General features: G+C 33.2%; 2 protein-coding genes and 4 non-coding genes across 6 annotated transcripts; 1 reads left to right on the top strand and 5 right to left on the bottom strand.

Annotated features, from left to right (window-relative positions):
- Positions 1–9412: 9412 nt before the first annotated feature.
- Positions 9413–15412, top strand: LOC133322396 (fibrous sheath CABYR-binding protein). The gene is made up of 3 exons (XM_061531396.1): positions 9413–9476; positions 14037–14888; positions 15207–15412. Exons 1-3 carry the CDS (start codon positions 9413–9415, stop codon positions 15410–15412), a joined length of 1122 nt encoding a protein of 373 aa, XP_061387380.1.
- A 5575-nt stretch (positions 15413–20987) lies between these two features.
- On the bottom strand, positions 20988–57064 carry LOC133322392 (uncharacterized protein DDB_G0271670-like). Its single transcript, XM_061531391.1, has 5 exons — positions 56319–57064; positions 55744–56159; positions 55559–55660; positions 21951–22451; positions 20988–21187 (listed from the first exon to the last, which is right to left on the bottom strand). Exons 1-5 carry the CDS (start codon positions 57062–57064, stop codon positions 20988–20990), a joined length of 1965 nt encoding a protein of 654 aa, XP_061387375.1.
- On the bottom strand, positions 22599–22724 carry LOC133322398 (U5 spliceosomal RNA). Its single transcript, XR_009754051.1, has one exon. It is a non-coding gene; the product is annotated as a U5 spliceosomal RNA (small nuclear RNA).
- On the bottom strand, positions 29470–29597 carry LOC133322400 (U5 spliceosomal RNA). Its single transcript, XR_009754053.1, has one exon. It is a non-coding gene; the product is annotated as a U5 spliceosomal RNA (small nuclear RNA).
- On the bottom strand, positions 31376–31502 carry LOC133322399 (U5 spliceosomal RNA). The gene has a single exon (XR_009754052.1). It is a non-coding gene; the product is annotated as a U5 spliceosomal RNA (small nuclear RNA).
- LOC133322401 (U5 spliceosomal RNA) lies at positions 33231–33357 on the bottom strand. Its single transcript, XR_009754054.1, has one exon. It is a non-coding gene; the product is annotated as a U5 spliceosomal RNA (small nuclear RNA).
- Positions 57065–72089: the final 15025 nt, after the last annotated feature.

Here is a 72089-nt window from a genome sequence, read left to right as displayed (position 1 = left end):
ATCGGCACCTGGCCACCACCACTATTTGATACTAGAAGCGTTTCGTCTTCCACGTCCTTAGCACGCTAGCTGTCACCAGGTTTCCTTCATCATCTCTAGAGGAGGATGTCTCAGCAGCAAATCTTTCAGTTTGGTGTTTTACTCGTAGCCAAAATTTTCGGATTTGCTCACACTCGCGTTTTCTTTGTTTTTTCTAGTATTTTTTGTTTGAAAATATGTTTCTCCTCTCTACTTTTCTCCCGATAATTCTCTTTTCCATTACGTGTTTGCAGGGTTGTCCTATACGCTGCGTTTTTCACATCAGTAGCATTACGACACTCCTGATCGTAACATGGGTTTCTTGATGGCGGTCTTTGGTACCCAAGTGTTTCTTTGCTGCAGTTTGTAGGCAGTGGGCAATTCTTTGCCATTGTTCTTCTATATTATTATCGGGACAAGGAGTGCTTTCGTCAAGCAGATGGGTAAGTTGAGCGGAGTAGGCTTCAGCTATATGTTGCGTTTGCAGCTTGTCGACGTCGTGTCTAAAACATTGGGTGAATGGCTTCAGTCTTTCACAACATTATCAATTTGATTTCTCGTTGTTTGATCGGGAGAAAGCCAGGTGGTCTCGTGTATATAGAGAGGATTGAATCTACTATCTACTGCTACTACCATTTTTCCTGCTGCAAAGCCAACCAACCTCATGCCGTTGTTGGATGTTTTTTCATGAACTTTGACGGTGCGGGCAAAAATATTTCCCTTCCGATTTTGCATCAAAATCTCCTAGCAAAATTTTAATGCCATGGCCAGAGCAACGGTCATATGCTGTTTCTAGGCGTTCGTAAAATATGGCTTTGGTACGCCCATCTTACATGGGCGCAATTAAAACTGATGTAGAAGGACATCGTTTTTCTATGTATTATAATAATTCCTTCATATACTGGAGTGAATCTGGAGGTCTTTTATTCTCCTGTTAACAATAAATCCGCAGCTAAATTCAAGTCTCGTTTCATGACTGTTATAATACAGAGCGTAAACATCGGATTTACTTACGCCTGTCCTCTCCATGGCATTTTCTGCAAGGCAATAATACTTCTTGAGTACATCCGCCAAAGCAACGAGATTTTTTGAACTTCAAATATAATAAGACCGGAATTGATATTCTCATTTTTTAATGTCCTTCTCTACTTTTACGTAATCTGGTTCTATTGTTCTAGCACAAGCATTCCTCGAGGAATTTGTCGTACAGTGTTCTTAATATATTCGATGTGGACTTTCATCCACATAAGGAATTTTCTTCCTCACATACCATGAACTAGATTTTGTTGCATAGTGTAATGGGATGGCATACATGGGCGGCAACTATTGAGTTGCGTCTACAATACATAGGTGAAACAGAGAAAACCTAATTTAAAATTACGAATTTCGAACAGAACTATTTTATGCAGATTTTTATACCCTACACAATTATGCCCCAAACATAGCGAATTTTTACATGGAGAAGGGGATCGGGTCAAAGAATAAACATGCCTGTTTTGATAAAGATCGGTCACTATTTAGCGGGTTAAATGTACCCTGACATTGTGTGAAAAATGACAAAATTTTTATTCTATAGGGTATATATTTACCCCTGAAGGACATAGACCCGAGAAGTTGTGGTATATCCAAGAGGAGTGGTTGACCTTTAAATTGATACTAATTACATTATCGTGTGTACTCGGATGTGTGAGTTACACTTAAATATTTAGTAGGTTAGGTTAGGTTTGGGGATGTGCAGTCACGTGTATGACTGCAACACTCTGAGACCGGTTAGGTCCGTTGTGATCATCCACAAGAAGAGAAGCAGCGAAGTGAAGAGATAAGGAATAGATCTGTAGGGGAGAGAAGATTTGTGAAATTAAAGGAGTGAATAGTGAGGGTCGATGGTCCTGTGAGTCTGACAGAAAAGTGTTACGTGCCAAGGTTGTGTGCTCCTAACCACTTTAAGCTTCTAATTATGCTGTAGATTAGAGCAGGTTCGGTTGTTGAGAAGAGGCTGAGACCAGGTAGAAAGTGAGCCCCCATTAGTCTGTGCCGCCTGTAAGCAAGGGCTGGGCACTGGCACAGGAGATGCTCAATTGTCTCCGTCTCCTCTTCGTCAACACAGAGTCTACAATAATCAATTGCATCGAGGTCCCATTTACTAGTAAAGGCCCTGATATTGCAGTGACCAGTGATGATTCCTGTCACCACTCTAATTTCGGCTTTGCTCAGGTTCAATAGTTTGCGCGTTCTTTTGGTAGACAGAGTCGGCCAAATGGATCTTGACACGTTGCACCTAGGTTCGTTGTGCCATAGTTCGCAGGCTGTTTCGTCAAAGAACGCCTCAAAGTTCCTATAGAAAAGACATATGGGTGGTTTGATTGAGTCATCAGTTTCTAGATCAGTGGATTGAATATTAGTAACCCATTACCACACAGTGTGTGTATATAGTACTGATCACTTTGAAATGTTCCATGAGATTCCAGTTATGGTCAAGCACAACGCCTATAATGATCGATGATTATGAATGATGATCCTAATTTTTGGGATGAAGTGGATGGTTTTCGAATCGATCTATAGGCCACAATTGAAAGCCGAACATCACAACACAACCCACGGTGAAGGGAATCTGGACAAGTAATTAGAAGGACTGTACTGAATATTAGTAATATTTGTTGACCTCTAATCGGCCAAGAGGGTGCAAATATTAAAATTAATATAAAATTTCAAAATCTTCTTCCCAAAAAAATGTAGAAATCTTTATCAGTTCTAGTAGGGAATAGTCAGATATATGTAAAAATAATATATATTCTTGAAAATAACTGTATATACTGATAATATTGAAATAAATGACGTTTACTACGTTTGTTACATTTTATACAGGTTTATGACGTTTTTGACGTTTACATCTTTTTGACAGTCGAAAACCTAAAAATTCGTCACACGGACCATCCCTGAGAACCACAGAAGGTTAGATTTTCGTGGAAGTTGTGTTGGGTATCAAATGGTCGGCCCCGTCCGACTATACTGCTCCGCTCACTGATTTAAACTAGAAATATGTATAAATTACTACTACAAAGGATATTTTCCTACAATACGTTTACTTTGCATTAGAGCAAATTTCATATCGTACCAGAAAGCCCGCACGAAGTAAAATCCGGTGTTAGTCTGTGGCTGTTACCACGTTGCTTTTGAGAAAGTTTTCAGAGTCTGAAGACCTCAGTGTTTTTTATTATTTATTTTAATTACATTTTATGTTATACAAGGAAAACCTTCCCTTTTCTATAATTGTTTTTAATTTATTTGAAATATTTTTATTAATGAACTTTAAATTTTTCTCAATTTAGTTATTTAAACATTACTAGCTGGACCCGTGGCGCTTCGCTGCCCCTACTAAAGTGATTAACATAGGATAGTTCACGTAGAAAACTATTTGTATTTAGTTTAAATGCTACTATTTATTAATAGCATTGATTGATATAGGTATTATAGTAGCCCCAATTACTGTTCGACTACATATATTTCGAAGTGTAATGTATCAGTACTAATACCGTAGCAGCTGGTTAATGTATACGTTATTTGAAGCTTGAGCTTGACTTGTCTTAATATGATTATACACTAATATATTTTCTACAATATTCACACGTTTTGCATTAATCGTTCAAAGACCAATAAAATCCTTCATTCCCATTACCACCTATTTATAATATTTTTAACGAACTTAGACATAGTTTTCGTCTTAACTCATGCTTGTATAATGTTCTTAATTCAAATAAATAGTTTTAGTAATATCCGTTTGATCAGCTAAACTTAATTGAAACATATTGTTTTCATGCCAGCTATGATGATAACCCACCACAGATTTCAGATTATTAAAACATTTAACCCATCATCCGCATTTCGCTTCTGGATATCTCCCAATTATTGCTAATGCATACTTTTATTGAATTCATGTTCGTTTTCTCCAATGGCAGTAAAATTATTAAAATTTAAAAAAACGTTCAAAAGCTGAAATATATACATATATTTTTTTTTAAATGACAAAATGTAAAAATATAATGTCAAGAATTTTTCATTTTACACAATGTGTGTGTTCCAATTTGTATGAATATGACAATGGAGAGATGGAAAACAGTAGACGTTAGCCGAATTACTGAATTACTAATAATAGGACAAAAAATTATGAGTCGAAAATTTCTGATTTTGACCATATTTTACTTCCTGGTCATTTAAGATTGGATGTGTACTTATCTGAGTATCATACATACTTTTATGAACATATTTATTGAAGATATTCAGATATATGCCATAGACAATTAATATTAGTTCAGAGGTATGATTACGGTTGATGCTATAACTCTTCGTCATTGCGGAATTTTGAAAGTTTATTTTGCATATTTTACTTCCATGGGATGGCATTTCTGACTGCGAAAATTTCTGCAAAGTCTATTCAGCGATTTTTGTGTCTACAACCGAAAGTGTTTCTTTTGTCCATGTATAGATATATTAAATTCAATTGTGAGTAAATTCCGTCCATTGTATCGCCCCAATCATATGCATGATGCGTATTTGCAACCAATTTACTCAAGCAAATTTTAAAGTGGGAATTTGTAACGCCCTTTAGGATATAAACAGAGAATACCTATGTCATTTCAGATTTGTGATTACTTTTGATGCTATAACTCCGCCTATGATTTTTCTATCAGGTAGCATGAGGTGCTGTAAAATTCGCAGTAAAATCTGTTGAGCAGTTTTTGACTAATCAAACAAAAAATGTTATTTTCGCTGTATGCAAATTATTTAAGTGCAACGGGAGGGCATTTTCCCCAATCGTACCACGCTCATTTTTTGTATGGATGATGTGTGTTTACACCTACGTTATTCAGACAAATTTTGAAGACGTTCCATCCACGAGGAATTTTAGAAGTTTATATATCCTATGTTACTTTCAGGATACGTCATGACGACATACTGTGTAAATCTCATTAACACCTGTTCAGCGGTTTTTGCGTCTATTGGTAATATACAAACAAACAATTTTTTTCTATTTTATATACATAAGTAGATAGTTTTTTCAAGGCAATGACAATCCAATTAATTGTAGAAAATTAAAATATTTTGAGAATTTTCCATAATTGACAATTACTTAAAGATATACGCTGCCCATTTTCGCCCAAAATATGTCCAAAAAGAACTATGAAGAAATGAAACCATAAAGGTTCGATATAAAATGTGTGGAAATTCTAATATCTTTCAAAATATATTATTCAACATTTTCGCGGATTTTTCTCAAAATCTTCTTTTATTAAAACCTTCCCACTTCAATTACAGACTACTAACAAAAATTTTAGTCAAATCGGTCCAACCGTTTCTTTAAAATAATTTTTGCAAGATTTCCGCGGATTTTTCTCAAAATTTTCTTTCATAAAAACCTTCCCACTGTAATTACCGACAACTGAAAGAAATTTTGAGTCAAATCGGTCCAGCCGTTCTCAATTGATGCGTTAGTATATATTTCTCTTGCTCCATTTTTATATACATATATAGAATATAGAAGATTAAATTCCATATTTCTATTAATATTCTATGGCTTCAAATTTCTATTACCTATTGTTTTTATACGGTTATATGACTTCAATTAAAAGCTTACCCCATTGTGGCGCCCAATTTATTATACAAATGTTATTTACACGTGTAATGGACACCAATACATTTGTAATGAGCGTGTATATGTAGTGTCCTGTATTATTGGCATGTAAAAGTATCACCCGACCGGTTTCTGTGGTTAAAGCCAATGAAATGATATCTGTCGTGTCGTGTCTTTTGTGTTGTCATACATATTCGCATTTCACATCATTAAAAATTTAAAGCGTTCTAATGTGGATACATTTATCGTTAGAAGTTGATGATTTGAACAAATTGTTGAATGTCTGTCCAAGCGAACATTGTGGTATTTAATTTTGTTTTAGTATGCATATACAAATATTATTGAAGTCTGAGCAAATAACTAAAATTGATGGATGGACCATTATATAAGAACTATGTCAAAACATGGACATGGAAAATATGAATAGGATCAAAATAGGGATTGAATATAAATGAGGCTATGCTAAAACATAAACAGTTCAAGATTTCGAGGAGTTGCAAATGGAATGGCAGAGTAATATATATTAAAATATAAACGAACAGACCTACTGTTATGTAAATTATCTAACAATTATGTAATGTAGCCGTCTATCAGAGTCGCCGATCTTGGTGTAACTTAAACTGGCCCAGCGAATAGTTATGCCTTCCAATCTAGCTATAAATGTCCTTTAAATGTTATCTGGGTTATCTCCACTGGATAATATCAACGTGTACCGCAACAATTCATGTGAACACTGAATTTATTTTAGCCTTATAATTGCTTTTGTTGGAAAACAAGTAGCCCCTTCTCTACAAACATATAAACATAGAGATATACATACAACGTTATAGTGTGTTAACATTTTTTTGTGAGCTCCCCGTAAAGAACGAACAACAAACACATGTTGTTGGAACGAATTACAGCTGTTGTTGTTGTTTCGGCTTCTATAGAAAGAAAGGTACACTTTATTGATTTATGAATTGGCCCCACAATGGGTCAGTGGAATGCTCAAAGGTGTTGCTGCTGCTGGCGACACGAATGTCTTGTTTAATATTAGCTGTTGTTGTTTTTTTAATTTTTTACCCGTCACCCTGAGTTGCATCGGCAACATTGGAATGTTTCAGTTGAGTCAGAAGGCTTCAAGTGCACGGACAAATATTTGCCCGAATTGTTATTGAACTCAATTTCACCAAGCAAAGCAAGTCAAGACAGGTTAATATTGAAAACTCCAAGCTCTCCAGCCTGGATCGTAGTGATAAGTTTAGTTCAATTGCAAAAGCATAATCACATCATTTTTCTTTAGATAAGAAGGGGATGCCTCTTCACTATCAGTGATACCAAAAGAACAAACAAGTAAACAAAGTTTAATATCAATTAACGATAAATAAATGTACATTTTGTGTTAAACAAAATCCGTGAAGATCTGCAGTTGTTATTCGCAATCGTGCGGTGAAAGTTCCCAGATAGACTGTTGTCGTGAACATCTAAGAAAAAAATCAAAATGATAAATTTGTCTTTAATAAAAAGTTTATTTTGGTGTGCGCTGTTTGTTACGCTGAATGCTGAGGAAACGGATTTTCAAACAAATGGTAAATATTTTAGATCAGATTTTAATAAAACTATTTGTAGAATTTAGGTATTTTTCCGATGACACCATGACATTAAGACCAAACTTAGCACACCAAACTTAGCACTATAAATGTTTCCATCCCTTTAATTGTACTCAAAAAATTTACAAAATTAATATATATATATATATATATATAAGTCTGAAAAGTGAGTTTTTCAGTAGAAGCTCTCAAAGTATGGAAGTTTCATATATCTTACGGGCCATGCTAAGTACATTTTTGCTTATAACCTTGGTTTGGATTGGCCGAGGGTCACCAAAATTTCATAGAATATAAATTAAGGACCGTAGTATCTAAAAACGTAAAGAACTTTAAAACATGCTAAGTCGACTTAGCATACTATGGTTCGGAGGCGTCGATATATATATATATATATATATATATATATTTTGTAAATTTTTTGAGTACAATTAAAGGGATGGAAACATTTATAGGGAAGGTTTATATATGAAAGGTTTAAGTTTAAACTGATTGGAGTAAAACTCCACACACGTCATTAGATTCAGAAAGTTATTGTCGTCGTTCGCAGTAATTGGGCCTCTGTTGCTCAACAACGTGGAAAATATTGTGGAAGGATTTAGCTGTGAATATTCCACCAATATTTTTCATGACTTTAAGTGTTTCTTTTATGGATCCATCTTCTTTCCTTCTGTATGTTACCAATAAGTGATATGTTATGGTATAGATACCCTTATGTGAGTACTATATTTACAAGTGCACGGTATTGATAATTTCTGGTAAGAAGATTTTCAACTTCAAGTCGAAAATACCCAAAATTGGGAGTCCCGTCATATATATATGGAACAAGTTCGGTTGGCACGTTAGTGCCAGCCAAAGTTATTTTTGCAAGCGAAATGCTGGTAACAAATTATCCGTGGTAATATTTCGTTCACAGCCTAAATGTTGCTCTGCAAACTTAGTTATGGTGTTTTTACACGATATGTATTTTACATAGTATGTGCTGTCACTTATTTCATCCATATGTAATTCCTTATGTGCGTCAAAATTAGCGGCGTACACAAAACATTTATTTTTGTGTTCAAATCGGCATATGTATTTTACATATGACATAACCTTTAACAAAAAAAATCACTTTTATTTTTTCTTAAATCAACATCTTTTTTTTATTAAACACCTACAAACGAAATAATAATTTGTAATTGTTGCCTTTTCATCTTTTTCTTTGACTTGCAATTGAAATATTTACTTCCAACAATGTGCTTCATTCAAACAGCTGATTTCCTTATGTTTCACATACGAAAATAGAGCGCGTCCTATTCGGAAAAAAATACATATGTAATTGCACATCGTTTTAACACATTGAAATTTCCGTATGTTTCACATGACGAGTTCGATTTCCATATGCAAAAAAGTGACAGTACATATGGAAAATACATATCGTGTAAAAACACCATTACTACAAATTCGCCCTACTTTCCAAAGTATGGGAACCGTTTGCAAGATATTTGCTTCTAACATCGGGAATAATTGTTCATAGGTAGATATGTTTGCGCCAGGTTTGTAACAAACCTGACTATTCTTTATAAAAATGTCCCACATTTTTGAAATTAAGGCCAATTTATCAGTCTTAAGTCTTTCACTGAGTTGTCGAAAAGTATGAAACGAAGTATTTCAAACAATTATTTCTAGACATTGTCTAGGCAAAAAAAAACATAACCTCGTATGCTCTCCTAGCAAATAAAATTGCTACAAGGGCTCACAATTGTGATTTTGTAACCATTTTTGTTATTCAATACTTGACGAAAAATTCATCTTCGTTTTCAGAGTCACAAATAACACTAACTCTGTATAACAATGATCTTTATCTTCACCGCTTGAAGATTCCACTTCGTTTTCACGTTGGTCGATGTCAATTATATCGGATGCATCATCTGATTGATATTTTCTTCTTTTTATTAGTTTTTTATACATAATATTTTTTCTCCTGATTTCGTTTCATTATAGAAAATCGATTTAATACGAAATTTTAAATAATATATTACTTCAATGCACTGCAAACACCCAATAAATGGTAAAACATTTCTTGGCCAAATTGGCTCACAACCGTAAAAGTTGATATATCACATTCGAATTTTCAAAATGAAGGGTTTATGATTAAAACGAATTCGTAACATCATGAGACTCCCTGTTATAATAAATGTTTTTTGAGGACGATAAGAAATATCCATTAAAATTGGATCGTTTTTGCAGTATACAGGAACGTACGCAGGATTTTTGGGGGCCGCTGGTGCGGATATTGCCAATTTTTTAACATAGCAGAAGCCAAAGTTCACATCTTTATAAATCAGGAATGAAAGTATATGGGCAATATTGCCAATTTTTTAACATAGCTGAAGCGGAGGTTCACCCCTTTATAACTCGGCAATTACTTAAGTATATAAAAATAAAATGAATAGTTTTGGGTTAATTGATCTGTCGTTGCAAACTGTTCATGATATTGACCTCCAAACTTTATTTTGGTGGAAGCTGTGTCTACTTTAATGTAAAAAAATGTGTAAAAACAGGTTGAGGCGAACCAGTTTTTTTATGTTCTCTATCGATTTGTGATTAAGCCACTCATTTCACGGTCTTCGTGTCAAAGTAAAACTAGAAGCCAACAAAATGGGGACTACGCCCTTTATGTATCATTTTTCAAAATTTTAACTGCATCTACCTTTAAATAATGCTGATATTTTGAAGCTCGATTTTAAGTGTTTTTTTAATTTTACTTTCAGCTTTAATACGTAAACAGGAATTTCTAAAAATCGATTATAAGATTATTGTAGTCGCGAATCTGCGTAATTTGATAGGTATTTTGTGTATGTAGTATGCACAGCTTCAGAGTAATACTCATCCGAAGTTGAGAATTTTGTGCGATCAAATTTCTAAAAAACCTATTTTTCGGGCCAAATTTTTAGATCTGTCAACTGAATGATATGGGTACCCGCGATCAATAAGGTTTTTTACGTTTCGGATGATATAAAGTCTTCTTCGTGAAAATCCATCTACTAGAACGGCGGGAACTGGCCTTTCAGAAGCACGAAATTTGGCAAAAAATGCTTTTGAAAATATCGCGGAGTTAACTGCGTTTTCTGTGCATCATTTCCGCTTCAATAAATGACCATATACGGATTTTGATCTTTTTCGAAAAGAGACCTTTAAAAACTTCAGTCGAAAGAGAGATGTACCCAATTTATCTCAAAAATAGTGTGAGCTGGCACATCTATGGTTCTTAATGGACCACATGGAATTCGGTATAGATTGATGCATTTTTTTAGGGTGCACACCGAAATCGGATGCGCGTTAATGGCATATCGAGTTTTCGGAAATTATTTGCGTTTTACGAGTTTTTGGATACTTCAATGCAACATGTGGCACATCTTAGCCGTCAAATAAAATTTCGCAAAATATACATGGAAGGTAAACTTCAGTACTTCCTTGAAACCGCATGCGCATCAAATGATTTTGATAATTACGCGATTTAGACGCAATTTAAAATGTATATTTCATTATATTATTTTATTTTAAGATTTATTCCTATTTATAGAACCCCAAGATTTATCGGAAGGGTCTTGATATATTCCGCAAGGCGTATACTTATACACAAAAAGTGGTTATTATTATATATGTAAATTTTTCGGCGAAATTCGGGTAAAATAGGAGAATAACCCCGAAATTTTTTATGAAATTTCTTGTATAAAATTAAAAAACAAAATATGATGACATTATTTTCTTCGAACCAACAACAAATATTTTTCCTCTATATCTTGTTTTGTTGTCGCTGTAATTTACAAACCGCTACACAAACTTGTGTGATTTTGATATCATTTGATTCATCATGGGGTTTTGATTATGTAGATATTTTTAAATCAATTCTTAGGTGTGTGCATGTCATTAATATAATGAAAATATTGACGTAATCTCCTATATTTTTATTATTTTTCTCATATTTCGCGAAGATGTGCAACTTTTTCGCGATTATTATAATATATTCATATTCTTATTTTATGGAGGAAGATATATATCAACGTTTTTGGTCAATATAATTAACGGCGTAATTTTAAGATTTTTTTCTTATGCCCAAAATTAAAACCTCGATAACTTTTGCGCGCATCAACCAAAAATTTGATCGCGAACGGTTTCGGAGTCAGAACATTTTTCTCTATATGTGTACCAAAAAGCATCGATGTGCCACAAAAACAAAAAAGCTGATTTTTTGAAAATGGAATATTAAAAAATTGGCAATATTGCCCATATGAGAAAAATTTATTGAACTGTCGCTGCAATCTTTTTTTGTAGAATAAGAATATAATATTATGTATTAGGTCTTATTTCGAATTAGTAGTTATATACGACAAACTTACATTTGAGATACACAGCACATACATTCGTATATTATTCATTCGAAATTTAACTGGACGGTTTATCTGATAATGTGCAGAAAACATGCTAACAACAAATAAGAAATTAATTACATTTTATGCCTATCTACCGGTTTTCATTGCTTTTGCCTTTGTTGTTGTACAGCAACTTTGTTTTATCAGAATATTAACTCGATAATAATGGCAGCAATTCATATTATTGAATATTAAATTCAATAAAGTGTTCTGTTTTAGTTTTTAAAGCTCAAGGGGCACATTAGTTGTAATGTCATTATTTGCAGTAGAAGTAGTGAAATAAAATTCCCGTTTTTAACAGATATATTGTTGCTCTACCGCACTGAAATATAAATGGTATATTCTCTATAATTGGGAATTTTGCAAATTGTGATGGGGAACTTTTTATGAGAATCTAACGCCTGACGGCGTAATGATAATTGATTAATCATAATTAAGATATTGTCAAATTGAAGCTTACTTACTTAATGAATATTTACAATATTACCCGAAGCGTTGATGGACGATTAATGTTGACTGATTAACTACTTTATTGACATCACTCCCTAAACAATGTGCTTCAAAGTGATAAGCGTTAAACGTTCCCATAGGTGGAATTTTCTGTCGGGTTACTGTGAAAGAGACGTTACTCTAGATAATATACCGCTCCAGGCATACAAACAACTAAATTGTTTTTGGTTCGAAGAAATAATGTCATCATATTTATTTCTTAATTTTATACAAGAAATTGCAGAAAAAACCAGTAAGGACTGGGCCGACTATGGGATACCCTTCACCACTTTGAGTATATTCTATATACTGTATACTAACAATATCATGTCAATGTTCCCTCGAGGGAAATTGAACGAATTTAAATATGTGACTTTATCTTTAAGTGGAACCGACTAACATCAATCCATACACATGCCTTTCTGCAACCTATACTAAATTTCAAATCATTCGGGCAGATTTAGAGTCGTTTGCGTACAATGGGATACATGTATGTAAATCGATTTATAGCATACTTGATACACGCTATGCGGCATGCGCTATTCAAAATTTAATCTCAATCAGACTCCGGTTCGAAATATGTATGGAAGCTATGTCAACATCTGCACCAATTTCAATTTCCAATTACAAAACGCAATAACGTCAACCTTGTGTCAATCGGACCAACATTAGGAGTTTGGTACACCATTTAACTAAAATCGGACGAAACTATATATGTGGGGCTATATCTGAACCCATTTCAACGACACTTGCAAAAATTGTATGCCAATCGGACAAACTTCAGGCCGTTAGTGCACAATTGGGAGCTATATCTAAATCTGAACCGGTTTTCACGAAACATAGCACATCATTCTTGACTCTTTGGTGCTTTGGTGTGTGAGTTACTTAAAATCAGATGAAACTATATATGGGAGCTATATCTAAATCTGAACCGATTTCAAGAAAACATGACGCACCATATGTTTTAGTAACTTCAGTACGTTCTGCACAATTTTGTGTCAATTGGCTTAACTTTGGGTCGTTGGTGCACCATTTACTTAAAATCGGAGAAACATATATATAGGAGCAATATCCAAATCTGAACCGATTTTAACAAAACTTAACGCACATAATTCAGTGCGCTATGCCAAATTTCGGACGAAAATATATATTGGAGCTATATCTAAATCTGAATCGATTTTCACGAAACTCAACACACTATACCCTCTAGTCTCAATTCCACACGTTATGCCATATTTTGTCTCAATGGTGTAACAATTGGCGAAGGCCGTGAAATGAGTGGCTTATGGGGACCCCAAATCGAGAAAAACGTAAGGAACCTGCATCATCCTATTTTACCCACTTTGTATTAAAGTATGTAAAGTATTTATTAAAGTAGACACAGCCTATATGTATCATCCAAAAAAATAGTAAGGGCTACCCTCGATCAGCAATTCTGACACAAGAATTGTCTCTTCATGTAAAACTCTGCATCTACCGCTCAGAAGCTGAAGTGCCCTCTGGCAATTGTTCTTACATAGTTTGCACCCGGCTAGAATGAAGACAGAGTGGATTTTATTTTGTTGAAGAGGCGAAGAATGAGACTGCCCATGAGATCACCATACGGCACAGACGTAGCTTCGAGCTACAAGGGAGTGTGGTTAAGTTTAAATTCATGGCAAACGGAGAATAATAGGCGGACGTTACCGACCAAATGTTACCCTACACAACTTCCTTAGCCTGGGAAAATGTCGTTATTATTGAAACCTTTACTGTAACCCCTTTACCAAGCTATATATTATAGATCCCATTTAATGCTATTGTATATATCCCAAATATGCTCCACAAGTCTGTCTTTTTTCATTTACAATTTTTTTTCAATTTTTCCTAACAAAATTACTTTTCTTATTTTTGCAGATGTCACTCCGCATCCACCAAGCGAAAACTCCATGTTATCAACAACACCGTTACCAATTGTTTTACAAATGTCGACACAACACACAGTCGAACCTCAAGCAACGCAAAATGCTCCGGTGAATTACCTATCTACTGAAATGAATAGTGGAATTAACGATGATGTTCATACCGTAACTAATAGTGCGGTTGAGAAATTCCCTGGAAAGGAGACCAATAAATATGAACCACATAAAACTCCTAATGATGTTGAAGTTTTTGAACAGAAACCAGGTCCGATAAACCAGCATCAAGAAGAAGAGGGCGAAGCCGATGGTGGTGAGGAAGCTGCACCAGAAGAAGAACCTGAGGCCCCAGAAGCTGAACCTGAAGCAGCAGAAGCTGAACCGGAAGCAGCAGAAGCCGAACCTGAACCGGAACCCGCAAATGAAGAAGAACCTGCTGCAGAACCAGAAGCAAATGCTGAAGCAGCACCAGAACCCGAGGATAACCCCGAACCGGAAGCTGAAGAAAAACCCGAGCCTGAAGCCGAACCTCCTGCGGAAGAACCAGAAGAGACCCCTGAAGCTGAGGCAGAAGAAAAACCCGAAGCCGTGCCAGACACAGAAATAAAACCCGAAGATGAAATGCAAAATGATGCACCAGCTCCTGAAGAGGGTGAGCCAGAAGCAACACAAGCCACACATGTGACTACAGATATGACAAACAATAACGTCAACAACACAAAGACTTGTTATAGCTGTAATAGCCTCGAGGACATTACCTGTAAAACTAAACCAACTACACAGATGAATTGTAAAAGCGTTGATTCGGATAAGAATAGTGGTCACAGTGGTTGTTATACCATTTTCAAAGGTATGTTTATGGGGGATTAAATTGGGTAAGAAAAGCAATATAGTTCGACTGATTTTGCTACAAACACCAGGACCTATATTGTCAATTTTCTCTGACAATTGAAGTCAATTGCGCATAGGACCATTAGAGCATTTAAATTTAGGTTACCTCAAAAATGTTTTCGAGGTGTAGCGTAATTAGCCTGCTCATAGTGGATGTCTTGGCCAAGAATGTACATTTTTGTTTATAGATTACAGATTTTCCAATATTTATGGTAGTTACGTGTGCTATTAATTGAATATTTCCTATCCTTATTTTTCAATTTTCTTATTCCTTCAGCTGACTCCAATATGACAATGCGTGGTTGTGTCGATGAATTGGCCGAGGAAGGTCTTCGTGATTGCTTGACCAAAGATAAGAATTGTATTTTGTGTTATTCGAATGGCTGCAACGATAAACCGAATGCAGGATTCCGGATTCAAATGGATATATCCGTGCTGATGCTTTTGAATGGAATAGCATTTGGTGTGATGAAATATTTATAAAAATATAACTAAAATGTTCATGTGATTTTTTTTTTTTAATTTTTAACAATTTTATTACGATAATACAACAAAAATAAAGAATCGAATATACATTAACACGGGGGCTTATAAAATTGGAAGTTGTAGTTTTATTTGCCAGTGATCTGTCACGATATTTAGCTGGTAGTTGTGATTTCTGGTCAAGACACTATAGGTCAAACAGACAATTTATGTGGCCAAAAGTCTTAAAATTGAAAAAATATTTCACTTCAACCAGAATAGTTTTCTTAACCTTCAGGAAGAATAATGGAACTTTATTATTTAAACGAAGTCCGTTTCATTTGCTAAATCTAAGTCATTAAGAATATTTATATACGTTTGTAGTTCGTCTGATGAAGGGTCTGATGTATCCAAGGCCTAGTAAATATATCTAAGATGTAATTCATTCGGGTGCTCTTACGAGCGTGATGTAACCTGTCGGCCTTATACAATTTATGCTTAGCTTCAGCAGGATCTTCTTCATTATCTGCGTCGAAAGAAGTAGTACCTTATTATACTAGGTTTAAATCTAATGGAAACTGACATGATAATGAAATTAAAATATCTTTAGAGGCGGGATATAAGATTTACGTCTACTCCAGTTATTTCAGATCCAAATTAATCAGTATTTCGGTAAATGGTTTAACATACAAAAATGGTTATAATTGAAAACAACGCGCAAATCCGCAAAACCACATTCGTATATTTAGATTAAGAGCGGTTCAATTGACAAACGTTACCAACTTTCTGCGACCAACCTAAAATAACGCTTGCTTTAATACTATTTTTACACTTACCCATATGTATAGATACATTTTATGATAAAAATATCGAATACTTTCGTATTAATTCTTTACTTATAGTTATACTTTTATTTTATTTCCACTTATAATCTTTACAAGTAACATACCAAATTAAGACATTTTTTTAAATATTTTAATAATTCGCAGCTTGACATGTAATTGTGTGAAATTCGACTTTGTACGAAAAAGCAAATGGTGACATACAGCATCACACTTGATATGGTACTTTCCATCCATTACGTATTAATCATGTACCGTACTTAAAAAATGTCAATGATGATGGCGATCGCGAATGAAAAAAATCACATTCTGTGTGACAAGATTAAAAATAAAGTCGGAGCTAATTCAGCATTAAAATAATGCTAAAAAAATAAATGAAAATGTCAAAAATAATGCTAAATTTAAAAATGGTTTTTTACGCTCCACCTTATGGTTTAACTTTTATATAATACTTCGGCAAGTGTTCAATCCAATCGACAAGTGTGGTATATCCCGTTTACTATTCCGTTTATTATATATTACATCGGAAGTCGCTATAGTATAATATAGCTCCAGTGGGATTGGAGATTCCATTGTAATTACTCTCAGTACCCCTATGTTTAGGAAAATATAACTCATTTGGTGCAAGACAGGCATAATTCAAAAATCGATAATTCAAAAATCGATACGTTAAATTTTTTTTTATATATTACACCTTACGAGGAAAATAGGAACTTCTATAAAATCTCAATGTATATGTGTTAAGGTGGACCGACATAAAGAAAATCTGTATTTTAATAAATGGACCTCACACTCTGCATTCGCATTTGAGACTCAACTAATAAGTGGGGAAAAAGGACATTTATATATATAAATGGTGTAAAAAAATGTATAGTAACCAGGGTGCGAAGAATTATTAAAAAACGCTCTTTTTCACGAATGCTCACGGCGAGAATTCTAATGTTTTCAATTTATCGCGAATGATAAAGTTACAATGAATTTGCAATCTCTCGCGAATGTTCGCGTTCACGAACGATAAAATTTCGCTGCAAGCGTCGTCGATTCGTTCGTTCGCGAGCATTTATTGTTGAAGAACATAGTTTTGAAAACATCGAAAAACAAAGGTTCTCGAATGCTCGGGAGCACTATTAAAAACAACATCAAACAAAAATCTCATAAAAAGTAAACACACACAACGAATGAATGTGTGTGTAGCAGAAAGTGTGTGGAATAACAAAACACATGTCCAACAACTATTGAGTTCACGAACGTTTGTTGTTATTGTTGTTGCTGTTTTGAGCATTCGCGAGAATTCGGGAAAGTTTTGTTTTCATTCGTGAGATAATGTCAGAAAGAATTTCATCCACCAAACGAAACGAACGATCGTTGTTGTGTGCTCTTTGGCGAATGCTCGTTTATCGCCATAAATTCATTCGTAAAATGAGCATAAAACCAAAAGAATGTATTTTGAATCATTCGCGAGCGAATTTTTGCGCACCCTGATAGTAACTCATCAATTGAGAACGGCTGGACCGATTTGACTCGACATTTCAGTCAGTTGTCTGTGATTGTAGTGGGGAAGTTTTTTGGAAAAACATTTTGAGAAAAATCCGCGAAAATCTTTCAAAAAAATATTTTTAAGGAACGGCAGGATCGATTTGTATCAAAATTTCTTTCAGTTGGCTGCAATTGAAGTGGGTGTGTTTTAATAAAGGAAAATTTTAAGAAAAATCCGCGAAAATATTGCAAAATATATTTTGAAGGATATTTGCATTTCCACACATTTTATATCGAACTTTTTTGATGTCATCACTTCGAAGTTCTTTTAGGACATATTTTGGACGAAGATTGTATAGTTTGCCAATTTTCGCCCAAAATATGACCTCTTTAAACAATTATCAATTGTGGGAAATTCTCAAAATATGTTCTTTTCATTGGAATGTCATTGCTTTGAAAAAAATATTTAATTGAAAATGAACTTATAAAGTAATAGAAATTAATTTATTAATATAAAACCGAAAAAAATAACGGTATTTGTAATCATTGTATACTCATGTCTTACATAGAATATAGATTTGTTATGTTCGGAAATACATGTTATCCAGGGTGAAGCAATACCGACAATTTCCCATACCAATAATAAACATGGGAGTTTCTTACCCTATGTGAAATGCGGAATTAAAGGCAATTTAAAGGGCATTTTGTTTCTACCTTTAAAATACATATAATCGGACAATGTTCAAATATGGACCAATAATGGCGAGCCGATTTCGGTCTCATACGATATCTGGGACATTGGCCGAAACTTTAACGCATTCTAAATAGGAAACAAAACGACTATCAAAAATATTCCATATAACATAGAGTTTAATTATGTTACCAATTACCTAAATAAGGCCCGTACCTAACTTCAGTGCGTTGCGTAGTAAAATATCCAACTTCTCACCTTTGTAGGGTTTGTTCGTATTACCCAAATATGCAAGGACCTCATTTACATGTGTGTCAATTGAAAACGACGAAAATTTAAAGAGGAACATTTTTTTCAATGACTGGAATTCTATTTGTCAATGTTGAAATTTTTAGCTATGTTGATTTTTTAGCTACAGATATCTGTAATGTATTATTAAACATTTTTTAAATTCTTGAAGCATATATATGATGACTTACTTATATGTGCCTCAAATATATTTTCCATTGTTTTGAATCACATTCATACTCCGTTGTTTTTTAATGAACGGTTGTGAAACCCCGTATATAACTCAAGAACGTGCACCAATTTTAATGTTCATGAAACGTATGTGGTCAGAAAGGAAATATGAAACAAATCGAGAGTCTGAAAAAACATATGCAACAAATATTTTAAGTAATATTCACAATAAGTTGTGCCCTCAATACTAAATGATTTTTTTAGATAAGAATTATTAGATTAAAGCTTCTAATTTTGTATACGATTTTTTATCTTCCAATATCGATTATTACCGTTGCTAAAATTATTATTTGCCGGGTCAGTTAGTTTCAAATAAAAGGCTTCGATCGGTTTCCCTGTATCGCATATCCACACATATACACATATTAGATATTTTCAAAATTAATATTAACATATGAATTTATACTTCTCTATTGACGTTGTTGTGATGCAGTACATTTTCCTCACAGATTTGTAAAATTCGATTTTTTTATTAGGTATAGCAGTAACATCTCCCTTCATAGTTCCTTTTTACTATTAATCTGGAGATTGTCAAATCATGTAATCACACACATTTAGTAGTTGATAAGTTAAATGCTATACCACAAAATAGTGACGAGGAGATCCACAAAATATTCATGGAGATAAAAATTATTGCCGAAGTTTCAGTGCCAAGAATGGTTGGTACGCAAAAGCACAGGTCAAATGTAATGAGATCGAACTCCGAATCTTTTTGTAGAACTACATTATTTTTCCCATATTTGGACGAACTAATTATATATTTGACAAGCCGATTTGTGGAATTTTAAAGAATAGTTAAAACATTATCAAATGCTGTGTCCCCAATTATAAAATGTTCATAATTTTATAAAAAAATTGTAAGCATGAAGTAGATACTGAAGAGAATCTGTGGATCATTATGTGAAAAGCGAAAGCTCCCCATTCGATGCGATTGTATTGTGTGACGAAAATCGATTTCCAAATATTGTTACAAATCTTAAAAACGATATCGGTAACCACAACATCAGCTGAAGGAGGTTTTTCTGCCCTACGTCGAGTAAAAATGTATCTCAGAAATGAGATACACACTGTTCTTCATTAGCTTGTATGTCTAAGCCTAAATCTAAATACTGATGACATAAAAATATATTGTTTTTTAAAAACACAAGTCTTCATTTGAAATGAGCTGGAACTTAATTCAATGCGCTGTGTATTAAAATACCCACTTTCTCGCCTTTATAGGGTTTAGTAGCGTCTGTATTACCCAAATACGCAAGGACTTTACTCGTATCTACATGTGCGCAAATTTAAAAAGGTGAATATGGTAAAAAACATTTTTTAATTTATCGAAAAATATTTAGTACTATAGAAACCATTTTTGTTTTGCAATGAAAATAATTTTATTAAAAAAAAACAAAAAATCAAAAATGAGTCCTGTCAATGTTGAAAATGTTCAACTTTAAATTTTTGTACATAGTGCGCAAGGTTTATTCATAAGGTTAACAGGCAGGCGAATTCATGCCTTAGTCTTTTCTTGCTGTCAAAATTTTAATCGCGAAATACCAACCAGAACAGGAAAAAACTCAAAATATCTTTCAAGAAAACTTAATGACAGTAATGTGCACATACATATATTTTGGTTCGAATAAATTTTTTGTTTATTTATTCTTCAAAAAATAAATTTGACAGTCAATAAAGACTTCGAATTCGTCTCTCTGTTAACCTTATGAATAAAGCTTGGTAGTGCGTATTTGGGTAACATCCATTGAAATACGTGTATTTAACTTTTGAGTTGAACAAAAGGTACAGATTATTTTTTAATATATACGCAATACATAAAAGGTAAATTAATAAAATAATAAATGTTTGTCATATCAATGTATATACAATATTGTCATTAGTTTAAATACATATTTATGATTAGTATTGCCTTTCCATAGAAAAATTTTTTTTAATTTTTTTTTTATAATTATAATAATTTGGATTACAGATTTAAACAATATAATTTTTAGTTATTACATATAATATTTTATTGGCACAATGGAGAATCTTTCTACATAGTTATGTACTTCCACACACACACACACTTTTACATAAATGGACGCATCAATGACACGACTAACACAGCCATGATTGACAATTTAATTGTGGCACTTGAATTGCATTCGGAATTCAAACAAATTTCGCACTTTTCAACAGTACCAGTGACACTAGCTTCAGCAACGGCACATGCGCTTTCGGATGGTGTCTTTGCAACACATCCTTTCTTGGTGTTCGTTTTGTCGGCATCTGAAAAAAATAAGACATGCATTAAGGATTCATATCCTGGCTCATAATAAATTGAAATAAATAATCGATTTTATATGAGAGCTACGCTACATTTTCGTTTTGCTTTTTATTATTTTCGCTACATTAGGATCCGAATAGTGAAACAAATGTCGTTACAAATAGATTTGGAGTTTGTTTGTCATTGCGTATGTTTGGTATTGCCTCCCCAATATTCGGCAATTTGTGTATGGTCAGGTGGGGATAATCGGGCGTAATCTTAGTGTGTTGTTTTTATAAAAAAAAACTTTTTATTAGTGCGGGGGTGGGGGTTAGTGGGGAGTATGGCATTATTCACCGGGGGGTAAAGCAGGGAAGGGTATTGTTTCGGATCTAGCAACAGATCCTCATCAGTTTCCTTAGTTTTTTGTTGGGGGTTTCTCCCTATTATTTAATACGAACCTACAACAACTCTTGATTATCAAACTCTCTACACATCTTGGGGTTATTGTCATACAACGACAAGTGTGTTTCTCAAGCATTAAGCCATCGGAAAATACCTGCCATCGGAAAATTGCTACCACTCTTTATGGTGGAGTTTGATATATTCATAAATTATGTAATGTTATCATTCTATAACCATTCGAAATAATGGATAAACATACAATAGAACAACGACTTTTATTCTCTGCATGCTAGATCTGCATTTTATCCCACTGTGAAACGTAATGACAAATTTGATATACACTCCCTCGTCTATTATTGTCCACAATTTTTGGAAACTTACCTTTATAGAGGATTGTGTAGCATGCATAGGAAACATCCGAACGTGCAGCTACTGTTGAGGACGACGAAGACGCTGGCGAAGATGTCGAGGACGATTCTGTTGAAGATGATGACGACGGTGATACAGTTGTTGATGACGAGGACGATTCAGTTGAGGAGGACGACGACGGTGATACACTCGAGGATGATTCGGTTGAAGATGATGAGGACGATTCTGTTGAAGATGATGACGGTGGTGATACAGTCGTTGATGTTGAAGACGATTCGGTTGAGGAGGACGACGACGGTGATACACTCGAAGATGATTCGGTTGAAGACGATGAGGACGACGCTGTTGAAGATGATGAGGAAACTGTGGTAGATGTCGACGAAGAAGAAGAAGTTTCCGTAGTTGTTGGAGTAGAAACAGTTGTCGGCGTAGTTTGAGTTTCACAATTCACCAATGGCGCATTACCGCAGTTGTCACCATCACATTCGTAACACATGAAATTGGCAGCAGAAACTAAAAAAAATGATACAAATTGGAGAATCAATAGTATTCTTGTTTATCGTTTATTTCCGCATCACTTCTTTCAAAAAAAATATTCCTGGTTTGTCTCATTAAAAGTAGCATTAATTGTTTTTATTTCATTAAAATTGATTATTTATGAGCCAAACATTATATTTGGCTCTGCTCAAAAAATCTCTGTTAGACTCATTAGAGTGCTCCTCTCCACGGAAATCTTTAGTAAAAGGCGAAAGATTTATTCGACAAACTGAAGAGAAGCCAGAGTGATTTGAAAAGATATTTTGATCTGTACTTATAGGAGTTTTGTACAGAGTGAATGAGAATTTTTATCGTATATCTGATGTAAATAGTTTAAATAGAACATCAGGAGAAGTAGTTGAATAAGGGTTGACTTTTGGTAATGAATTGGCGCTTGATTAATGATGCCGTAAAATGTATCAGGGGCAGCGTGACCGTCGTGCCACTAAAGTAGCCATTTTGATACGTTTTCCGGCCTTGTCACTCTTGCGCCACTTATTTATTTTGATACCAAATGTGCCACTTTTTGAAATTTTGTACAACTTCTTCTTACATTTTGCCACTTTGTTTTTTGTCGTACACGAAGATATTTACAAAGGAAATATTCATGTGGTCCGTTTTTCAATTGGTTTTATTTAAATTGTCTATTAGAATTTTTACATTCTGTGGTACTGGGAATTGTTATTGTGCATTTGATGACATACGGAAAGTATTTTAGTAACCCAAATGAAGGTAATTATCCGAATAGGATGCAATTTAACACGTCTCATTTGTTTAGCCTATCCAAATTGTTGAGAATCAGTTAATATATAGATATAGCTTCGGTACACAAGATGGTGCGCCCAAGATCCGACTTCATTCCCAATTGAGGCGAAATTTTCCATTGGGTATCGAATAGAACCTACAATGACTTTTCATGGGATACAGGCTTGGGATGAGAATAAAAGATATGGTTAAAATCGTCTCAAATATTGAAATATTTGAACAAAAGGCCTAGCTTTTGTCCGATTTATAAATTTGTAAGTACAGTCCATATATAATTTCATCAGATTCCATGTTATTATGTAGCAAAATAGTGTGCCACTTTTTCAAAAGATTTGTGCCACTTTTTTCAAAAATTATATTTTCTGTGATACTTTTCAAAAAATGTCAGCGGTCACGCTGATCAGGGGTAGTTTTTCTCTACTTCAGAAATAGAAATCATATCCAAGGAGAAGATTCTGTGAACAGTGTTAAAAGTGTTTGTGTGATTAAAAAAATTCAAGTGAAAAAAGCTAAGTGAATAAATCTATGAATAACATAGATGAAGAGACAAAAACATTTAATAGTGATTGTGGCTTACCTTCTAACGAGTTTTACTCGCAAGGTAATGCAAACATAAAAACAAAAGTCATTATCGACTACGCTAGTAGCGACAATAAACACTCTATCAGTGAGGAACAAAAACAACCACCACCGTCGGGTTCGTTCGTGAAACCAAACCCATCAAAACGAACATCGGTTCGCAACTCACCAAAAACAAATCAGGCAACAACAATGTCTGAGAACTTTGATGCTGATGCTACCTCTGATAGTGTTACATCTGAGGTATGCAATAAAAATAAATTTATTGAAATGTCCACAATTTTGGATAAAAATATTGGTAGGGAAAATTGTTCTATTAAAATAATAAAAACAAATCTTATGTCGCTTAGGATCATAGGTTTGGATAATTTTATAAAAGTCAAAAATTAGCTCAAAGAAAGGGGTTACAAATTCCACACCCACACCCCAAAAACTTTGGTGCCTGTATCTGTGGTGGCTAAAGGGCTATCGCATTTATATTCTAAAGACAGTATAGTTCAATTCATGTCCAAATTGGACTTTAATGTTGAATTAATCAACTGCTATAGTATAGCTGAGGACAAATGGATCTTTAAATTAGGTAGATCCACAGACATGCGCAAATTATATAATTTAAAGAAAATTATACATAATAATGTCAATTTCGTCAAAGACAAAGGTCGAGACATTACATTATGTTTTAATTGCCAACGACCAGGCCATGTGTCGCACAACTGCGGTATGTCATACCAATGTGTCAAGTGCTCACAGGACCATGGTCCAGGTAAATGTTTAATTCCAAACAAAGAAGCATTACAAGATTTACCCGAAGAAGAGGCTAAAAAATTCACATTGAAATGCGCAAATTGTAACGCCGAAGGTCACACAGCCAACTCTAGGGACTGTCCTAGGATTAAGGCTATCCTCCAAAAAAGGGCAGATATTCGCCAAGAAAAGGAGGCAATCAGAAAAGCAAAATCTGAACGAATTGCAGAAATTCGTACGGGCATATCGTACGCCTCTGTTGCTCGCTCTTCATTGCCGATAAATATGGGTTCTACACAAACCCCAATAACAAACCAAAATATGCCACCTAAAACTGCTGACATAATTGGAATAGACTGCAAATCTTATTTTGGTAAAAACTTAGCAGAACTCCTGAAAAATCTGGATGAATTCCATACGCAGTACCACAAAATTCGTGTAGCAGAAGGGCCTGAAATGTCTGTTTTAAAGCCAACCAAATATGAAGTGTGTATTCATCAATGTAAATTCTGTAATTTCTTTGTGGAAAACTTTTTTTAAAAAAAAAACTTTTTATTAAGGAACACCAGTCTGATGTTTTGCTCTCAGCTGAGCACAAACTTAATAACAGGCATAGATTTTACATTGAAGGATACACGCTTTATATGCAGTGTAGAGAAGGTGGCAGGCTTGGAGGGGGTACTGCTATCCTTATAAAAGATACCATTAAATCAGAATGCATTAATATAAAAACAGGAAATATTGAATCCTGCTGCGCCAGGATTTTTAGACCTAATGGTTCTAATATTGTTTTCGTTTCCATGTACCTTCGACCTCAGGAGCAATTTAACCCCACCCATCTGGATGAAATCAAACATTTAGGTACAAAAAATGAAATTATCATTGGTTGTGACCTGAATGCTAAGCATCCGGATTGAGGGGGTATTGCCACAAATCAGAGAGGGATATATATATATAACTATCTATTAAACTGTCCGACATTATCCTTATGTCCACGTTAGAGCCAACTAGACCTAACAGGACAGATGGATCTTTCATTGATTATTTCTTAGTATCACCTGGTATTACGCTCGAAAACGATGGTTTGTTGCCAACACACTACTTTGAGTCCGACCATAGGGCTGTTAAAATGAGAGTGTGTGTTGGCAACATTCAATCCATTGAGGCACAATCCTATCTCAATTATGATAGGATTAATATTCGCAGATTTTAGAGGGAAATAGAGAATAATATTGGTAATTATTTGCTACCAACTAATAGAAACGTAGACATAGCTGAAATAGATGCTTGCATTGAAGGTCTTACCTCTACCTTCCAAAACGCTATTGAAGTTTCAGTCCCAAAAATTAAATGTCGTAGCCCACTATTAGGTGATTTGCCCCGCAATATTATTCGTTTCATTCAAGAACGAAAAAGAATGAAACTAACATTGGGAAGAACACTTGATCCGGACAGATATGCAATTCTAAAAGCTGACATCCGGAATCTGACAGCAATTATCAGCCAATTAGTCTCCAACTTTGAAAGAGATAGGTATAAATCATACCTGGAGAGCATTGAAGTGAGCTCCAGGACCTACGGGAGGGTCAAAAGAGCTGCGGGACAGTCACATCGGAGTCCGATTAATGACATTCGTAATAATAATGGGACATCTATTACAGATGACCAATAAAAAGCTGAGCTTTTCGCTGATCAGATGCGGATATCTCATCATATCGAGGAAGGTCCGGATAGCAATTCCTTTCACAGACTTGTTTCAGAGGCTGTGGAGGGAGTTGCTGATCGGAACCCCTTGGTTGAGTTTTCCGGCGTCTTTTCAGCGGACGGCTCAGTAATTAACAACGAATCCATTTGGGCTCAAAATGGATTTGTATCTGAAAATACGGTGTCAAATGCAGCGTTCGAAAATAAACATTATGGTACCGTTCCATAGTGTTCTGTACCGTACCAAGGTGGATAGGTACACTAAAATAACGTACTGTACCGGTACACAAACACTAAAAATATTTTTAGCGTTACTGTTCCGGAGCACAACGAAAATCTTAGCGTACCTTCTGCGGTACACTAAAAAATCGTAGTGTACCGGCAGTGGTACACTAAAAATTGTAGTGTACCGACTGCGGTACATTAAAAATCATTGTGTTCCGCTGGTCGGAACACTAAAAATCTTAGTGTTCCACTGGTCGGAACAATAAAAATCGTAGCGTTCCACTTACTTGAACTGTACTGGTAGTGTACCATACACGTCTGTTTTTTTTTTTTTTTTTTGTAGGTAAAATGAGATAAAATAGTAAAAAAATAAAACTGAATATAACTTTATTTGCAATTACAAAAGTGAAAATGTCCATCAGAAATAGGTATTTTGGCCAGTTTTTGTGACAAAATTATTCAGCTTTGGATAAAATGTTCATTGATTTACACAACGAACATGATTTTTCCCATAATATTGGGAGATCTCCTTGTAAAATGTTAGTACGAAAACATTATTTCCTAAAACAATTATACCTGCATCCATCTATGATTCATACTTTTAGGAAATTTTAGCAAAAATATTCAAAATTTGGTGATTGTCACACAATCAACATAATAATTACCTGTTTATTCATTAAAAGAAGTGTACAAATTACGCGGATATGGAAAACATATTTTTATGATTTTGGGATAAATATTACAAAACCACACACAGGTACCATATCAACAACGAATTTCATATACATATCCATTATTGGAATATTCTTCCTTTTTATGATTTTTGCACAGGTAGTCTTATGCAATACATTTTTCCGATCAGCACAATGGATTATGGAATTTTCAGTTGCGAGTTGGCCTCTGATTGAATTTTCACTAGACGACCTTTTTTAGTTATAAAATATTTATTATGTTAAACGGTTGATGCTAATAAAATATTACTAATTTTTAATCAAATATATAAAAAAAATTAAAAAGTTTTATATTTATTAAATCTATACGATTTTTTAGTGTTCCGACCGCGGTACACTATGATTTTTAGTGCTCCGACCGCGGTACACTACGATTTTTAGTGCTCCGCTAACATTTTTTTAGTGTTTGTGTTCCTGGTACGGTACACTACGATAGTGTACCGTTTTTTTGCGAACACTGGTCAAAAGCGATTGCCAATAGGCCCTCCCGCAAGTCTAGTGGTGCTGATAAGATTCCGGATGTAACAGTAAAAAAGGCTAATAAAACAATTACCCCTTTTTTGACGATCTTGTACAATCATTGCCTCAATATTGGGTATTTTCCATCAGCGTGGAAAGAGGCTCTGGTTGTACCAATTCTTAAGCCCAATTCAGATCCAAAAATAGGCAGCAACTATCGGCCAATTTATCTACTCTCCCCATTTGGGAAAATATTAGAGAGCCTAATTCATAGAAAAATAAATGCCTTTATTAATGAAAACAACATTCTGCGTGAATGTCAATTTGGCTTCAAACCTCGCCACTCTACGACACATGCCCTGTCTGTGTTCTCAACATATGTGGTCGATGGTTTCAAAAGATTTCAAGGCTCAATTGCAGTCAGCCTCGACTTCTCCAAGGCCTTTGATTCCGTTTGGCATAAAGGCATTTTATATAAAATGCAGTCATTCGGGTTCAACGCTCAGCAGTGTAAAATGGTAGCCAGTTTTCTGGAAGGTAGAGTCTACAGGATAAAAGTTGGGGAGAAGGTCTCTGAACAAAGACAGGTCTAAGCAGGGGTCCCGCAAGGCTCTCTGCTGGGGCCTGTGTTGTTCAACCTTTTCATCAGCGATATTCCTGGGCCACCTGAAGGAGGACTGCTACTTTTATACGCTGATGACATAGTGTTGGCTCTTAGGGGAAAAAGAGCGAACACCATCGAGCGAAAATTTAATAACTACCTGGACACTCTGATTATTTTCACAAATGGGGTTTTAGGCTCAACCCAGAAAAGTGTGTCAGTGTTTGTTTTAAAGGCAAACCCAAAATGAAAAATTCGCTGTTGCAAACATAAATTTACTGTGAAAAAAATTCATTTCGGGGGGGCCCGGGCCCCCCCCCCTGCGTACGTCCCTGCTCCAAATAAACGGGGACATAATAGACCTTCTCGCTAGGAGGCACTTGCCTCCTGCAGCTTTATTAAAGCTAAGCGACGAGGGTCTTTTATATGGTGATAGCCGCCTTATGTTGTACCACAGGAGGTACCAAAGATATGAATGGAGGACCAACCCGGTATATAACACGGTTCAATAACCTCTAACAATTACCCCCCCCCCCCCCCCATCACCACAATTCCTCCCTTTCTTTTGTATATTTTGTAAATAGTTAGTATATAAGTATAGTATGTAAGATTATAATATTAGTTTTAAGGAATATTAATTTAAAGATTGGCCAGTTTTTCATTAACTTTTTCTGGCAATATAAACAAAAAATAAATATGAATTATATTCACATAACTAAATCTGAATGAATGCTAAAAATACAGCACACATTGTAAAAATAGTCGTAGTCTCAACAAATTCATACAATTTTGAGAATTCTTCTAAATAATTATACTTTAGCTATTAAGTATCCTTTGTATCAAATGAATTATTGAAATAAAATAGCTGTTTTAAAAAGCAAAAGCAAAAAAAAAAAAAATATCCAATGAGAACGTTATCGTTTCCGAAATCGGACGATCGCCTTAAAATGGTTTGGTCAAAATCCTTAATCGATATTTTCGTGGTTTCAAAGGCCAAAAGTAAAAAATCAGTTGTCTGTACAATCATGGCAGAAAATAAATTAAATCTATAAAGTATTTAAGAATTTCATAAAGATTGAACTGATCTCAAACCACCTTATAATAATGACATGTTTATTGGAGATTGTTAACATTAAGTAGGAAGAAAATTATTTATGTTCGTTTAACTTTAATGAATATTTTTATGAGCCCAAAATATTAAATTTAGGCTCTGTCAAAAAAACTAGTTTAGACTCATTAGAGTGCCCCTCTCCACGGAAATCTTTAGTAAAAGGCGAAAGATTTATTCGACAAACTGAAGAGAAGCCAGAGTTACTTGAAGATACACGTTAATCTGTACTTAATGAAATGTTGTACAGAGTGAATGAGAATTTTTATTACATATGATAAAATAAAATAGTTTTAAACATTTGAAGCGAGAATCTGGATACATTTTTGAATTAGGGTTGAAATTTCTTATGCATAAGAAAACAATAATTTTTAAGGAGTAAGTTAGGATCTTAGGTTGTTGTAAACGGTGTCTGGGGTTGTTTTTTTCGCGTGGAAACATTATTTGTTGAATATATAAAAGTTAAGAATAGAATCTGTTGTTTATGTTAATTTCGATGTCTTACACATCAATCGTATACTTCTTTCAGTTTCCTGAAATATAGGAACTCGGCAAGGAGTGAAGAGACCCAGCAGTCCGCAGGCCATTACAATTTAGTAGCCATCCGAATGTATACTAGTAAGTCAATGGGAAAAAATGAAATAACGGCGGTCAATAGCATATAACTAGGGTCCGATTCAGATATAACTATTGTATTGTGAAACAAAATCCATACTAGAAATGAAGAACAAAACAAAATATAATAACATGTTGTCATCGTACTTGCGTCTGAATTGGATGGCTTTGTATTGGACCCGATTGTTAATATAGTTTCGTTATTTGGTTTTGCAGTTGGTGTTGTACCATTATTCATTTCTTGATGCCTTTTGTTTTTCAATTCTATTGAAGAAAAATTTAATTTTCGAAGTTGTTTTTGAAGGTGAAAGATGTAAAATTTTGGTAATAAAAAATAAAATAAGAATATTAAAATTTAAGTGAGGGGTGTTGTTCCTTTATTTTCTGTTTTTATTTGAGAAGCTGTATGATATGAGGGATAAAATGGAAGGAAATAACGTCAAAACAATTAGGATTTTTTCAAAGTTCACAATGCTAGACACTTCCGAACAATTTATTGCCTTTTATTATAGTACGTTTACATTGTACCGGATTTCGTTAACCCAGTGGGTTTAAATTGTCATTGTATACATGTCTAATAAATCCTCATAAATTAGGTAAACCCGGTAAAAAGTTCTAATATAAATGTTGTTTTATTGTTTTTTAAATATCCATAAAGAGTTAATAAAATTAACGAACAGCTTTTGTCTGGCAAGAATGCATTTCCATGGGTTATCATGAAATTGTTGGCTCCACTACATGTAGTGACAAACTGACAATATTTTTAGATATATTTTCTCCATTAATGACATTCGACTTTTGGCCACATGAAAGTACACATATATATGTATTGTTTAGTGCAAACTCGTAACTTTTTGAAAATATTTTTGTACCAAAGGAGTCCTCCTTTATCACACCCGTTACGGTAAAAATAAAAAAGTTTATTTTTTGCCTTTTATGTGGGTTTTTAAAATATTTTGTGCAAGATAGGCCAGAGTTGTATTTTATAAACATAATAACATGATTTCAGTATCATTTGAATATTTAAGCTACGAATTTATTCACCTCAAAAGTTAAATACATGTATTTCAATGAATGTTACCCAAATACGCATTGCGTTTTGAAATTTACAGTTGAAAATTTTCAACATTGACAATGGGTATTTTGAATTTTTTGTTTTTTGAAAATAGAATTTCAGTCATTGAAAAAATTGTGTTTCTATAAAAGTAAAAATTTTTCGATCAATTAAAAAAAATGTTTTCATCCATTTTCAATTTTCGCATATACAAATAAGGTCTTTGCGTATTTGGGTAATACGGACGTCTATCAAACCCTAAACAGGTGACCCTTATATGTATACACAGAAATTCTTAAATGCATAATTTATGAGCCCAAAATATTAAATTTTCAGGCTCTGTCAAAAAACTAGTTTAGACTCATTAGAGTGCTCCTCTCCACGGAAATCTTTAGTAAAAGGCGAAAGATTTATTCGACAAACTGAAGAGAAGCCAGAGTAATGACGTTAAGATCTTTCACAAGAATTTATCATAATTGTGTACGAAGTGAATGAGAATTATTGCATATGAACGGGAATAGAATTTACCAAGTTATATGACTTGACATTGTTACGACTTTATAATTAATTAATCACTTAAAGAGGGTTGAGAGTTGTCTTACTAGTAAAATTTGGAGAATCATCCCCCTTTTCTCAATGAACAATCATTTTTTTTATTGTATTCATAAAATAGTGCTGTGCATGCATGGGAACTGGTGCCATTTTTACATACATCAAAAGTACTGGAACAGACCAATTGTTAAAAACATATGCTCGTCAATTTATTATTGTGTAAATACTAAACTTATGAAAATAAAATAGATAAATATAAAAAATATATATTTTGAGCTTATCGTCCTGAATTTCTACAAAATATAATTTGTTTACTTTTTCATCCATCAACGAATCAAAACGACGAAAGAAAGAGATTCAAAGGATCTATCTAAGATTCGGAATTTTATTAAGGAACTAGTTCCGTTTTTAAAGTGGTACGAACAAAAATCGACCGATAGTTGTAGAACACATGTATTTATATGAATGTTACCGAAATACGTCGAACGTACAAAATTTCAAGTTGAACAATTTCAACTTTGACAGAACGTATTTTTCATTTTTTTTCGATCGTTCCCACGCCACTCTTACCCGCCCCTGCCGACCAAGGGGGTCTCCTCCCCATAACGTAGGGAGAACTTACACCCCATAATCCGGATTATGGAGGGCTAGTAATATTGTGAAACACCGGCTACAGTAAACATCAGCCGGTTAAACAGTTTAAAGTTAATTAATTAAACACAACAATAAAGACAAACACAAAACATAAACATCTGGCAACTGCTTGCACTCTACAGTTCTAAATTTAGAATAGAATTTTTAATTACATGTATTGGATCAGATAAAGAGATGCGATTATACAGGTTGTTATATATTTCACATAGTGATCTAAAGGGATGACATAACTCATAATTAGATCTCACTAAAGGAAGATAAAGCGGTATATAATTACGAGTAAGACGTGAAGGTACATTAAACTTGACTTCACCGATTAAAAATTTCGAGTCAATTTGACCGTGTAAAAGTTTTATTAAAAATATAGATCTCAGCATTAAACGTCTTCGTTCTAGTGTTGGAAGATTAATAAGTTTTAAACGATTTTCATAAGGAGGGAGTCCTTCAACAGTACTCCAAGACAAACAAATGTTGAAAATAAAAGCAAAACATTCAGAAAATTTGAAATTTCGAATGGAAACTAAAAATATTGGGTTAATTTAATACATTTTCAATTTTGTGTTGCGGTTTGTATTATTTGCTTGAAGATATGGATTCGACGTATTTGGGTAATACGGCCGTACACAACATTTTGCCATAGTGGGGAAGTTGAATATTTTTGTACGCCCCGTCGGATTTTAGGTAACGTTGTCAATGAATGTTACCCAAATACAACATTGACAATGCGTATTTTGATTATTTTGTATTTTGAAAATAGAATTTCAGTCATTGAAAAATTTGTAAACATTTTTCGACCAATTAAAATATATTTTCTTCCATTTTCGCAGTTTGCTATTGGCACAGATGTAAATAAAGTATTTGGGTAATACGGACGTCTAACAAATCCTATAAAGGTGAGAAGTTGAGTATTTTTGTACGGAGCACAATTAATTATGTACGACCCTTCAATGGATACTTTTATGAGCCCAAAATATTAAATTTTCAGGCTCTGTCAAAAAACTAATTTAGACTCATTAGAGTGCTCCTCTCCACGGAAATTTTTAGTAAAAGGCGAAAGATTTATTCGACAAACTGAAGAGAAGCCAGAGTGGTTTGAACAAATATTTTAATCTGTACTTAAAGGAATTGTGTACAAAGTTAATGAGAATTATTGTCATATATGACAAATTAAAGCTGCATTTAAATGCTTACAGTGGCGATCGGGATACATTTTTGCATTAGGGTTGATATTTTTTACGCATAAGCATACAATAATTTCTTAAAGGTGATTTAGTATCTTTGGAGTATTGGAGTGAAATGTGTCAGTGGTGGTGTTTTCCATCATCTAAAAGAATGTTTTATCGTTTTTGAGGTCTTTTGATTAGGAACATATTTTCGAAATTATTTTATTTGTTGTTTATTTTGGTATTTGAAGTCCTTAAAACATTATATTAAAATTGGTTGGTACAGGATAATAATATATCCTCACGATTAGATAAGAATTTAACATCTTGGTGGAATTGTAAACGGATTTATTAACAGGTTTTTGTAGTTTTTTATTACAAGCCGATCAAAAAGAGTGTATATTTGTTTGGCATATCTCATACACGAGTGCTATTCGATTTGTAGTATTGTATTTTAGTTTTATATGCTTTTAGTAGTTATATGCTTTTTAGTTCGATCCAGTTATATATATTGCGGTTTATCCTTATTAATCTGATTATAAAAATAATCAATCACAGGATTTTCATTTTTTTATTTCCAAATATTCACCTTGACTGCTCATTGCAACAACACCCACAAACACTAATATTACGGTTACAAACTTCATTTTCGATGCGTTTTTGGTTAACTGTTTTTCAACTTTTATTTTAGGTTGTACCCGATTCCGTGTGTTCTTGACAACGTTAAAACTTAGAGTGATACCAAAATTTCATTTAATGGTACCAAATCACTTCACCTTCTTGACATAGACTTATTATGTCTGATAAAAATCGTATCCGCCAAAGAAACTTTATCTACGAAAAGTACACCACCGCCTCGCAGAAAAGCACCTGTCCGTGGCCGGCTGATTCATGCGGCTAGTGAAAATATTTGTTATTGCTAAAGAATGATAGATTGTTTGCATAAATGGTTGGGTTATCATTCGTATATCTATTACACAGTGCTACAATATGGTTGGATGTAAAGTATTTTCTTTTATCGCATTTTTTGCTGTAGGGTATTACTTTGAAAACATTACGAGCTTAAAGGTATTTAATGATAGTAATATTGATAATTTTATTCTCGTAATACGAACATGAAAAATTAATGGAATTTTGGTTACATATATATATATATATATATATATATATTTAAAATATACCACAAAATGTAACCATGCCATCCGTCTGTCAGTTGAAATCACAATTGAGATTGTAGGTTTTAAGAGCTACTACTCCTTCATTTCATCAGCATTTCTGACAGAATGGGCTGCAATTGGTGCAGAAAAGAACCCGCCCCATTCAAGTACCTTTATTATCGTTGTCGCATTTTCTTACTGAAATGACTGTATTTTGACATTTCGGTAATTTCAGTAATATTTAAGATAATTTTTGTGTATTTTTGTCTGGCTCTAATGCGGCATTTACATTAGAACTTTTTACCGGGTTAACCTATTTTATGAGGATTTATTTGGCATATATTCAAAGGAATTGACAATTTAAACCCACTGGGTTAACCAAATCCGGTACAATGTAAACGTAGTTTACGTCAATTGAAAAAATCGTTTGTTGTTTTTTCTTCTTGTTTATATTTATTTTCCAATATTTTGACTGTCTTCGGCCATTGTCTTTAGGGAAATACTACCAAAGATCCAAGTATTTAATGAGATATATATTTATATTACACATCTCACTGTGGTGAGAAAAGCAACCGATTTTTATCACCGTCTATGATAAACAAAGTTTCTCTTCGTCTGTGCCTTTGAACTTAGTTTCGGTAAATACAGTGGTCCGCGTCAGTCTTATAATTCCTCCTCTTCTCGTTATGTATATTTATATGTAATGAATAACATTTTTTTGTAATTATTTACCTGAGTCAACATATTTACGTCTTTAAAATTCGGCGCATGTCCAGGGAGGTTACTCTGTATTGCGACGCGTAAAAAAAAATTGTATTGCATCGCGTAATTGATACTCTCTTATTCGTTTTCGTACCTCCTTTCGCATCTACTTTACGCAAATGTGGCATCACAGCGAAACATGTAAGTAAGCACAATTACTGGTTATATTTACATATATCTAAATTGGTAATTATTTTAGTTGAAAGCCACAGCAGTAGTTGTAGACACAGCAACGGCAGTTCCAAACTTTATGGTGCAACACAGCGATTTGGCAAAGGGACAGTTGGAGAGTTCAAATGCGAAACAATGCGACAACAATTTGTTGACAAAACTGTATGATGACACTAATTCAAATGGACCTCTTGTAAGAGATGTCGCTGGTTTGGAAAAAATAATGTTTTATATATAAGATGTGAAACTATAGTTCCGTTCCAGAACCTAAAAGAATCTATTAATTTCACAAGTTTTGCAACTTTTTACTCGAAAACTGTTCCTGAACCCCCGAACCTGGTAAAACATTGAACTAAATTTAGCCCTTTCTGTGTTTTTGTCGAATATATTCGACATTTAAACGTTTTAATACAAAATTAATTAATTTTAATACAAAATTTTAGATTTTTATTCCGACAAAAAAATTACATTGAAAGGGTTAAGAGAGCACAAAACAAAATGGCGTTCTCTTTATAAACTTTTTACTCGAAAAATTTGGCCAAGTAAAAATGGCTGTTAAATTGATTTTGAAGTATTGCCATCTAATTTTGGCATATTTACTAGATTTGCGTTCCCGAATTATTTTGTACTCAAATTATTTTGTACTCTGAAAGCGATTTTGAAATATTTCCCTTTTACTAGCTTTACTATTAAAAAAGTACTGGAACAGATCATATGTGTGCATGTTTAAAGGTTGGTATTGATACCCACCATGTCCAACCAATTTCAAAGCAGCGGTCACTTTTATTGGAGTTGGAATTGCTGTGGATCTATTTGGAACAACGAGATCATTTTTAATAGCGTTTACTTAATACATAAACGCATCTTTATTGAGACGAAAATGTTGTATAAATTTCATGGTACAATTATAAAAGGTAAGGGCAAATCCCAGCTGATTTGATTTCAACGTAATACTAGTGTCAATATGAATTTGACAAATTATGTTTTTAAAAATCACCCAACAGGAAAATTGGGAACGCGTTCAATTCGAATTTGTTCTGTATTAAATGTCCTCCCGTATTCAATTTACTCAATCTGCCTGCTGGGAAAGTTTGAGGAAGCAAATCTTTCTTCAAGGAACAACTCGCTATTCCCAGCATTTGCATATGTGTTACACATATATATGGCAATGGCTCAATTATAGGAAAGATGTGGAAGAGATAGAAATATAAATTTGATAGATTTTCATTCATGTTTTTCAATTTTTATTTTGAGGATTCAAAAATATTTCATTTTCAAAATAAAAATAATTTGATGATAATTTGATTGTTTGTTTACATTTTTCTGTCAAATGAGTTGACACTAGTCGAACTTACAACAACAAATTTTCATGTGGTTGTTGTATCGTTTTTTGTACAACAACACTTGATGTTACCTTCTATTATTATCTATACTAATAAAAGAGTAAAGTGATTGACTGACTGACTGATTGACTGACTGATTTAACGATTCATCAACGCCCAGACGAAACGGCTGAAGCTAGAATCTTGAAATTTTGGGTGAGGGTCACTCTTGGCCTAAATGTGACAGATAAGGCTGGGTTTTTGGATATTCGTACTAGAAGGGTACGAAAAGTACTAAAAAGTACTAAATATAATATCATTTGTATTTGGCGAACCAGTAGAGCTAGAACTCTGAAATTTGGATTGAGGGTCACTGATGGAGTGTAGGATAGATGTACCAAAGGGTTTTTGGAAATTCGAACTACAACTATCCGAAATGTACGAAAATGTACTAAATTTTGTACAATTCTGTAGCATGAGAACGGATAGAGCTAAAAGCTTGAAATTTGGAATGCGAATTAGGGTTGGGAAGTAGGGTCGATATAAGGAGATGGTTTCGAAACCGTGTACTCATGTGTACGAATAGTACTATATGGTACTATATTTGGTACAAATTTGATTTGGAGGTACAAATGGAGCTAGAATACTGAAAATTGAAAGTAACATTACCGTCGGAGTATAGGATTGTGATATGTACGTAGTTTTGGAAATTTGTTACTTATGTGTACGAAAAGTACTAAATCGTACTATAATTGGTACAATTTGGATTTGGGTGAACCGATAGAGCGGAAACAATAAAATTTGGAGTCAGGATCACTGTAGGGGTGTAGGCTTGGGGTCAGGACTCAGTTTAAGACATTATTACTTATGGGTACTAAATGGTACTAAATTTGGTACAATTTGAATTTTAGGTGAACAAATTGAGCTAGAATCATGAAATTTGGAGACAGGATCATAGTTGAGGTTTAAGATTGAGATATGTAGGGAGTTTTAAAAATTTGTACTAATGTGTACTAAATTTGGTACAATTTTAATTGTGGGTGAACCGATGGAATTGGAATCCTGAAACTTGTTAAGTAGGAAGTTGTGGAAATTCGTACCACTGTGTACTAAATTTGGTACAATTTGAATTGTGGGTGAACCGATAGAGTTGGAATCCTGAAATTTAGATTTTAGAGCACTGTGGGGGTGTTGGTTTGGGTTAAGTTGGAAGTTTTTGAAATTCGTACTAAATGGTACTAAATTTGGTACAATTTGAATTTTAGGTGAACCAATTAAGCTAGAATCATGAAATTTGGAGTCAGGATCATTGTTGAGGTTTAAGATTGAGATATGTAGGGAGCTTTAAAAAGTTGTACTAATGTGTACTAAATTTGGTACAATTTAAATAGTGGGTGAACCGATAGAGTTGGAATCCTGAAACTTGTATTTAGGATCAGTGTGGGGGGTAGGATTGGGGTATGCAAGAAGTTTGGGAATTAGTACTACTGTGTACTAAATTTGGTACAATTTGAATTGTGAGTGAACTGATAGAGTTTGAATCCTAAAACATGGATTTAGCATCACTGTGGGGGTGTAGGACCGGGGTATGTAGGAAGTGTTGAAATTTTGTATTACTTTGTACTAAATTTTGTACAGTTTGAATTGTGGGCGAACCGATAGAATTGGTATCTTGAAACTTGGATTTAGGATCATTGTGGGGGTGTAGGATTGGGGTATGTAGGAAGTTTTAAAAATTCGTACAAATGTGTACTAAATTTTGTACAATTTAAATTTTTGGTGCACCAATACAGCTGGAATCCTGAAATTTGGAGTTAGGGTTACAGTTTCAAAATAGTACCAAATGTGGATTTGAGTAAACCGACAGAGCTAGAATCTTGAAATTTGAAGTTATGATCACTGTCGGGGTGTAGTATTGAGCTATGTAGAAAGTTTTGGACATTCGTAATAATGTTTACTAAATGATACCAAATGGTGGTTAGGATCACTGTTGGATCACTGTTTCGAATGGGGTATGTAGGAAGTTTTGGAAATGTGTACTAAATGGCACTAGATTTGGCACAGTTTGGATTAAAAGTTAACCGATAGAGCTGAAATCTTGAAATTGAGTAATAAGGTTTTCATTGGATTGCATGATGTAGGTAGTAATGCAAATTTGTACCTATGTGTATTAAATGGCACTAAATTTGAAACAAATTGGATTTAGGCGAACCGATAGAATCCTGAAATTTGAAATTAAGATTGGGGTATGTGGGAAGTGTTGGAAATTCGTATGTTAATGTAGGAAGTTATGACAATTTATATATTTATGTTTACTAACTGGTACTTAATTTGGATTTGGGTGAAGCTATATTTGAAATTTGGAAATTTAACTAAATGACACAAAATTTTGTATAGTGCTTGATTTATTTTGCGGTCAGAATTTGTGTGTAGGGTTGAGTACTATAAGAGAACATTGGTACCAAACGGTTTTAAAAGTGTTAATATTGGTTGGTATTGGGTTTTAAATACTTCCCACATTCGCTGACGAAGTAGCGGGTATATGCTAGTACCATGTATAAATTTTTAACAATTAAATATTTGAAAACGTTTGTCACATAATTCGAACTTCTATTTTCATACCCGAACTTCTATTTTTTCCTAAGTGAAGAGTATATTTGATCGATCTCTTAATTTTTTTAAAAATTAAAAAAAAAAAAACACTCGTACCACATAAAAATATGTTTTTATTTACACTTTTTGACGTTTCCTTTTGCCATTCTTCGTTATTGTTTACTTTGTGGTGCCAGTGTTGCAGTATTTTCGATTTATTTTGCGAATGCATTTGCGTGAGCGATACAGAGTACTAAATTGTACTCTTAACGCTTTTGAATTTTTGATTTTGTTTTGCTGAACAGGCTATTGACGTTATTCATGGATTATAAGGCTAATCGATAATTATTCTTGTTATAAATATTCGAAATACACAAACTCTCAGACAGTGCACGGATATAAATCATTGGTTTGTATGAGTTTTACTCTTCTTTCTACATTTCTTTCTTGTGGCTGGATGGTTTTAGTAGATCGTCAATGGTTTTTATTTTTCATCAGTATATTGCGTATCCTTTCTTTATTCTTTTGTTGAATTTTTTCGTCGCTTATATTAAGTACATTTCTAGTAAATCCGATATGTATTGTATTGCAAATGGTCGGTCCACTTTTTAGGGTAGCCCCCACATAGCAATACCCTCAATATTCGGTATTTTGAAGCTTTAGGGCATGTCTGTCATCCAGTAATTGGGTATTTTGTCTTCTCACTGGGTAGAATATGTTCCTGCTAAAAATATGGATTTTTGCTAGTTTGGCTCGCATTTCGAACAAATTAAGTGTAATCATATCTGTAATTTCCTATAAAGGATTCTTGAAGAACGATCATACATATATAAAAATGACCATTATAAGTGCATGTTTTGACATAGTCTCCATTCAAATTTATCGCCTCATTGTCCGTGTTTCGAATTGTGATATTCTGGGATATTGTAGGGTAAAAAAAATGTTGGTCTATATAGGTCCAAATTTTTGTGTAGCCCCAAATAGTAGTCCCGGGCCATTTTTGGTATTATTAAGTTTTTAACCGAAATTTCTCATAAAAGTGGCAATAATTTGTCATATCAGATTCCTGGTGAATACAAAAGTTCTCTTCAGTATCTCTGACATTTCCACTGAAGTTGCTCTAATTTGCAATCCAGATCCTTGAAGGACTAAAAAACATATTTTTGGTTATTTTTCATATCATAGACTCCCAATTTTCAGAATTTCGAAGTTTAATCCAAATTTTTCATCGAAGTGGTTATAATTTCATTTGGATTTATGGGGAATTAAAAACGTTGTTCCAGAAATTATTCGATATATGTTGAATTAGAAAGAGTGGTGATGTGTTTAATTTGCCATATATCCAAAACATTTGGTAAATAAAAATCGCTGGCCTTCAGAGCAACAGACTAAGGCACCGTATTAATTTCATTGGGTGATTGGTGAAAATTTAAGGCATATTAAAATATTGGCCATATCCTACTGCCGTTGTATTGAGTCCGAACCCTACAAGTGCGGCGGAGAACCGCTGCGGTGTTGGTTGCAGAACCTAAATAATTCGCCACAGAGTCTGATTGGTGAGAATTGCCAGAATTGTTTTTGCAACTCGCTTTTCAGCCAATTGAGCATTCCTTGGTGATGATTTGCTGCTCCACAGTAATAAACGTTTAATAAAGAGTTGAACAGAATTAAATTCAGAGGAAGTGTGGGCGAGCGTAATTGTGAGTAAATCATAAAAAATGACTGACCAAAAGAGGAAAAAAGAGGAAGCGTGTTTATCCATCACCGCTATTGTACTATTTTGTGCATTAGTGGTTTAATACCTGAAGTAATAAGGCTGAAGTAACGATCGTTTGGAAAGAATTTGGTTCTGAAAGTAAAGGGACAGATTATTAATTTGGATAAAACACATTCGGTCTGTTCCCGTACTGCAACAATATACTACTTTTTACTAGATAACGAATTTCCTTTATGTTATCGAAGAAAATAGTAAAATCTAGTAGATTCTTGCAGTACGGGAACAGACCATTTATATAGGTTTAATAAATTTAAAAATTATGCTATTTTACTATTTAAATTTTGTAAAGACAATAATACTAAGGTGAAAAAGGTTAGGCTGAAATAGAATTAACTTTTAGCCTCGTTTGATAGTTGAACAAGCCGTAGACCAAAATAACCACCAGAAGACTAGTAAGGGAGCTCTTTTAGTGGTTATGTAAAGTAGCTGAATCGAGAAAAAAGATTAACACTGAAGAATTGAGCCAAATTAATACGTCGTTTTTATTAGAACTTTTTACCGAATTAATCTACTTTATGAGGAATTATTTGGCATATATTTAAAGGAATTGACAATTTAAACACACTGGGTTAACCAAATCCGGTACAATATAAACGTACTTCAACGATAGATATTGAAGATCCTATTCAAATGTTTAACCTGTAATTGGAACTTCAATTTTTTTTTCAATATTTTACTAGCATTGCATTTTTATTAATTGTACATGGGTAAAAAATTGATATTACCAACTACAATATTAACAAACAATTATTATTTGAAATGACTACGAAATTTCTTTATTTGAAATGTTGATAAATGTCAGGCACAAAAAATTGATTTTATTGCAATTTAAGTAAAAGAATTAGCAAAACTGTTAATTCACTTGGAAAAATTTGTCATGTAGTTTTGGAGCGTATTATTACTTTAATTTATTTTTAATTCTCTTCTCTTGTCATATAAAATTAAATACGACATGGATTAAATGGATCGCATTGACAATGTAAGAAGAATTTCAAAATCACGAAATCACTTTCTTGGAACTCATTTAGCAATTAAAGTTTTTATTTATGACCGATAATATATATATATATATATATATTAGATCCAATCTACAATAATAAAAAAAATGTCTGCAAACAAATACCGAATATAATAATAATTTATTTTTTAAACAAACACATTTCTAATAAATGCAATAAAACGATAACAATGAAAATTCTGTGAATCAGTTGATGTGGGTAGGTGACGTTGTAAATTTAATGGCCGTCCTAACGGGTAATTTTATTGGGGCTAATACTTATTTCGCCACACCTGACATTCTTGTCATTTATCAGTGTTTTTATTTATCTTCTACATAGTTTTTATACACATACATATCTATTAAAAGCCCTGGAAGTTCTTTCTGGTATCATAAAATTATCATATTTTCATATATCTTTTTTTGAATCTTAGCCCTTTGATGTTTCAGTAAAAAACTAAACTTTGTTGACAGTTGATAAGGTAATTTGGGTATGACAAAATTTTAATCCATTTAATTGAAATGTGGATTCTAGTTGTGAAAGCTACGACGAACCGACATGTTATATATATAGCTCACAAGTGACTTAAAATTCATATTTTATTGGTACATGCCGACCCTTTACAGAATACATCTTTATAATTAAAAAGATAAAAAGATTAGCAATTGAGTGTTAAGAATAAAGGCATATTGGAAAAAAAATCATTACAAATGTCAATGATTTTTCATTGTGCTGGCAAATTAGCATATATTACACTCTCCTACAAAATGGGGAGGGGATTCCTAGTGAGGATGAAAGCTATTGACGCGTATTTTAAGATCCCGATATATTTTTTTTGCTGGTAACCCTGAAATTCATTTCGTGGTTTTAAAAGTATGGGACTAGAATAGTTAAACAATTTTTTCTTTTCAGTTAAAAATCTGACATTGAAGAAAATGAATCGCTTAACTATCTCATAACGCATAAAAATGTTCAATTATGATTCTACAATAGCCACATAACGTGCTTTAAGATGAGATTATGGTCCAACTAAGCAATTGCCAAATTTTTAAAGAAATTTGAGGAGACCGGAGGGGTTACAAATATTGTAAGGCTTGATCATCATATTTCGCTGAAACTATCGCAGCTGTATTTGAAAGTATTGCCGAAGAAGCTAATGCATCGATTCCTTGAGAATCCTTAGGTAATTAAAGAGAAGACACTACATCAGTGTTGAACAGTACTATATTGAAAGTAAATGCACGAGAGAGTAACTGAGAGATTATCATAAAAAAATGACCGAAGAAAAGAAAAAAGCAATATGTTGTAACTATAAACACTATCGTACTATTTTGTGTGCTATTAAAGAATACGACTTGTAGAATATGTAGTTTTAACAAGATGGTACCACATACTATCCTCTTTATACTATCTATCTGTTAAAGAGGTGCTGAAGTCCTGACATGCTTTTTGATAAGATGTTGGAATGTTATTAAGAAAGGCGCCATTTACACATATTCCTTTCTGAACTCATTTTTATCGATTCTTGAATTATTTTTTCGGAATATATATGGAAAAGTAGAGAAGACAGTATACATTCTTGTCTTACACCCTTTGATACTGCAATATCTTCAGTCAGTTCTCCATTAACCCAGTAGCTTTCCTCATAGAGTAGGTTATCCTTGTAAAAAGTTCTAATGTAAATGCCGCTTTAATGCAGCCTACAAGTTTATCATTCTTGACACTACCAACTGATTTTTCGTAGTCTGTAAATCATATATAGATGTCTTTTTTTGCGTTTTTGTATTTTTGGTCGGGAACTTCAAATGATAAAAAGACTTTACAAGTGTCCATTCCTTATTTGAACTCGAAGTAGTAGTAACCCACCTTTTGTTTTAAGAAATTTTTAAGAGCATGGCTCATAAGGCTGTAATTGTTGCAAGTTCTTGGATGGCCTTTTCTAAAACGGCATTTACATTAGAACTTTTTACCGGGTTAACCTACTCTATGAGGCGTTATTTGACATGTATATAATTGAATTGACAATTGAAACCCACTGGGTTAACGAAATTCGTTACAATGTAAACGTACTAAAAGGATAGTTAAAAATTATGCAATCAAAAAGTTTCATAGGGATATTAATATTGTCACCAAGGAAGGTGAATTGATAACGCCTTAAGCCATACGAATGCAATTATATCGTTTGCCTGTTCACTTAATAGTCGAAAAGTTTACAAAATCGTTATGAACCCAGACGAAATTGTGTCACTGTCGGGTTACAACTCTCCCCAAAATGAGGAATAACTAAGAAGAGCTTCTTCAATACATTTATGTAAGTATTTTCATAAATCTTTTCGAAATTTTACTTTCCATGGAGATGTTTACATTTCCACCAATTCATACATACATAACCTAATAGTAACTATCATATTTCATTTGTCAGCATCAACGTCTGTAAAAAATTGTTTTTAAAAACACTACCAATGGACACCAAAAATTGTTCATAAAATTGAAATTTGTAGAATTTATTGCAAATATGTACATATTTACTTTTTATGTTATCCAGAACGAGGAAGAGCCAATTTCACGTTTTTCTCTCCTGTTAAAAATATGTATATTATACTCTCCACCAAAGAATAGAGATTATATTGCACATAGCTTTGTTACACATATTTTTAACTTGCCTCTAACGCACTATCATTTTATAGATTTTTGTTTATAATTCTGCAGCCGTGTAAACAAATCCCATTTTGTTGATGGCACCACGGAGTTGTCCCATGTAAAAGTCCCATACTTCCAATGGGGCACGTTCACTGTCTATATTCCACCGGCTTTGAATTTTTCGACATTCCAAAATAAAAAAGAACAGAATATATTAAAAAAAAACATTACAATTTTGTATTGTACCTCTTCCTTCCAAATTATCCATTGAACAATTTCTTTATATTGCTCACACCGAAACGAAATTTTATAAACAAAGCGAAAAAGTGTATATGGGCACTTCCGCAAAATGTAAACCAGTCGAAGAATTTGTTTCTTTAATTGTTTCTTTAATTGTGCTTAAATACGCAAAGTAAAGGCAAAAATATAAAGAAAGACCACATTTGTCATTTTGTCTTCTTGTTCTTAGCATAAATACTAATTTAATGACTATAAATCCAGATACTGCAGAAATAAACAGCAGAATGCAGATACTGCAGAAATAACAGCAAAATCAACAATGTCGCGTGAGTTACGTCGCGTGAGTGACCGAGAAAAATCCTTCGCAAATAAAGGATATGCCAAATTTTGAAAGTGCAATAATAATGCTTGGTATCTCTTATTCATGTAAAGAATATTTAAAGTTCAAAATATTCACACAATTCGCAGAGTTTTTCCATTATTAGTAGTGATGTCTAAAGTCATGTATATTTGAAACCGCGTGAGTGTCCGCTCTTTTGTGGCTTTTATCTCAAAAGTTAAAAACTAGTGCTACAAAAAAGTATTAAGGGAGAATTGTGAAAAATGTAATTGTTTTCGATTTATTTGAGATTTGAAATTTGATTTTGCCTCTGAAAGTCGTGTAAGTGACTGCGGAAGTGTCCATATGCATATTTTTTTAAAAACAAAGAAGAAGCACTGTCACAATTAATTACTAATCGTTATTCGATAAAATATACAATAACAACTATTGTTAAAATTTACGGGATATATAACTTTTCGTAAACAAAACGGTGTGTGAGTTAGTGCTACAAAAAAGTATTATGATTAATAAAACTGGGAGAATATGAAGCAAATGAAATAGATGCATTGTTAGTTTTTATAATAAAAAAGCCATATGTGCATGTTAATCAATGAATTAATTTATTCTTTTTTATATGTGATCATGAACATCATAACTTAAAATTAATGCTATAAATTACGAATAAAAATATATGAATTCAATATAAAAAAAATAATGATTGTAAAACAAAATCAATTGCGACCTCACATTGAAACGTATCCATGATGAATATCCATTTTGAATAAGCGGTTTTTTGGATATAAAGTTAGTACTTAGTATGATATTCCTTTTTCCCATTCTACTTGTTATTTTTCTCCAAAATACTCCATAAGTTCTCTATAGGATTCAAATCCGGGGACTGAGGAGGACTAAATAATAAATTTTGTCCATAATTCCCTTAATAAAAACAATATTTTCTACTCCGGCAGCGCTCATACAGTCCCATACCAATACAGAATGGTGTGCTTAGGGTCCACGGCTTTATTCGCTCTGCAAACTTCACTTGTCTCCGACTCAGACAAGTTAAGTTTGGTTTCCTCACATGTAAAGGTGCTATGTTCATAATTTAGTATTGTTTCTGTTTTTTCCCAAATAATATACATATGTATGTTTAGTCCCTTAAACGGCATTTACATTATAATTTTTTGCCGGGTTAACCTCCACTATGAGGATTTGTTTGACATATGGGCACTTCCGCAGTCACTTACACGACATTCGGAGGCAAAATCAAAATTTAAATGTTAAATAAATCGAACCCAAATACATTTCTTACAATTCACCCCTAATACTTTTTTGTAGCACTTTAGGAGTACTATCAGTGCACTATAGGTAATTTGGACAGTTTTTTTTTATCATTTTTTTAATTTTGGAAAATAATAACTTTTTTGATCGCATTAAAAAAAACATGTCAAAATTTATGATTCTGTAAGATTTTTTTGCGTTAAAGTGTCTAAAAGGTGGTGTAAATCGTAGCCAAACTCTACACATTGAAAATTTAATTTTATTTTCAATGTTATTAAAAATTAAGGCGTATTTTAAAACGTTTGAAACCGCTAAATACAAAGCATAAACATAAAAATTAAACATTGAGAGTATTGGCGGAGGTGTGTACTGTTTATTTATTTTTTAATATTTGTTAATACGTTTGTGTAGCGATTCAAAATATACATAGGTGATTATAATAAAAGAAATGTGTTTATTTTTTACACATAAGTCACTTTAGATAGACTTTTACTAAAATGTTTGAATTTGTCTGATCTTCTTACAACTGAAATATATTAATGAAAGCCTTCTAAATTGATTCCAATAGGTCTCAAATTGCGATTTTTTGAGTTTTTCATGATATGTCAGTTTTTTGTAGGGAACTTCAAAATAAAAAAACAATAAAATTTTCGATATTTCGTTTGATGAAAGAAATAAAAGCAAAGAAACATATTGTTGTTTACAACGTTCACGCAAGTAATGTTGGCAATAACAACAATATGGACGAAAAATATGCCAAATTAAAAGAGGAAATAAGGTTATTTTGCATGAATTTCTCACGATGGACCAAATGTCATAGGAAGATAGAACTTTTCCGCGAAAAAACGAATACACTCGAATTTTGATTACAAAATAAATAACGTGAGTCGTAAACCGCAAATAGGTTGTCGAAGGAAAGACTATGAGAAAAAATCTAAAAAGTGGAGAAGAGGAAATGGCGGGTTTGAGTTCCCCATGGAATATAAACTATCAAAAATTTAGTTTTTTCAGAATTGATATAAAATAAAAAGTGACATATGAAAAAATGTAGTTCGTGTTCGAATGTAGTTAGCATGGTTTTATCTCACTTTTACATATTAATAACCTTAAGGAGTATAAATGGGTACTGAATTAATCGCTATTAATGCATTCTGCAAAAACATACGACATTGTAGAAAATAATTCCTTTAAAAGTCTAATCGCGGGGTCGAAATTTTTTTAACTTACTACCCTAATCGTTTTCAACCGTTTGTTGTGTATAAGACAACTAATAAAAAATATTTAAGAAAGAATTAGCTTTCTTCGTTATATGTGTAGTTGCTTATAACCGTTGTTCGTTATATCCGGTTTCTACTGTGGAAATTTGTGTTTTCTCTTTCTTGTAAATATAAATCTTTTTAAAAGTCAAAAAGTCGTTCAAAGCCGCTGTTATTAATTTTTGCCTCAAAAACAGGGCAAATTACCTATAGTGCAGTGGTAAAAAATTTAAGGGCCTCCTGTTTTTATCTTTTGAGATAAAAGTCATTAAAGAGCGGACACTCACGCGACTTGAAATATACATGACTTTAGACATCAATGCTAATAATGGTAAAACCCTGCGAATTGTGTGAACATTTTGAATTTTTGAATATTCTTTACATGAATTTAAGATATCATTCATTATCCTTTATTTGTGAAGGATTTTTCTTGGTCACTCGCGCGACATTTTTGATTTTGCAGTTTTTATTTCTGCTGTATATAAATGCAGACTTATAGGCATTAAATTAGTATTTATGCTAAGAACAAGAAACATTTGGGTTTTCTTTGTACTTTTTGCCGTTATTTCACGTATTTAGGCACAATTAAAGAAATCATTTCTTCGACTTTGGTTAACCTTTTGCCGGAAATGACCATATATGTAATGGAATTGACAATTTAGATTTACTGAGATTTGAATATCGGAATCTCGGCATAGGATCTACTTTACATTTTACACTTGTGAATACATAAATTGTGTTGTTTTGTTTAATCGCTTAGAAATAAAACTTTACATTTCTAAGCTAATAAATCTTATCACTGACACGTTTGAAACAAAAAAAGTTATATTAAAGATAAAACTAAACAACAATCAAAAGAAATGGGTGCGCTTTTTTTAGTAAATTATTTTATGGCCCATCATAAAATGACGACAGTTAGCGCGTAATTTGAGATTGCCCCTCAATATACTCCCACTGACTCATTGACCGTTTCTTCCACAGTGGAACGAAGTAAATTTTTTTTTGTTTTGAAAATTAGCGAAGATGATATGATTGAGAAAGAGCTATTAAATGTAGAGCGTGTATATATAGACGTTTTTTCGCCACAATATATCTATTAAATCTCATTATAAATCGCCGAACTAGAGAAATCAAATATTTCATATTGAAAAAGCAAATTCATATTTCAGGGTTTTTGACGGTCCCATCCCATTTTCTGGTTTTAACCGCAATTTAGCGGGGAAAATATATTTGCAGTATGTTGCATGGCGGAGGATATAACCATATCTGTCTGGTCGACCATAACGAGTATTCTACTTGTCAGATTGCCAAATTTGTAATATTTACAAAATGCATGGATTGCAAAAAATCGCATATGGTAAACTATTTGCGTCGTAAATTTTCAAAATTATAATTATTAATTTCTAATAATTTTCGAATAAATTGAATTTTGTTCTACAGTGCCTTTATCTTTGTATAGGATTTAGAAATGTTGACCATTTTATTGTTCATTAATGGGAAATATAAATTTAATAATCTAAAAGGTTACGAAATATAAATGTTAAAATAACTTCCTTCAAAAAAAGGGGATTCCCACAATACTAAATGCAGTGTAACACAGGTGCTACAGTGACTCAATTTAATAACCTGACAGTTAATTTTTACATAGTTTCTGACAAAATACGCAATATTTTTGAAACGAATTTGAACAGCTTATTCAGTATTTTATTTATTTACATTGATTTGTTAAAAAAACATAAATATTAGACTAACATCGGGTAATGTAGACTATGCGTCTAATGTGGACCACCACCCATATCTAAGAAAATGCTTGAAATATGGCAATGCCGCATTGATAAATCTTTTCCTAATTAGTGAAAACAAGCTTCAAACTTGGTTTTTAATAAATAATTGCAATGTTGAAAATGTAGTAGTAGAAAATGCTCTGGTTGTAAAAGTGTGATTTTAGCATTTTTTAGCACAATAGTCGAACACTGAAAACTCAATATGCGAAATTACAGGTGCTTCGGTTGGATAATGAAGCAAGGGCCTTCAAAATACCGCAAATGGGCGGTACCCTTAAATGGGGGCTATTCCAAAACATGAACCCATTTATTTTTGCACTCTTTGTTACCCAAGAGTGCAATAAATTGAAATTTATCAGAACCACTGATAAACTGATCCTTATTACCCTTACATACTGGTCCACATTACCTGCCAAGTTATTTTTATTAGCAGTTTAGAGTTTTTTTTTTTTGAAATATAATGCAATAACATTTTTATAGGCAAATATATATAATGTTTGACATGGAATATTGTTAGCCAACAAATCTACTATGTTGTGAAAACAATTTGTTTTAATTTTTTACAGTTGTTACGCCCACAATATCCAAAAAAAGGTGGTCCACATTACCCGAAAATACCTTAAGTACATGAAAGCCATTAGAAAAGATTTACAATAACAACTGTAAAATAAAACTAAAAATAAAATCAAATTTATCGGGCATGTTCGAACATACGTCGGTGCTTTTCTGTAACACGCTTTATACTCGTTTGAAGTGAATTCTTTACACTTATACTTTCATAGTGAGAGTCGGGTGTATTCATGCTTTTCTATATAAAACTAGCTGACCCGGCAAACGTAGTTTTGCTTTATCCATATTGCATCAATATAAGTTTGGTAAAAACCATTTTCCACGAAGTTTATGTCAATAAAAAGTATTAACTGGTACCCCAATGCAGGCCCAAGCACTTAACAGTTTATAATTTTGTAGAACTTATTCCACCAAAATTGTTTTCAATAGAAGGTCATGTTTTGTTATTGCTTCAATATTTTTAATTACCTAATTTTTCCCTTCTTGAAGGATTCTTAATTATAATATCATATTGTTCATGTCCAAAATTTTAGATAGGACATAGAAATTTTTTTTTGTGTAATCCGATTTTTATATCCTCACATATTTTTAGAATTTGATTTAAATTTAACGCTTAATCTTTACTTTACCATGTCTTACTGTGTTTTATTTGAGAAATATTTCACAACCTATACATACCATGCAAATTGCCTCACATAACATAACTTATATTTTCAAATTAAATAAATCTTGATTTTATGGAAAACGTGAGCAAATAATGATAGCGATAAATCTTAGTCCCAGCCGTTTCTTTAAAATATTTTTTGCAAGATTTTCGCGGATTTTTCTCAAAATATTCTTTCATAAAAACCTTCTCACTGTAATTACCGACAACTGAAAGAAATTTTGAGTCAAATAGCTTATTTAAAGTAAGGTCGAAGAAGATAGGGTTACCAAATGTTCCGCTCAAATCAATCAACAAATTATGATATTACAGAGTCTTTCATACATATATTTCATGTTTCGAATAATAAAATATATAAAAAATAATAATAAAATTACCGTTAGAATTAACAAAATTACTATAAACGACAGAAACAATGTTAAAAACGAATACAATTTATATTGTATGGCAACACTATTTCTGCAAAGTGTCATGTTGACGTTTATTTTTGTCACAGTTCGAAAATTTCAGTTATTCGCAACATAAAATATTTTTTCCATTCCTTTTTCGAGTAAATGTCAACTCGGCGATGTTAGATATTTGTCGAAACTTCAATTTATTTCCTAGATAAGACCACAAATTCTCTATTACGTTTATATCGGGGTACTTTGGAGACGTTTCTATAAGGTGGGGGCAATTATATAATAAACACATACGCCTTGTGCTTTGGGCCATTGTCTTGGTAAAATTGAAAACAGTCCGAAATTACAATTTTTTTCGATTTTTTTAGAATCGATATATACTTATAATGATCCATTATACGATCAATAAATAGCAACTGACCAGTTGAGTTAATCTTAGTGCACTTAGTTTCTGATATTGTTTATTTTATGCATTAGAAGGAGAAAACTTTTTTGGTTGTCCTGACTAAAAGCGAATTTACATATAACATTTAATCATGATTAAAGGCTGAATCAGGGTTTATTTTCTTAATCAGGCTAAATTTACCATGATTTACCACACAAATTTAAATCATGGTGCAGCAGGATTTATTTTAAATCATGATCGAAATCATGATACTACTGAGATGCAACGCGGGTTTTGTACGAAAAAATACAACTCTCTCACAATGTACCAAAATTTGCAACAGTTTTTACATGCCGTTTGTTTTTAAATTTAACGGCTGACAAATACTAAAATGACAGATCAAAGGAAAATAAAAATTAATTATAGAATTTTTGTGTTTTTAGGTGTTTTTTTTTTACTTTCCAAACGATCACAGTATTGCAAAAACATTTCCATTGTGGTAATTCTTCTATTCTTTTTCAAATTGCAAACATATATTTTTGGCGCAAATTAATACTTTTGTATGTATACTAACAAACATCAGCTGATCGGCATTTAGATCATGATTAAGGGTATGTGTAAACAATTAGGGTGAATTTCTGGATTTCGTTAATCGAGTCGATTTAAAATCGTATATGTAAATGTACTTTAAGGCTTATTTTCCACAGAATTGCCACTATAAAAGCATTTTATAATGGCATGGACCGTAGAATGACTTCATTGAACAGCAGAACCTATATCACGCACAGATAACCCATTTTGATAATACTTTTTGGACAAAAAAATAATTCTTGTAAAAGTTGTTTAGCTAAACTTTCTTCTTATTGCGTCTACTAAATGTTAAAAAAAATTGCATCGAAAAATGTTAATTTAGGGAATAAAGGATTTGACTTATCTGCACAACCAACACTTGCAATTATTTTTGTAAAGGAAAATCAAAACTGCAGATCTCTTAACTGCCTCAACGTGCACGTCAGTGAAATTACTGTATAAAAATGTTAAATTTTCTGGAATACGCGGCCAGCGCTAATTACCTAATAATAAGCAGTATTTTTATTTTTAAGATTTATTACAATAAAAGCTATAGCCCTTGCGTGTGGTCTTCGACGATGTATAAAAAAATCAAATTTTTAATTTGATATTCCCTGTGTAGCTTATGGCAAAATACAAGTATTCTGAGTTGTTATCATAAATGTGCAGCAATGAATTGTGCGCTTAAACGATATTTGAGAGAGAATTTGCGAACCAAAGAAGTGCATTTTGGGCAGCTAAATCCAAAGTGCAGCTATGTACAAGGCAGCTAAATAAAAAATACTGTACCCACTTTATGTAGCTACCACGTGTCCGGTTATTAATTTGAGGTTCTATAATGTCAGTTTCTTATAAAATTAAGATACTGTTAGTTAAAAGAAAAAATTGGGCTCATACAGGGTGAGATGAAAAAACTGCAACCAACTTCAGACTGCTGTCATTTCTAAGCCACCGAAAGCTGTTAAAATTTTTCCAGTACAAAAGGATTTTGGTAAAAATTTTCCAGAAAAAAGTTATTCGTGATGGAACCGAAAGAAAATAGACTGAAAAGAGCTAAAGAGCATGGCCGAAAGTGGTGAACTGCCGAAATTGGTTCTCTTTGATGAGAAAACATTCGTTGTCCAGCAGTTTGTAAACAAACAAAATGATCGTGTTGCCAAAGAGGACAGCTGAAAATGTGAACCTTCGGTTGGGCATCAAAGCTCAAGCGCCGGCCATGGTGACGGTAGGTCTTCGCTCGTATTAATCGAATATCATCAGAATAAATGCTTACTATTACCGCGAAAATATTCTGGAGGGTGTATTAAAGCCTTGGGCACGCAAACATTCTGGCCGCAGACCTTGGACATTCCAACAAGACCATCCTGAGTGCGATGGTGAACGCGAAGAATGGTTACAAAATGGGGTTCCGCGCTCCATTTCCAGCGCACAATGACCACCAACATCTCCTGATACCAATCCGTTGGACTATTGTGTCTGGAGTATTTTGGAAAGCAAGGTTGGCACTAAAAAATACCAAAGTGTCGATCACCTCAAGCAAGCGCTTCGCCGGGAATGGGACAAAATACCGCAGAGCAACAATCGAGCAGCGTGTGATGGTTTCATTGAAGGCCATAATTCGCGCCAAAGGTGACCAGTTCGAAAAAATCTAAACTTATTCTAAAATTTTACGCTATTTCCGACAGTTTTGCTTTCATTCAATAAATTTTAAAAACGAAGTGTAAAAATTATGGCGCTTGACTTTGTTGCAGTTTTTTAATCTCACCCTGTATTTCTTTGTTACAAACGGATTGTATAAAAAAAGATGTTTAATGTAGATTTTGCAACTGCCCGGTTATTAAATTAAGCCACTTCAGCTATCAGAAGACAAAGGAGGCAGTCTGTGTTGCCGGCAAATATAAACCCTATGCCTATGGTTTGCGGATGTCAACGAAATTTCAGTCTAGTGTTGAAATGGAACATTTTTTATTAAATGCAAAATGTTTCAAAAGTGTGACAGTTTGTGTGAGAGGTACCACAAATGACTGACCTATGTATCCGATTAAAGTCTGCTATGTTTAAATAACCCACGATTTTAACAATTTATAGGAGAAACAAAAAACAAATTTTACACATCACTACGAATCAACGACAACAAATGAGGTAATTGTAAAACATGAATGTATCGAAATCTCAGCGATATTGAGAATTAGAACAGTTTTCTTCACAAAAACAAAATGAAGTTACTAATACGAGTCAAAAAAGGCCTACTTTACTAAGAGTTTGTACATATCAGCATAGATAGTATGTGCCAAAATTTCTAAAGGTGTATGCAGAAGATATTTATGATAGGCTATTCAATGAAGTGTAATCTCGTATGTCGTCTAATAGTGATGAAGATATACCAAAGGTAGGCAATGTTAAACATTTTGAAGTAAAATTAAATGAGGCAATTGCATCTGCAACTTAGAATGGAATTAGCTTTATATGAAGTGAGTAACATTATCCATACTCTTTACCAACTTCTGCGGACATTTTTGCAACAAAATAAGAAACCGAAAACCTAGCGACCTATTAAATGAAGCCATCAACTTTATCTTCAATACCAGCCGCTTCTAACTCGTACGTCAGGGTTAAATGTTTTTCCTCACATGGACAATTTTTGACAATGCTCCAAAATCTGCTTCTGCGTAAAATTATTTTAGTTAAATTCGATCTAAAATATATACATACATACATCAAAAACGTTTGCTTACATTTCCTACTTGCTGTCTGCGATAGTGGTGACAATATATTTAAATTGAGATAATTGAATACGGGAGGACAATCAGGAGTCTTGTAATTACCTCATATAATAACACCAAGATTAATCTGACACATATCTATTAAGCAAACTGCATTCACTGTTCATAACCTACAAGCCTTACCTTCAACACAAACAAGCATTCATTTCATTCAGAATATTGTTTTTTTTATTAGTTTTCAGTTTTATTGTCAGCTCATAGTTGTTGTAAATAAAATTGGCAACAGAACGACGACATGCTTCCACTACCAATAATAATAAAATATATAATAATAATAATTATATCTTTATAAATTATAAAAAATAGTAATAGTAATATGATATATATTTTTTATAAGAACGCGACATTTACAAATAACTTATTACGACTTTAAACAGCAGCACACTCAGTGCTGTCAACATTGATAATTGGAAAGTGGAACTCGAATTACATTCGGAATATAGGCAAATGTTACATTTTTCCAGAGGACCGCCTAAATTTTCTGAAACAACGTCACATGCTGACTGTATTGGTGTTGTTGCCACACAACCTTTTTTCATAATGCTCTGGCCCGCATCTATTTTTCGGGGGGAGGGGAAAAACATTAATATTCCATTAGTATTTGTGCGGAACTATAATCGAAAGTATAAACGAACTTACCTTGATATTTAATTGTGTAACAGGCAAATCTGTTATCGGTTACGGGTGGATTTAGGGGATTTTTTGTTGTTGATGTGGTACTTGAACTGGCAGTTGTTGGAGGGGGTGTAGGTTCAGATGACGAAGGGGATGTCGTTATTGGGGACGATGTTGGTTCGGAAGTAGAAGTTGTTGAGGATGATGTTGGTTCCGAAGTAGATGCTGTTGTTGAAGATGATGATGGTTCCGAAGACGATGATGTTGTTGAGGACGATGTTGGCTCCGAAGTGGATGGTGTTGTTGAAGACGATGTTGGTTCGGTAGTAGAAATTGTAGAGGATAATGATGGTTCCGAAGAAGATGATGTTGCTTCCGATGTGGATGCTACTGTTGAGGACGATGATGGTTCCGAAGAAGACGCTGTTGTTGTGGACGATGTTGGCTCCGAAGTGGATGGTGTCGATGATGTTTCTACCGGAGAAGAATTTGTTGTTGAGGATGATGCTGGTTCTGAAGTAGATGATGTTGTTGAGGACGATGATGATTCCGAAGAAGATGATGTTGGTTCCGAAGAAGATGATGCTGTTGAGGACGATGCTGGCTCCGAAGTAGATGCTGTTGTTGAGGATGATGATGGTTCCGAAGAAGATGATGTTGTTGAGGACGATGATGATTCCGAAGAAGATGATGTTGGTTCCGAAGAAGATGATGCTGTTGAGGACGATGCTGGCTCCGAAGTGGACGCTGTTGTTGAGGATGATGATGGTTCCGATGAAGATGATGTTGTTGTGGACGATGCTGGCTCCGAAGTGGATGCTGTTGTTGAAGATGATGATGGTTCCGAAGAAGATGATGTTGCTTCCGATGTGGATGCTGTTGTGGAGGATGATGATGGTTCCGAAGAAGATGATGTTGTTGAGGACAATGCTGGCTCCGAAGTGGACGCTGTTGTTGAAGATGATGATGGTTCCGAAGAAGATGATGTTGTTTCCGATGTTGTTGTTGAGGATGATGACGGTTCCGAAGAAGACGATGTTGCTTCCGAAGTGGATGCTGTTGTTGAGGACGATGATGGTTCCGAAGAAGACGCTGGTGTTGATGACGATGTTGGCTCCGAAGTAGATGCTGTTGTTGAGGATGATGACGATTCCGAAGAAGATGCGGTTGTCAAGGATGATGTTGGCTGCGAAGCGGATTCTGTTGTTGAAGATGCATTTTCTCCGGTTACATCTCTCCGTCTTCTTGCATGTAGTCTATAGTTTCTACTCTCTGGAGTGGATAGTGTTGAAGGGGCTGCAGTTGTTACGCCATCATTTTCTACCGAACATGTTACAATTTCCATCGTATCTTTTGATCCACAATTATCTCCATGACACTGGTAGCAACGGAAGTCATCTCCAAATGCTGTAAAACGATATTGAAAGCAATAAAAAACAACGTTTGGAAATTCGTCCCGACCTATTATTTGTTTTAGTAGACTCAAAAAAGGATATATATATATATAGTCTATTAAGGTCCCTTTGTTATGTACCCTCCCAGTTTGATTTTTCATCTAATGTTGCCGTTTTTTTTTCATTTTATACTTTCCCAAAAAAAACCTTGAATTTTCTCTAAATAAAGGTACCAACCGATTTTAGGAAATTTCCTTTGATCATCAATGTCAATGTATCGAGATATCTCTGCCCTAATTTCGACCCAAGGATGATGGAATTGGTCGAGTCCTGTCATTGTTACTTTTAAGAAAGTAGCCAAATTCGAATTTTTGTGATTTCTTTGGATTATTAGGCGGAAATTCAGTTTATGAACATTTCTATGTGGAGGACTATATCAAAGCTGAACGAATTATAAATTTCGTTTCATTTGTCTAATTTTTTAACAGAAAGTATTTCATAGTTTGAACGTAATTTAAATCACCTTGAGTAGTTAATGCTACGACACATATAAACAACACAATTCGGAACTGCATTTTCTTCTTTCGTCACTAATAATAATAATACACAATTTATTTTTTTTTCGATTTGTTTTCCCGTTGAATTTTCAATTGCAACTAAATGCCAATTATTTACAAAGTATTTTCTTCGATATTGGTCAATTGATAAACAAAGTCTTTCATAAATTGCAGAAATTTGTAACAAAAGCCCCCATGTAACACATATTGGGAATACATGCATGCTTTTATCAAAGATAAGAAACAACGACAACAAAGCCAAATATTTTCAAATCATCCAGAAATCCCCCTAGATTAATATGACCCATTAAAAGGCGACACGAGAAGTTGATAATTGATTCCAATGAAAAAATCAAATAGCAGTTTGTCTACAGCACGATTTTTTATTGGTTGTCAAAAGGGGGGTATATTTAGAAGTATAGCCATTTCGATTTCTAAATATTAGTCGGAAATTACATTAACTTAAATTCTATGTAGAAGTGAACCACTGACTTGAAACACGACATTTTAGGGGAGACACGATAAGAACTATAGAATCGTAAAATATTTTTTTTTTTATAAATAAATTTCATTGGTTTACATGTGAAATATATGGATCTATGCGAATTAACCTTGAACTTTACCTACTTCTTTGACGAAAATTTTTGTATATGAGTAATTGATGGATTTTTAATTGGCATACGATAAGAACACAAAGAAATCATATTCGATGAAAGGAACACAAAAAAAAAGTAATTCTTTTCTTCCTAGAACAGAATATCAATGTAAAAAACGTTTTTTTTTTTTGTTATCAAATTATTTATTGTGCATATACTAAATTCCAATGGAATTCGATAGAATACATTAGATGATTTGGTATTAACAAGAATTTCTAAATTAGTTAAAGCAAATATGCACCATTTCGTTTTATGATTTGTTGCCATTTATAATGCCTCTCTCATAGAAGTCCTGCTTCTCCCCAGATACCAATTTTTTATCATTAAAAAATTTTGCAATGCAAGAAAAAGATGATAATCGCTTGGTGCCAAGTGCGGACTGTATGAAGGATGCATTGAAACTTCCCAACCAAGCTCCCGAAGTGTCTCGCGAGTCACTGTAGATGTGTGTGGCGTAGCGTTGTCCTGGTGGAACACGACACTTCTCCTGTTGGCCAATTCTGGTCAATTACTATCTTCAAACGGTCTAGGTGTTGACAGTAGCGATCAGAATTTAGCGTTTCGCCATATGGTAGCAACTCATAATAAATAATCCCTTTCCAATCCCACCAAATGCATAGCAGAACCATCCTGGCCATTAGTCCTGGTTTGGCCACCGTTTGGCCACGATTGCGTAAACGAGCACAGGGTCATCGTATGTGTTTAAGAAATGGGCTATCTCTCCGTTTGGCCAAGGCTTCGCAGATGGAAATTCGATCCATCCTATTTTTTCTGTTAATTGGTGTGGCACCCAACCACCGAGCTTCTTTTTGAATCCAGCTTTGTGTAAATGATTTAAAACTGTTTATGGTAGATTTTTAGCTTCTGGGCGATGCTACGACTACCGGTCATGCCGGTCAACTTCGATTATTTCTCTGTTTTATCGACCAACGGCCTAATGAATTTCTTTTTCCGCAAGCTAATATTTTTCTTGAGCGCGTTTTCAACCGAATCCCCTGTAATTTGGTAGTTTGTAGTCATATGTAGTAACAAATCTCCCTACCAAAAATTATTAATATTCACCCCCTTTAACTATTGTAATATAAATAATATAAAAAGGGGTTATATGGGGACTACCCCTATATTGTATTAAAATAGTTAGCTGAATTTTTCCGTGTGTTGGGGTTGTCACCCCATTCTATTCTTCCATAGTATGGACTATACTCGGAATAGTCAGTTTTTACCCTACAAAGTGTGGAATTCTAAGACGATTTAGCCATACGTTTTAATCATTCCGCCTTCTAAAGATATCGTGATAAAAAACTCGAACCTGACAATAATGAAATATATTGGCAGACATATAGGCATCTCCTCCATATAATGATACCTCCTGAAGGAAAGCACTCATATAATGATAATCCCAAATGTTCGTTACTTCCTACACTATGTAATCAATATTGGTCCCCCTTAGTCATTGACTCATATAGCTTTGTAAACTAAATTACAGTTGTTAGAGGATTTTATACTCTAGAATGCGATATCCCATTAAACATTGCTGAAATTTGTATTTGGTCCACTTTTTGGTATGTTCTCAATATTTTCATTGGAAGTATCTGTCAGTATATGTATGGTGGGGGGTATTCAAAGTTCGGCTCGGCCGAACTTAACGTTTTTTTTTTTTACCTTCATACGGTAATTTTTTTGTGTCTGAACCATTAATATTAAACTTTAAGTCATCCGAGAACATAATATTTCTCCGCTGAGTCCGATTCCAATTAATATGAGTTTTTGCGAAAGACAATCTAAATAAAAGAACTTTCGTGTCCCAGTTACATGAAATTCCAAGAAGTTATATAAATCTAAACTGATTTAAGGGAAGAATAATTTATTCTTTTCGATGCGGTCATGCTTGCCGTTCACTAGAAAGACCACATATCTGACACTAGGTTGAACTAGGATTATTGACTTGCTCAAAAAGCTATTCTTTTGAAAATCGTCATTTTTGACGAAAAACAAAGCTGGAAAATAGGGAAAATTCTCACTGATAGGATGAGAATAAAATATGGAACCGATTGGATTATCGTGCCGTCAATAGTAAAAACACTGTTTCGAGAAAAATAGGAACTATAACTTTACTATTGGTCTGTTCCTGTACTGCAAGAATCTACGAGTTTTTTCAATTTTTTCGATATCATAAAGGAAAAAAGTGTTTTCGTAGTAGAAAATAGAATCACTTTCTCAGTCGATTTATGCATGTCCGTCCGTCTGTTGGTGTTAAATTGTAAACAAAGTACTGGTCGCATTTATAATCCGAATTGGATAAAGTTTGGCACAGCTCATTTATTTGACCCAAGGACGAACCCTATTGAAATTGGGAAAATCGGTTCAGATTTAGATATAGCTCCCATATACAGTTTCGTCCGATATTAGGTCCAGATTTAGATATAGCTCCCATATATAGTTTCGTCCGATTTTATATAAACGGTGCACGGAAGACCCTATATATCCTTCGATTTGCACGAAATTTGGCACAGCGTACTGAATTGAGTCTAGAACGATGTGTGTTAAATTTCGTGAAAATCGGTTCAGATTTAGATATAGCTCTCATATATATTTTCGTCCGATTTTATGTAAATGGTATCCTTCGATTAGCAAGAAATTTGCCATAGCGTAATGAATTAGGTCTAGAATGATGTGTGTTAAGTTTCCTTAAAATCGGTTCAAATTTAGATATAGCACCCATATATAGTTTCATCCGATTTAAGTTAAATGGTGCACCAAAGTCCCATATATATTTCGATTTGCACGAAATTTGGCATGTTGTACTGAATTGAGCCTTGAGTGATGTCTGCCAAGTTACGTGAAAATCGGTTCAGATTTAGATGTAGCTCCCATATATATTTTCGTCGGATTTAATGTAAAAGGTGAACCAAAATCCCTATAAATCTTTCGATTTGGACGAAATTTGGCATAGTCTGAAATGATGTGTGCTGAGTTTCGTGAAAATCGGTTGAGATTCAAATTTTCGTCCGTTATAATGTAAATAATGTACCAAAGAACTTATATAGCATAGCGTACTGAACTTAGTCCATGATGATGTGTGCCAAGTTTCGTGAATATCGGTTGAGATTTAGATATAGCTCCCTTATATTATAGATTGGTTTTAAATAATTGACGTACCAAGGAATCAATATATGACTGATAGGAACAAAACGTACTGAAATTAGTATAACCTAACCTGTGACAAGTTTCGTTGAAATCGGTTCATATTTGGATATAGCTTCCATATATATTTTTATCTGATTTTAAGTAAATGGTGCATTATACTTCTCATGTTTGTCATATTGACATGAAATTTTGCACAACGTACAAAATTGAGCATAGAATAACGTAGTACAGACATAGGCCACTTTTGACCCATTGTAACAAACCAATGACATGTTTATGGATTGATCTAAGTTTAGATAAATATCACATATTTTAGTTCACGCAATTTCATGTTAATAGTTCTGTTTAATATACCCATAGTGGTGAAGGGTATCATATAGTCGGCCCCGTTCGACTTTACTACTTTCCTTACTGGTTTATTTTAATTTTTAACAAAATAAGTATTCGCAAATATTCGCAATACCGCACACCAACAATAATGATAAATACAACGAGTATAACAAACAATGTCTAAGTATTTTTAACTTCTTTAAAAAATCTCTTTAGATTAGTATGGCGCTTGAGAAGTAGACACTATTGTCGTCGTCTAACAATAGTCTATACTTCTCAAGCACCATTATAATCTAAAGAGATTTTTTAAAAAACATTTAGGGGAGACTTTTCAATTACAGACAGAGTTTAATAACTAAATCCTGTAAAAACAAATGCAGTTGACTACAAGTGCTATTGCCAGTAGCAACTAAATATATATTTCGTATATTATCGTATTTGCTGTAAAATTCAAAATTGAAGTGTACTTCATGGAATGAAATTAGAATTATTGGTACTGATAATGCGTTTTTTATCGCTTCGCGTTTTGTTTTTATCGATTCAAAATGTACGTCTCTAGATTATAGAAATATCTGTATGTATAAACCTTGAACTTAACCTACTTCCGTAAAGATAATAATGGCGATCATTCTTGATGATACACAAACACAAACAATAATAATTTCCTAAGAAATATGCCAACAAAAATTAGAAATAACTTTCAGTTGAGAAAAATATGGAAGTAATAAATTTTGTATAATTTCAAAAATATTATGAATATATGTATTAATGATATATTTCATATATTGTAATATTTATAAATCAAATAAGATTATTTCCACAATTTCATTGTGGTAAAATAACGTGAAAGATTATTGGGCGATTCACTGAAATACCAAATGTTGTGTGCTAATGAGGGGTTTCCTCAGACATGTCATTTTAAAATTGGCTACAATAGGCCGATTTTTTATTTATTATTATTAATTTAACGTATTATAAAGCAATCAATCACATAACTGATATGTATTTCAGTATATTACATTATTATAAAGTTTTCACGTCATTTGATGTAGAGTAACTTCGTGTAATGTGGACCACCAATTTCTTTTTTTGATATTGTGGGCGTTACAACGGTAAAAAATAAAAACAATTTGTGTAAACAACATAGTAAATTTGTTGGCTAAATATATTCCAGGTCAAGCATTATATATATTTGTCTATAAAAATGTTATTGCATTATATTTCAAAAAACTCTGAACTGCGAATAAAAATGACTTGGCCAGTATGTGTGGGTAATGAGGATCAGTAAGTTAAAGGTGGGTTGTGGATTGGTTGTGATAAGTTTCAATTTATTGCACTTTTGGGTAACAATGAATCCAAAAATATATGGATTTACGCTTTGGAATAGCCCCAATTAAGGGTACCGCCCCATTTGCGGTATTTAGAAGGCCCTTGCTTCATTATCCAACCGAAGCACCTGAAATTTCGCATATCAAGTTTTCAGAGGATAGAATACCTCCTCGCATATTAAATGCTCCCATGTTTCGAACCCCTCCTCATGAAAAGGTCCCAATTTTTATGGTGGTCCACATTACCCGACATTGAATATTTGTATTTAAAAATAATTATCGGCATCAAAAATGAATAAAAATTGAAAATCACCGATTGTAATTACAGATAAAACGTATATTGTTGTTAAAGAAAACCACATAACTTCTTTATATTCGAGAAAAACAAAGTGTTCGACTATATTGCAAAAACGTTCGACTATTGTGCTAAAAAATGTTCAAATCACACTTTTACAATCAGAGCTACATTTTCTACTACTAGATTTTCAACATTGCAATTATTTATTAAAAACCAAAATTGATGTTTGTTTTCACTAATTAGGAAAACATTTATCAAGGCGGGATTGACATATTTCAAGCATTTTCTTAGATTTGGGGGGTGGTCCACATTAGACGCATGGTCCACATTACCCGAAGTTACTCTATCTTGAAAGTTCTAGGCGAACTTTAGGCATATGTTTTGACATGGTCCAAATTCGAATTAACATTACATTTAAATGTTAGTGGACGTTTCCTTTTAATGCCATGGAATTCTATAAACGTATACAGTTAATCACAAAAGTAAGTACATATACAGGCGTATACATATATTTTGTATTTAAAAATAAAACCAAAATTCTAATACAATTAGTTTCTTCGTTTATTTTGGAAATAAACATAAAATTAAGTGAACTATTACAATAAACTTAGGTACTTAAATAAACTCACAAAAGTAAATATACACTTCAACCGCGTTAAATAAATTATATATTATTTTGTGAAAAACAAAATTTCAATTAATTCTTTATTTGTTCGTTACTAAGACTCGAAAATCTTTAATAATTTACAACATATTCACTTGACCGATTTTTCATACATATTCAAAAGTATTATTAAATAATCAATCACATAACTGATATCTATTTCAGTCTATTGAACTTATCTGTTTATCGAAACAAAGACAATAAACAATTGATGATAAGTTGATAGACAATTGACAAATATTTGACACATTCTAAACATTACAAATTGATATGTAATATATTGAAAATCTTTTGATGTAAATTGCAAATAAAGTAAAAAGTTGGAATAAATAAATTTGTTTTAAATTTTTCATGTATGTTTATAAAACTACTTAGAATATATCAGTAGGTGTTTCTCACCAGTATATATATCTATATATATATATATATAGTGGTGGTCACGCAATTAAAACATTTATTGTGGTAAACATTTTTTGATCAGCCCTCGATTCGTTTGAAGATATTTTTGAACATTTTTTAATTCAGAAAACTTCGATATACTCCACTTAAGAGATTTAATGTGAAAATATAAAATTATTTCATGCAATTTTTCCATAAATAACGGTTTTTATGAAAATACATCGACTTTGAAGTGGCCACATAATTAAAAGATTGTGTGTTTTTTACTTTACTGCATTTTTTTGAAAATATTTTTAAAAAATCACTTAAATTTAGGTAAGTTATGTAAATTAAGCACCGATAAAATCATTTACAGAAAAAAAACTAAAAAAATCTGTAAAATCTATCAAAATTGCCAAAAATTTGTACAGTACACCTAATATTCAGAAAATCACCTTTATTATAGAAAATAAAGGTCCGAATGCACCAGAAATTGCTAGAATCAGTAGAAAACAATAAATAATTCTCAAAATAAATAAATATTTGAAATAATAACTCAAAAAAATGTCAATTAACTTAAAGGAACGATTAAACTTTGATAGCCTTTATTGGAGAAGGCCGGAATATTTTTGCAGTATGTGAGAAAATATCGATTGATATTGGCATTTATTATATCAAATCGATTGTTCGAGTAATACAGAACATATTTTATAAAAAAATATATCAGTCACAACGAAACGAACAGAGATCAACGCCTATGTTGACGAGTAAAAGTTTCTGGCACACATCAGCATATTTGATGAAATTAATAATAATTCATGGATAAGGGAATTGTCTCAATATTTCCTTGGACAAAACTAAAGCAACTCTACAGTACAAATAGAAGAGCTCTAAAATGTTAGCTATTTTTACCGTTATAATTACTATGTTTTGTTTTCTACACCTATTTCGATTCTTATAGATGATTTTTAAAAGTATTTTATTACAATAACATGTGTTTGGTTTTCACTTTAGACTTACTGCCATAAAAAGTATAAACATGGGAAAAAAGCCGGGCCTAACTTTGGATACCCACCATAGGTATACTGACAGATACATGCAATGAAAATATAGGGAACATACCAAAAAGTGGGTCTGTACCGATAATTCTACAAAGCAATTTATGTAAAACATTTTGTACACCAAATACAAATTTCACCAATTTTTGCTGGGGATTTTTTCTAAAATCTGAAAGCTCCAAAACGTGGACTGATACTCTACGCATGGTCGAGTATAAAATCCTCAAACTACAGTAATTTGGATTACAAAGTTATATGAGACTATGCCTAAAGGGGGACCAATATTGATTACATAGTGTAGGGAGTAGTGAATGATTACAACAGATGGGTAAATCGTCTTTGTAAGGTAAAAACTGACTATTTTCAGTAACTACCCCCCATATTATGGCAGAATAGAATGGGGACACAACCCAAACACACGTAACAAATCAGATAACCATTTTAATATAAAAAGGGGTTATATGGGGACTACCACTAAAAAGGGGTGAATATTAATAATTTTTGGTGGGGAGATTTGTTACCATATACGACTACAAAATAGCAAATTACAGCGAATTTAGTTGAAAAACGCGCTCAAGAACCTCAAAATATCGAAAATTGTGGGTACCCTTATATGAGGAGTACCAGAAAAAATTGACCTATATTAATAATTTTTTGTGAAGAGATTTGTTACCCAATAAGAACTCAAAGTGCCAAATTCTGTTGAAAAACATGCTCAAGAACCCCAAAATACCGAAAATTGGGGGTACATTTATATGGGTGCTACCTGAAAAAATATACCTATAATTATAATTTTTTTTGTGGAGAGATTTGCTACCCAATAAGAACACAAAGTACTAAATTACAGCTACGTCGGGCGACAAATTTGGATAAAACCCCCCAAAACCTGAAAATTGGGGGGTACCGTTATATAGAGGCTACCAGTAAAAGTGAACCGATATTTATAATTTTTAGTGGAGAAAGTTGGTATCCAGTAAGAACTCATTGTACCAAATTTCAGCGAATTCGGTTAAAAAACGCGCTCAAGAACCCTAAAATACCGGAAATTGGGGGTACCCTTTATTGGGGCTACCCGAAAAATTTACCTATATTTATACTTTTTTTTGTGAAGTGATTTGCTACCCAATAACAACTCAAAGTACTAAATTACAAACAATTCGGTGAAAAAATACGCTCAAAATCCCCCAAAAACTGAAAATTGGGAGGTACCCTTATATGGGAGCTACCAGAAAAAGTGGACCAATATTTATAATTTTTAGTGGAGAAAGTTGGTATCCAAGAAGAACCCGTTGTACCAAATTTCAGCGAATTCGGTTGAAAAACGCGCTCAAGAACCCCAAAATACTGAAAATTGGGCGGTACCCTTATATGGGAGCTATGCCAAAACGTGAACCGATATAGCCCATCTTCGAACTTGACAAAGACGACAAAAGACTCTATGCTAAATTTTGTCGTTCTATCTCAATTCGTTTAGACGCTAGACTGATTACAACGGACAGATGGACATGCTTAGATCGTCATAATTTTACGCTGATCAAGAATATATATACTTTATAGGGTCGGAAATGATTATTTCGATGCGTTTCAAACGGAAAAACAAAATTAATATACCCTCCATACTATGGTGGAGGGTATAAAAAGGCTAGAAGCAAATACAGCAATCCGATAAAACAACTAATTACCAGTGATTGTAGAAATTATTTATCACAGAAAATGATTTTGGAGAAATATTCCATGAATAAGTTGAATTTATGCAACTATATCATTAGTAACCGTTCAGCACAGAGGAAGCCTGCGAAAGAACATCAGTTCGTACCGATCAACAAATTGTCATAGCAATAAACAAATACCCATTTAAGAGTTCAACAGAATTTGTAAGACGCTGATCGTTGGATATAACCTCAAGACCAAAATGTGAACGAACTATGGTAAAATGCCTAACCTCAAACATACACCGATACATGTATAATGGCTACCACAATCATCTACCTTCAACCTATAGATATGATAGAAATCAAAAGATTCAAAAACAAACATAACACCTTTCCAAAGGTTCAGGATGCAAAGAATCAAATTGAGCATCTTATATATTTAATGCGCTGCAGTAGTCTAAAATCTACCTATTTATAAGAAAAAATCAAAAAGTTGCTGAAAAAATGGATCAATTTACTATTCCATAGAATATATTATTATTTCAATATACCTTTTGTGTTTATTGTTTTTTTTTTTTAATTATTTATTTCTGATAAAACTTTCACTATAACTTTATTTTTAAAAAAGTTACAATTCATTTATTCAGTTGCTTTCGTTTTGGCCACCAGTGTATATACATGTATACTGACATTTACCATTAACTATATATATATATATATATATTGTGACTAATGTTATTGTTCGAAATTAAGTGACGAAAATCTAAAACAATCCACGATATATTCACTTGACCGATTTGTTCATAGTTATTCAAAAGCCTTATGAAATAATCAATCACCCAAATGATATCTATTTCAGTCTATTGAACTTATTTGTCTATCGAAACAAAGACAATACAATATTTATAAGTTGATCGGCACATGACTAATATTTGACATATTCTAAATATGGAAATTAATACGTAATATATAAAAGACATATTCGTAGATCCTATAGACATGGCAGCGATAATTAATTTACTTTTGGTGTAAATTGCAAGTTCGCATGGTTCTATCGATTTTTGGATCGCATATTCAGATTTAGCAAAAGAAAGAGTCCGTATCTGGGAAATCGAAGGCAAAGCCCAAGTTCTTATTTCTATGCATAAATCTGTAGTGAATACTGATAACATAATGAATATATATTTTTTATAAAAACAAAAGACTTACTTCGCAATACAGAATATATTTGTAATATCGCAATATATGAAAAAATATTTAAGGAAGGAATCACGTACTAGAAGGTGTAGACCGATAGGTCATTTCGTCAAACAGTGGTTAAAATATTGGATTGCACAAAGTTTGGTTTAAATTAGACACTCAGTTGGCATGACATTATAATATTTGTTTTCAGTCAAATTTAACAATTTTGTGCGCAGAATGCGTGGGCTGATACCCCATCGTCGAACTGGAATTGGTTACTTCTTCGAGAGTTATTCGCAGCAGCCAGAAAGAAAGACGGACGGACATTTGTAAATCGTCTCCAAATTATCTGAAACGCATTTGGTCCAATGAAACATGGGGTACAAAACCAATGTTTCGATGAGATGCATTTTTGCCGCAGCTTTAGCCCTAAAACTGAGGATATAGCAAATTGGCCATTTGTGTACCCCCTTTTAAAGCAGGTTTAGTAAAAATATAACGATCTATAGATCAAGAGGAATTCTCCATTCGCATGAAATTCAATTTCGAAATTTTCAAACCGCATACACCTTTCGCATTATATTGCATTTCTTCGAAATTCTATCCATAAATTTATTGTATCCTTTATGTTATTATCAAATGACTGATAATAACATAAAGGGACACATTTCTAGGAAATCAATAAAACGATACTAAAATTCATTATTTCCTAGAACAATGCGAATGTAATAAATATTAAATTTCAATTCTGTGAATTTGATTCTTATTATTTATAGTGCAAATTATTGGGTATCTTGGACTTGGAATTATGTTTAAATATTAATTCACGTAAATTTTTGGTCGATTAAATGTAGACCCTAGGATAATTCAATGGACAATTCTAAGCATGAAGTCTCTCACTTTTCAAAAAATTATTTTTCCCTATAACATCATTTTGATTAAAAATTCGATGTTATAGACAGAGAGAGAGACTACAATGAGAATGTAGTCGTTTGAAAGATTTATTTGCTTCTCCAAATATTCTACATAAAGTAACAACCCTGTTTGGATTTCCTGAAGATTTTTTTTATTAATTATTTTTATTTGGAATCTATTTAACTACAAAATATTAAGCAAATTTTATAACACATTACAAAATAAACAGAGTTGTTAAGATCCATTAATATTAACTTCTAAACAATATTACAGTTGATACTTATTAAAAATTCATTTTTTAGATTTTTGTAATTAAAATACATATCTTAATAATATCTTAATGTTACAAAAGGTAGATCTAAAATATGTTTCCTTTTTAACGTATTGACTTCATTGCTATCATCTAATAGAGATATAGCTAAGACATTTGGATGGTTGCTCAATCTGTTGAGGTAGTTGGTACTTCGCTTAGTTATTTCATCCTTCACTTTTCGTACACCAAGATCATTATGTAAACAATTATTGTTCACAAACCAAGGTGAATTTGATAACAATCTAAGTGTCTTCGATTGATACCTTTGTAAAATTTCTATGTTTGAATTACTCGCAGTACCCCATAACTCGATACCATATAACCACACAGGCTTCAAAACGGTTTTGTAAAGTAGGACTTTATTTTCCAAACTTAGCTGCGATTTTGGATTAAATAACCAGTACATCTTTTTCGTTTTAATGTCAACCTCTTTTCTTTTTGATTGAATGTGTTCTTTCATGTCAGGCGTCGATCAATCCTGAAACCAAGATACTTTACGCAGTTAGAAGTAGGAATTTCAGCACCATTAAGTGTGAGAGATGGACAATTTTCTTTTATCAGAGAGTAAGTAACATTCGTAGACTTTTCAGGGTTAACTTTTATGTTCCATTTATTGAACCATTGATTTGAATGATTAAGTTGCCTTTGAACTTTATTGGAAGTTTCCACTGGGTTAACGCTAGTAGCCAAGATAGCTGTATCATCAGCAAATGTGGCAATACTGACATCAGGATTACCTTGAGGTACGCCAGATTGCATACTTCCAATGTAGCATTCATCATTATTTACAGAAACGTAAAAACTTCGGTCGCTTAGGTATGATCGTAGAAGCAAATAAAAAGGTGTTGATAACATTTTTTTTAGTTTAAAGGGCAGTACAGCATGCCAAACTTTATCAAAAGCTTGCTTAACATCCTGAAATGCCGCGCAACAGTACATTTTCTTCTCCAGAGATTCATTGATTACATTAACTATCCTATGACATTGCTCTGGTGTACCATGCTTTTGTCTGAAACCAAACTGATGGTCTGGTATAATACTCAGACTATCAAATATTGGGATCATAAGCTTTTGGAAAAGCCTTTCAAAAATCTTCGATAATAATGGAAGCAAGCTTATTGGCCGATACGAGCCAAGTATAATGTCGGGTTTATTTGGCTTATGTACCATTATAATTTTGGCATGTTTCCACTGAGATGGAAAATAAGACAATCTTAGTATGGAATTAAATAAGGTAGTTAGAAAAACAAGTGCCTTTTTGGGAAATGATTTTAATACTTTGGTATTTATTTTATCATATCCTGGCGTTTTTTTTTTAATTTAAGCTTTTTTATTTCCACAGAGACTTCATGAAAAGTAATCGGTTTAATTGGGCGAAACATTGGACAGGGGCTATCCAGAAAGTTTTCAATTTTGGTTTTATCATTCGTGTTGCATAATGAGAATGAAGTAAACGTTTCTTCTAGAAACTCTTTATATGCTTCGGCAATTTCTTTATCGGATCTGCACTATGTTCAATTTTTTATAGGACAGTTTCTTATTTGACGTCGTTTCAAATACTTCGTGCATTGGTATAAGTTATGCTCGTTGTTTTCAAATGGGCTTAGTTCCGAAAGATATTTTCCTGTTGCTTCGTTTTTCATTTCATTTAGTCTGTTTCTTAGATATTGGGAGGCTTTGTTAACATTGGTTTTATCTTCAGGATGCCATACTTTTCTTAAACGCCTTTCAAGTTTTTTATTTCCAGGGAAACCAAGATTGATATGTGTCTCAATCCAATCTTGAAAATATTTAAGATTTGTTTTTTAGGATATTAAACATGCATTGATTTTATAATTTAGCAGAACAGGGGTGTGGTCAGAGCTTAAATCATCGCAAGATCTTATGTCAAGGAAATGTCATGGTATTCCTAAACAAATAAAAAATCCAATAAATCTGGAATTTTTGTAGTATCAGATGGCCAATGTGTTGGTCTCCCGGTGGAAAGAGCTAGATTATTGTTTTTATTTATGCACTCATATAATCGTCTGCCTTTAGGATTACATAGGCGAGATCCCCCAGACATGTTTGGCGTTGAAATCGCCACTTACTAAAAATCTTTTGCCAATGTTTTTAAAAAATTCTTCATAAGAATCACAGTTTATATTGTATCTCGGTGGGAAGAAACCGAATAAATGTTTGTAGAAGTGTTGTTTGCGCATTTAATTTTGACAACTGCAGCCTGAAGATAGTTTCGAGATATGTTGGGAAGAACTTCATATTTAATGTCACGTTTTATGAGAACTGCTGCTCCGCCATGAGCCCTGTCATCTGGGTGGTTGGAAATTATTGCGTTATATACCTTAATTCGAAGGAAAGATTTGGAGGTTAAATGAGTCTCGCATACCAGAAAAATGTATATATTGTATAGATTTAAAAAAAATTGTATTTCATTTAAGTGATTTAGAATACCATTGGCATTCCGTTCTGCAATTATAAGATCTAATTGCATATTTTGG

Source organism: Musca vetustissima, unplaced genomic scaffold, assembly GCF_032173495.1.
Source record: "Musca vetustissima isolate MV318-11 ecotype Yass unplaced genomic scaffold, APGP_CSIRO_Mvet_v1 utg2150, whole genome shotgun sequence".
Lineage (NCBI taxonomy): Eukaryota > Metazoa > Arthropoda > Insecta > Diptera > Muscidae > Musca > Musca vetustissima.
This window is presented reverse-complemented; position numbering and strand designations above follow the sequence as displayed.

Bases quoted from the DNA above. Each gene is read 5' to 3' on its own strand.
- LOC133322396 (XM_061531396.1), top strand. From the start codon at position 9,413: ATGTTTTTTGAGGACGATAAGAAATATCCATTAAAATTGGATCGTTTT. The intron at 9,477-14,036 runs GTACGCAGGATT...TTATTTTTGCAG, and splicing joins TTTTTGCAGTATACAGGAAC to ATGTCACTCCGCATCCACCA. The intron at 14,889-15,206 runs GTATGTTTATGG...TTATTCCTTCAG, and splicing joins TTGTTATACCATTTTCAAAG to CTGACTCCAATATGACAATG.
- LOC133322392 (XM_061531391.1), bottom strand. From the start codon at position 57,064: ATGGAAATTGTAACATGTTCGGTAGAAAATGATGGCGTAACAACTGCA. The intron at 22,452-55,558 runs GTAACATTTGCC...CATTTTTTTTAG, and splicing joins AGGCGGTCCTCTGGAAAAAT to TTTCTGCTGCCAATTTCATG. The intron at 21,188-21,950 runs GTAAGTTTCCAA...TATTTTTTTCAG, and splicing joins CTACACAATCCTCTATAAAG to ATGCCGACAAAACGAACACC.